The 62,073-nt window shown below is 47.5% G+C and overlaps 1 protein-coding gene across 1 annotated transcript; it reads right to left on the bottom strand.

The window, feature by feature from the left end:
- Positions 1-16,851: 16,851 nt before the first annotated feature.
- Positions 16,852-57,716, bottom strand: LOC120392695. Its single transcript, XM_039517432.1, has 3 exons — positions 57,620-57,716; positions 17,675-21,396; positions 16,852-16,890 (listed from the first exon to the last, which is right to left on the bottom strand). The coding sequence occupies exons 1-3, from the start codon at positions 57,714-57,716 to the stop codon at positions 16,852-16,854; spliced, it is 3,858 nt and encodes a 1,285-aa protein (XP_039373366.1).
- Between the last annotated feature and the right edge of the window lie 4,357 nt (positions 57,717-62,073).

Here is a 62,073-nt window from a genome sequence, read left to right as displayed (position 1 = left end):
ACCACCATTCTGGTGGCCCCACAGCCCCATACACGGTGGGAGATTTGGTCTCAGCTCCTGGTGCCGTATCACAGACCCACCATGCCAGCTGGCTCTAGGGCTGGCTGTGCCATGGGAACCCTCTGCTCTGACGGTGGCTCTGTAGTCAGGGCTGAGGCATGCTGTTATCTGGTGCAGAGGGGGGTGATTTGCAATGTCGCTGCTGTGCAGCACCTATTCTTTGCATAAAGAGAGGAATTTAATTAGCTCTTTAATGAGCTGAAAATCCAAAAGGCCTCCTGCGAAAAGTGGAAACATGGACAAATTGCGAAGGAGGAGAACAAAAGAACAGTGCAAGCACCTAGGGCCCAAACCAGAAAAGCAAGGGCACAAAATGCGAGTTACACTAGCAGGGGAGATGAAAGGAACTCGAAGCGGCTCTATACGTACATTCGCAGAAAGAGAAAGGAAAGTTTAGACCCACTGCTTAGTGGGGAGGGAGAGCTAGTAATGGATGCCACCAAGAAGGCTGAGGTGTTTAATGCCTCTTTTGTTTCTGTCTCACTAAAAAGGTAAATTGTAGCCAGATACTTAACACAATTAATATTAACAGCAAGGGGGAAGGAATGGAAACCAAAACAGGGAAAGAACAGGTGAAAGACTATTTAGATAAATTAGATGTATTCAAGTCAGCAGGGCCTGATGAAATTCACCCCAGGGTATTTCAGGAACTAGCTGAAGCTGTCTTGGAACTATTAGCGATTATCTTTGACAACTCGTGGAGGATGGGTGAGATCCCAGAGAACTGGAGAACAACCATGGGATCTCTCCTTAAAAAGGGAACAAATTGGCCCCGGGGGATTATAGACCAGGCAGCCGAAATTCAATATCTGGAAAGATACTGGAACAAATGATTAACCAATCAGCTTGTGAGCACCAGGAGGATAACAGGGTTACACGGAATAGCCAGCAGGGATTTGTCAGAACAAATTGTGCCTGACCAGCCAAATTTCCTTCGGTGACAGTGTTACTGGCCGAGCGGCTGCAGGGAAGCAGTAGATGTGGTAGGTCTTGGTTTCAGAAAGAGGCTCCTACCTTCTGCTGGCAGGGCTGTGTGGCGGTGAGGACTCTGTTAAAGGCCCTGTATCCTCCTGGTTCCTCTCAGCAGAGCTGAGCTGAGGATGACAAACAGTGGACGGTGCAGAACGGAGATGGTGACGTTGAGGTGCCAGACAGCACAGAGGTGGCGCGAACACACGCCCTGGTACAGAGGTAGCTTGGGTGGAAGCTGCACAGAGCAGCAGCCTCCCAAGGGACTCCAGTGCAGGCCCCTCTACCCAGTCATTAAAGCTGAAACTACCCCAGCTGGGTCTGGGGGTAAAGCCCCTGGAGCTGCCCAGGCAACAGGGACCTGCCAGAGCCCCGGGGCTTCCCCACGGCAGGACAACAAGCCCTGAGTGGGGGAGCTGGGGGAGGGGCCAGGATGCACCAGCTGCTCACAATTGCCAGAGGAGACTGGAGGCTGGAACTATTGTTGAGGTGCCCCAGGGGGTTGGCATCTTACCTAATATTGTAAATTCATTAATTGCTGGTTTTCCCAAGTTTCTGTTCTCCCCCACCTCATTCCCCTCCCCAGTCATATTCTCTTTGTTTAACTCCCAGACTCCGTAGCTGCAAACGGGGAAGTATTGGCCAGCCAGAGCACTCAGGGTGGGGTCTGAGTTTCCCAGATTTCCAGGTGGGGGCTCGCACTGGTGTTGGGGATGGATGCAGAAGAAAGCGAAGCACAGAAGGGAGAGGGGATTTGGGGAGTGTGCGCTGGGGATGCAGAGGTGGAAGAGGCGGGGGGGAATGTGGAGGAGAGGAGGTAGAGGTAACTGGTTGCTCTGCACTGCTCCGGCATGGCACTCCAGTGACTGGGACCATACAAGTTAAAAATCAAAATAAAATTACTTACAAATGAGCATAGTAACAGAATAACACAGATATTTGGAGAGAGTGTGTGTGGGGGTGTGTGTGTGTGTAAAACCAGCCCCAACAGATGTTTATCCAACCTGTTCTCCAGTGATTAGTATTTCACAACCTTCCTTGGAAGCCTGTTCCAGAGTTTAACTACCCTTATAGTCAGAAAGTTTTTCCTAATATCGAACCTAAATCTCCACTGCTGGAGATTAAGCCCTTTGCTTCTTCTCCTACCTTTAGTGTAGAAAGAGAAAAATTGATCACCGTGCTCTTTGTAGCAGCCCTTAACATAGCTGATGACTGTTATCGTTCATTTTGATCAAAAATGCTGAACTTTTCATTCAGTGAAAGTTTTGATAGTTCAACTCTTTTAACTGGATTTAGGCTGAAAATAAAAAGTGGAGTCGTGTGTGCAATACTGAGGAAGTTCAACACCCCACAAGTGTACCCCAAAGCCATTCAGCGCCCCCCCCTTCCTACCCTGGCACCCTTTCCTGGGCAGTGCTGTCTGGGGTATGGGGCAGTGCTGGGCTGACATGGGAAGGATTGGCTGTCAAGCTGAAAATGACACCAGAGAGCCCCGCACCAGTGCCCCAGTGCTGATGAATCACTTCTCCGCCGGGAGAGACTCGCTGAGTTCCTGCCGGCACCAGATGGCATGATGGACCATGGCTGATGTATCCCCGTGGCACAGAGCTGTGAGATGGGCGTAGGGAGCTGAGAACAGGCATGCTCACTGCATGGAGCAGGCACTCCAGCACCGATACAGGAGGGGATGGGAACATCCATCAATAGGAATGGAGCAGCTCACACCTCTGTGAGCCTCCTGGGGCAGATTGTAACTTGCTAGAATGCAGTTTAGCCACTAGAGAGCGTGTCTGGTTTGTTTTACTGTAGCCTTTCCTCTCTCTTTCACTCTTACCTGAAATTGCTCACGGATCTGTTCGTTAATACATGTGCCCTCGTTTCATTGCAAAACTCGCTGAGTGCTGCATGCTAAGCTACCGGGTAAACCCCCCTCAGCTCACTCGCAGGCTGTGTGGCCACTGGCTCTCTGACACAGCCAACGTGATAACTGCTGGGACGTCCAGGGATGGGGACTGGACAGTTCTGGGGGGACGAGACTTGGAGCTGGAAGAACTGTTGGTGTCGCCCTGTGAGGAGTAACTGGGCTGGCCTACTCCAGGGTGAGGGCACTGGGCTGTGAGCAGCATGGACGCACCCAGGGTTACAGGGCAGGGGTGACACAACCCTCACTGGACTGGGTGAACCCCAGAGCATCTCCCCGTCACTGGAGTTGTGTAAGAACAGGCTGGACAAACCCCAGACAGGGATGGTTTAGGACCAGGTTACCTTGGCCCTGCCTCAGCGTAGGGGTAGGACTGATGATCCCTCGAGGGCCCTTCCCTCCCAATGTTTCTGTGATGCTGTGAACCAGTCTCCCCTTATCAAGGACGTGCCAGTGTGAACACTGCCAGCCTGCACTGTAGCTATGAATTTCCTAGCAGGGGCGACCGGGGAAGCCAGACAAGAACCCCAGAGCTGCGATCAGAGTACACAATGTTCTGTAACAACAATAATGCAAACCCCAGAGGGAGATCGGTACCATGGGAGAGAGGAAAAACACACTTCCGGCTGGGAGCTACGGGCCGATCAGAGCCAGAGAAGGTCAGAGGGGCAGGAGGAAATTCCATGGCTCTCCAGACTTGGAGGGAAAGCACTGCCCTGCTACGGGCTCGTGTCAGAGCCGGGGATCAGCTCGTTCTCAGGAATGGGATGTTGACACAATGGAGGTTTGGCCTGGGAAAGGACGCAGCCCACCAGGATTTGCCCTCGTGGTTCCCTGCCCCTGTCGTTTGATGGTCCCCAGGGACACATCAGTATGTCATGGACTCACTGCTTCCAGGAGCCATGCAGAGTCACGGCCCTGAGCATGTATGTCCTGGACCCTGCTCCGCAGCAGGAGCTTGAGGACCAGAGCTTGTCCACCCCTGCTTTAGACCTAGACATCAGTGGCCACCCCCATCTTTTTGGGAAGGCATTGCCTTCATTACCTGCCGCTCATGGCCAGGTAGTTGGATTCAGCTTCTAGGTTGCCATCTAATTACTAAAACATCTGCGTGTTAAAAAACAGGAACACTTCTGTTAGCTGCTTTCAGGTAAACCTGCAGCTTTGGGGCAAGTAATTCAGACCCTGGGTCTGTGTTAGAGCAGACAGAAAAGTCTGGCTTAGCAAGACAGGGTGCTGGGTCCTGAGCTGGCAGGGAAAGCAGGGGTAGAAGTAGTCTAGGCACATCAGGTGGCAGCTCCCAGGGGGTTTCTGTGATCCAAACTGTCACAGGTAGTTAATTGAAAAATTCCTTATGTACCCCCGTGTGTTGCAGAACAATTTGAACTGCAACAAATTAAAATAGACATTGAAGTACCTGTCATGACCATTGTGCACAGGAGGAAGAATATCTTGCAAAATGTATGCTCTAAATTTTACTTTATATCACTTCGTTATGCTTTGGCAACATCAAGAAGCATTGCCCACATAGGTGTGCACAGAACATTTCATTAGGGTGTGCACCCAGGGAATTTTATTTATTTTTATTAAAAGGTGAACATTTATTGAATACTCAATCATAAAGGACATTTTTAATTCATCAAAAACTAAAGAAACAAATGTAACTAAACTTAATTTTTAAAAAATTAAGTAAACTTTACTTAAAAAATTAGAAAAAACACCAAATTTTTGCTGTAGTGATAACCAGGCATATACAAAGATAAAGATCATGAAAATTGACTGTGTCTTTAACCAGATAATGAGCTAACCCAAATTGACCAAAACAGATTAAGGTTTCTTTTTCTTCCTGTCCTAGAGAATGAGATGTCGCTCATCAGGTATCATGGACTTAAATTCCTCAATCACATCATTGTAATTAACTGACGAAGTCAATCCTTGTTCAATGTACAAAATCACGAGTGAGTCGAGGCGCTGTTGGGACATTGTACTTAGTTTATTTTTACAAGTGCTAGTTTTTTCGAAAAGACTTTCACATGAACAGCTTGTCTGCTCCTTTTCTTATCTTAACAACGAACTGATCCATATTTTTAAATTAAAAGGTGGTATCATAAGATTGAATTCAAACAAAGCCACGGGCTTGTTATGCTATTTCAGTACAGTACATGTGACAAAGATTACAAACACTGTAGACACTGCGCTGGGCACGCCTGACACGGCCACTTATATAGGTCAAAGGGAGGGGAGGGGAGAACCAATGGTAATGCGGTGCCACAGTAGTGGGGACGCATGCAGCAAGCAAATGCAGGCTTTCTATATAGAGCGTATCATGCTATTAAATTAAAATGCAAAGCCACTTTTTTTTGAGGGGGGAGACATTAGGGCAGATGTGGGCAAACTTTTTGGCCCGAGGGCCATATCGAGGTTCCAAAATTGTATGAAGGGCCAGGTAGGGAAGGCTGTGCCTCCCGAAATAGCCCTGCAGAGCAAACACAGGTGAGAGTGAGCTAGACTCTATCTGTTCTTGGGTATCAGCTCAGGCCTAGACTACATTTAAAATGGAAGTGGACCTGGTTACTCCAGTCAGGGATGGGAAAAAGCCACATGCTTGAGTGTCGCTAGGAAGCCCCAACCCTGGGTGTAGCTACTGCTGGGTGGGCAGCTACTGTCACTTGGGGACAGCCCCAGAAAACCCCTAACGCTCTCGGGGTGCAGTGTAGCAGCCGTGTTAGTCTGTAGCCGCAAAAAGAACAGGAGCACGTGTGGCGCCTTAGAGACTAACACGTTTATTTGGGTGACAGTTTATGCTGAAATAAACGTGTTAGTCTCTAAGGTGCCACAAGTTCTGCTCCTCTCGGGCAGGCGCTGCTCATGCCAGGCCAGCCGCCGCTGGGCCAGTGCTGTGCAGTCCCCACACAGCGAGGGGCTGCCCACGGCCCGGCTTGGCCTGCCCGCGCTCTTACCCCAACCCCTGAACCGCGAGAAAATTCCGCGCCAAACAGGTCACGTGGGTGGGCTCTACCAATAGCCATACGGACGAGCCCAACTCGGCCCAGAAAGGGGGACGGAACCGCCCATCTAGGTGCCGGGCAGAGACGATCGCGCCCTAGGGGCTCTGTGAGCCTCTCTGCAGGGACCGAGAGAAGTCTGGCAGGATCCCGATTCTCCCACAGTACAGGGAACTCACCCACATAGCGCCTACGTCAGAGTCACAGGCAGGGCTCCCCCCGGTGAGACATGGTATCGCCCGTACCGGACCAGGTTTCGCGGCTCCGCTATTGAGAGCAGCTCGATGCTGGTTGGGAGACTAGGACGGTCCATTTCCATCGCGGGGGGGGGGGGAGCTTGTACTAATAGCTAGTGGATTTACACGAAACGGAGTTTTACATCTGCGGAAGCGTTCCTGTGTCTTGGATCGGAGGCGGGGCAACGGGCACCCCCGCGGCCGCAATGGTTTAGTCCAACCTCTTCCTTTCTCAGACCGAGTCAATCCAGCTCCCTCCCGTGCGGGGCCGGGTGACTTGGTTCTGCCTGGGCGCGTGCGTCTGTGCCATTGGTTCTGCCCAACGAATCACCTCTCTGGGGGAGAGCTCGTCCCGTTGGTTGCGCCCGGCCCGCGGGAAAGGAAACACGACCGAGCAAACGGGCTGCACGTGTGGCTGGGGTGTGGGACACGTGTGCTGGCCTAGGGCTGCTGTTCTAGACCCGTGCGGCAGTAAGAGATAAACCATTTCCTTAGCCAGCCCTATAGAGCCACAACGTGCATTGCAGGAGCTGGGGCTGCCCCAGCCGCGCCAACGTTTGGGAAAACCACCACAAATCAACCACTGGTTTGGAATAGTTCCCTGGGCTTTATTGTTTACATTATTTCATCCACTTTAAAAGATTTTGACGGCACTGAGCTGAGGCTGAGACCTGGTTTCTATGTGGCAGGCTGATTCTTTGGGTGCTGTTAACTGGACTCTGCAATTTTTGGTTCAAGACAGAACCTTCATCAGGATTTTTTGGGCATCTTCTACATCACTTACCAATCTGTTCAACACATAATGCCTGGTCAATACCCTTTGAACTTGCAGGGAACTAAGCACTGATAAAAAATTCAGAGGACGAGTGTTCACTGTATCATAGACGTAGGCCTGGCTGGAGCTCTCGGCATAACTAACGATGGGAGCTAGAGTAGGCCTGGCCTTGGCAAAGTAGCCACGTACCAGGTATTAGCTCACACCAAGTGTGCACATTCCTGACCTGAGAGAATGGTACAGGAACCCCGAGCTCTCAAGTAACGGTGTAAACACATTCCTAGAAGATGGCATAGGAACACATTGACCGTGAGTAAGATAAGGTTGGGGTGACTGGATAATCATAGAATCTCAGGGTTGGAAGGGACCTCAGGAGGTCATCTAGTCCAATGGATAAGGATGCTTTGTTCAAACCAGCAGGTACAAAGTGTAGGGTTGGTAACTAGCCACGTCAGGAGTGTAATATGTAACCTGTTTGTATCAATGGACAAAAGGGGAAGTCATAGGAGAGGCATCCTTGGCCAACCGAGGGGGCAGCATCCTACTGCTCTGACTGAGCTGGTACCATTGTTGTGGGAATACATGTGTCAGTGTACCTGTACCCATGGAGCCAGGGTGCTAGTACTGGACTTCATCGACAATAAACCTGGCCAATTGCCTTCGCCACTGAACCCAGCCTGTGGCCTTTCTGTCTGAGTAACATGGAGGTCTGTGGAATGAACATGCCACACGGTCTGCTAGTGTCACTGCCATCGGAGCTCCCAGAACAGGAGCCACGCTGCAGCAGCAACAACATACCCCAGCACTTCACAACAATACATAGACGTGGGCCCAGATTCTCAAAGGCATTTAGGCGCCCAACTCCCATTGACTTCAATGGGCGTTAGGTGCCTAAATATCTTTGAAGGAGCTGGGCCTTGGTTAGTAGGTCCAGTACAAACTCTTCTGTGATATCACTGGCTACTGGAGACTTTTTATATAACAGATTTGAGCTCAGCACCAGGCTTGCCAATCGTCATCCAAGCTACAGCCCTTGCAGCAATGCTGCATCGATGTCAGCAAGACGGTGCATCACAAGCAAAAGGGAGCCCTGTACAAGGACTGGCAGCAATTACAAGTTGATACAATCGCCACTTTCCATATCTGCTTCTTCAAGAAACCCCTTTTTCTTCATCGTTGTAGAGGTGTTTGGCAGGGTGTGATGTTATTGATATAAATTGGGACCATATAGAACATGGGTTGCAACCAAGGTCCTGTAGTGGCACCAAATCTTAGGTAAAGGGGGTCATATAAGGTGTCTTAGACCAGGTTATGGGTTGCTGGTTATAATTATGCTGTCTGTATGTCTGTATCATTTTTAGTTGAAGTTATGAATGTTGGCTCTATGCTGTCTGTATTTCAAGTTGGTGCTGTGCTTCTGGGGGAAGCATCCCAGACAAGCTGGTGTTAGCTCTACTTAGCCTGCTTGATGGCCCATTAAGGACCATCCGCTACACAATTGACCCATGGAGAGAAGGCAGACACGCCTTGTGACTCAGCAAGGTATGCAGAGACTTGTCCATGTGACTGCAGACTCCATTTTGCTGGGATTTTCCACAGTAAGAACAAAGAGATTCTTACACCTGGAAAAGCCTATATAAGGCTGATGCATCATCTCCATCTTGTCTTCAAGCCTGCTTCTTACCTCTGGAGGGACTTTGCTACAAACTGAAGCTCTACACAAGGGACTGAGGACCCATCCCAGAGGGGGATGTTCCAGAGACTTGATTTGAACCTGCAGTTTATGCCATCGCTGCTGCAAGCCTGAACTAAGAACTTTGCCATTACTGTATGTAATTGATTCAATTTAACCAATTCTACCTCTCATCTCTACCTTTTCCCCTTTATGAATAAACCTTTAGATTTTAGATTCTAAAGGATTGGCAACAGCGTGATTTGTGGGTAAGATCTGATGTGTATATGGACCTGGGTCTGGGGCTTGGTCCTTTGGGATCGAGAGAACCTTTTTCTTTTATTGGGGTGTTGGTTTTCATAACCATTCATCCCCAGGACGAGTGGCACTGGTGGTGATACTGGGAGACTGGAGTGTCTAAGGAAATTGCTTGTGTGACTTGTGGTTAGCCAGTGGGGTGAGACCGAAGTCCCTTTTGTCTGGCTCGTTTGGTTTGCCTTAGAGGTGGAAAAACCCCAGCCTAGGGCTGTGACTGCCCTGTTTAAGCAATTGGTCCTGATTTGGCACTCTCAGTTGGGTCCCGCCAGAACCGCATTGTCACACAGGGTCAGTAAATATAAACTTCTCTAATGAACATACAATTCCTCTTCTAATGGTCCCTCCAAGAGATGGAAGTCATATTTACCCAATATCTGGGAGGAGAGAAGGCAAATCTGTAGGGAAACCACACAGCCTTTGAAAATTCTCTCCATGCTGGAGGCTCTGGGTTGATTATTTTAAGTAGTGTAGAAGAATGAACCCGCTTCAGAGCAGAGAAAGTAAAACTTCTTCCCTATCTTCTGAACTGCTCAGGCAGGGTTGGTCTGGTGGGATGGGCAATGCTCAGAAGAAATGATAATTAATAGAATATCTCCTTGAAGTCTCAAGCTATTGTGCCTCAGATCTAGGCAGGCCCATTCATACTACATTTGTTACGCCTTTGTGAGGTCTCATGAAATCTTGATATGTTGAACATTATCCTGTTGGATTGTATGTTCTATCATCGTATGTGACGTTATGAAGTATTGCGATATGTGCTACTGAAATATGTTATAAGGTTGGAAGATGCCCACAGCCAGCCTTTCCATAGGGACAAAGGAGCAGCCATCACTGGTCAGACAGATGCTAATGTCTCATCAAGAAGAATCCAGTATCCCAGAGACTTCTCAAAGACTGCACATACGTAATGGAGACTGCCTGACCAATGGGGACTGCCTGGCCCCCACATCACAGAAATGATATTTCTAGCAGCTGGAAGAAGGTCTAAAAAGAGAGACAGTGACATCATCACTAGGCCTGTTCCCCTCCACCCCACCCCCATCTCAACACCTGGAAGATCATCTAGAAGACAAAGGTTTTGAACAGAGTAAGATTGGTCCCAGGCTGGAAGGGAGTTCAGTTCAGTCTGTGTATTGAGGAACTGCAAGCAGCCTGTAATGTCTGTTAGGGAATCCAGCTCCTTGTGGCAATTTGGGGAATCTGGCTACGTACAACTTATGAACTGTGTTTGATATTGGGGACTCTCTGCGTCAGACTGCAAACTACATTTCTATTGTCAGGCTGCTCTGTGCCTTCCTGCTGTCCTTTTACCACCATCTTGGACTAAAAATTCCTGGGAGTGGCACAGGGCTATCAGTGGAAGGTCATTAAATATTGATGATTGTCCATTTCAATGGCACACCCTTGGACAAACAGATTGTGATGGGGCGCTCCATACGCTTTATGAAAATATGCTTATGATATGAATATGTCATAACTGAGAGATACTTTATGCAAGATGGCTTATGTAACAGATCATTGGAAAGGTTTCAGAGGGGTAGCTATGTTAGTCTGTATCAGCAAAAACAACAAGGAATCCTTGCGGCACCTTAGAGACTAACAAATTGATTTGTGCATAAGCTTTCGTGGGCTAAAACCCACTTCATCAGATGCATGGAGTGGAAAATACAGTAGGCAGGTACAATAGGAAAGCTTGTGATTTACTCAATATGATTATCCCGTTTGTATGCATGTATCATTTTTGTGGATGAAGTTAGGTATATTGACCCATGTATCTGTATTGCATATTCCGCTGCTTTGGGTCACTCCCATTGCTGGCACTTCAGGGACTACAATGTAAAAGACAGTGTTGATGGCCCATCAGCAAGAGACAATGAATGGTAAAAGAGCTTAACCTTTCTGTGAACGTCTGGGTCAGCCTGTGAAAAATGTCTACAGGAGCCCTACAGAGACATGTGACCATGTCACCTGATACTGGAACCCATCTTGAATTCTCTATTTTTCCAGGAGAAGCTGGATGTGTGTGTCAAACCATGAAACAAAGGATTCCCGCCTTATGCAAATCCTACTGAAGGGTGGGGAGTGAGGTAATCCAGGTCATCAGTTCTACCTGGCTACCCCATCCAAGATGAATGCTGGAAACAACTCAGGCTCCACTACAAAGCTCAAAGCGCTCCCGTGGCAGCGCTTTGATCTGCTTGTGTGGTCACCCCCAAGCACTTGGGAGACAGCTCTCCCAGCGCTCCTGGTAATCCATCTCCATGAGGGAAATAGCTACCCATGCTGGAAGTGCAGCTTCCCGCGCTCGGAGCCTGTCCACACTGGCACTTTACAGTGCTCAGACTTGTTGCACTTGGGGGCGAGGGTGTTTTTTCACACCCCTGAGCAAGCAAGTTACTGCGCTGTGGCTTGCCAGTGTCGACAAGCCCTAAGACTGAACTGGGGGAAGGGACTGGGTCCAGGCTGGAAGGGCGTCTGGCCTGTGAAGAAGATTATTAGAACCACATTTAGGATAAAAACAACAAGGAGTCCTTGTGGCACCTTAGAGATTAACACATTTATTTGGGCATAAGCTTTCGTGGGCTAAAACCAGGTTTTAGCCCACGAAAGCTTATGCCCAAATAAATGTGTTAGTTTCTAAGGTATCACAAGGACTAACACAGCTACCCCTCTGAAACCTTTAGGGTAAAATCTTACATGTATCTAGTGTCTTTAGTGTATCTAGCTTGGATTGCAAGCTTTATGTTATTGTCTTAGTAACCTGCTTTGCTCTGTTTGCTTCCTCTTTGAGCACTTAAAACACCTTTTCTTAGTTAATAAAATTATTTTTGGTTTATAATATAACCCAGTTTATGTAATTTCTAATGGGGGGGGCGAAGAGGCCATGTATATCTTCTTTCACATTGAGGAAGGAGGCGAACGTCATTTAAATTTGGGTTTGTACCCCGAGGCGGGGGAAACCCCAGTTCTGTTCTCAGTGTCTGTACTTCTGTAGCTGGGTGCAGCCCTGCCTGGGTACTTTGCTGGAGGAGGCTGGAGGGCCTGGCTCAGCAAGGCCAGGTAATAGGGGCCCAGGCTGGCAGAGAAGGAGGCTCAGTGGTGTCTAAGCACCTCAGATGACATCCCAGGGGTCTCGATCCATCATACAGGTAGCTACCACCCAGGGCACGCCAGTCTTTCAAATGTGAACTTCATTCTTGAAAGACTGGCTTGCTCTGGGTGGTAGTGATCTGTGTGACGGGGGAGGGTGGTAATTAAGCAACAGATCACTTAGTGTGTGTGTTTGTGTGTGTGTGTATGTGGCTTTGATCACCTAATTATGCTGATCAGAGAGTCATTTGGCAAAGGGGGCTGGAGGTTATGAAAAAAAGTCTCTCTCAATGGCCATTTGAAAGAGAAGAGACTTGAGAGACTCCCTGGTCCAAAGGAGAAGCCACGTGCAGGAGAAGAGAAAGGATCCTGGACTCCTTAGAGGACTCTGGTCTAAGCTCAAAATTTCTCCAGAGTGCTGAGGAAGCTGAGGCAGGGAAGTGTATATAGATGAGTTTATTACTTTGTCTAGATCTCTGTAGTTCTTGTGCTAGATACAGTAAAGAGAGATGGGTTTTGGGAACCCTTACAACGCCTGTGTCTCTTTGCTGTCAACTATCATGTGTTCTTGGAGAGGTGACCTGTAAACACTGAGCACCCACAAGGCTGGAGCTCCGGGAAGGGGTGCGCTGAGGTTACTGGGAAGACGGGGAGTGGGGTGGGGCAGCACTGGTGCTGGGTGCCTGGACAGCTGGGCCATGTGGTCCCATTTCTGTGAAGGGGTAACAGACAGTGTGCTAGAGAGGCAAAGAAGGAGAGAGCTGCAGCCTACCCAGACCGTGGGATGCTTAAGAGCACATGGACCCAGTGCGTCAGGACACAAACAGCAGCCTCCGGAGTCTCCAGGAGAGGACGTTTTTCCAGAGCTCTAGTGAACTAGTCCTGTCCAAAGAGGAACTGCCTGAGAGGTTTCATTCAGCCATCGTAAAACATCATCAGTTTCTGTTGCATTTGCTAATGCAAAAAGTATTGCACCCGTATAATGGTGGGGGGGGGAGAGAGAGAGAGAGAGCTGCCTAAGAATGGGAGCCACAAAAGCCAGTATGCTCAGCGTGGAGCCCCCTGAGCTAACCAATGGGAGATGTTGATGTAGCCTTTTATTTGATTTAAAGTGAATTTAGTAATGGGGTATTACATCACCCTGAGTTCAGCTCTGGTTGCCACAGTGTCAAGCTCAACAGAGTGACAGTCACCTCTGCCACCTGCTTCAGATTTAGAGCCTCTAGGAACCCATGAAGACCATGGATAGTGACACACACACTCACAAGTACCACGTCTAGTCTGTATTACACGTTTTATTAGCATCACAAGCAAGGTTACAATTACCCAAGCACATAGAAATCCGAAGTATACCCATGCACAAGTTGTAAATACAGTCATACTCATATCCTTAAAGATAGACTTAGTACTTGATGGATTCCTCACCCATTGAACATCAGTAGAGGAATGGTTCCTGCTGGAGTTTTCCCATAGGTAACCCATTTTACCCATCGGGAGCCCTCTTTTATATTGTAATTTGGATTACACTTAACACACAACGCATGTGTATAAACATATCAACCCTCTTTTTCCTTTTCTGTATTTCTCCACCCCATGAATATTGGGGTGCCCTGTTTTTCATAAGCTGGTTGTAGTTCTTCTTATTTTCATTAACATCTACACACAACATGTACCCTGCAGACAGGACATGTGTTGGAAAAGATGTTACAACAAGGTATCTCATGATCTCAAACAGTACGTTGTGGTCATTTTTTCACAACATCACCAGTAGGCACATCTTTCCAGTAGTCTTGTGGCATAGGGTCTGTGACACTACACCCCATATTTGTCATAGTAATATGATTATGACATAATTATGATGCAATTTGTATAAGATGGGTCATGTAGGGTGTTACTGGAAAAGTTCTGATTTGCTGAATATAATTGTACTATTTGTATGAATGTATCATGTTTGTATCTGAAGTTACGAATATTGACTCTGTATCTGTATTTCACATGTAGCCATACCTGGGTGACACCCACTAGGCAAGATGCTTCCAGCTGGTGGTGAAGGGCCTAGGCAGAGTAATGGCCCATTAGGGAAAACAATAGGCCTTAGGAGAAGCTTATCCCCCAGCCGGTGAGCCTTCCTGGGGACACTCCAGACAGCCTGTGGGTAATGGCTGCTATGACTCAGTAAGGTCTGCAAGGGCATGTGACCAGGCCACATGACACGAAACTCCATCTTGAATGCCTGTATTTTTCCACAGATTGGGATGGGAACTGTTTAGAGAACAAAGGGTTCCCGCTATACGCTAAAGCTCTATAAAACAGGAAGTGACATCATCTGTTGTTCTTCACTCCCTCACAACTAAACACTTGCGAGAAGCTCCAGAGGAAAAGGTCTTGGAATGAGGGTGGGGATCCCAAGCTGCAAAACAAGTGCAGCTGGTACCTTGAGAATCTGCCAGCCTGCTTGTATCATCAGCCAGGGTGAGGAATTGCTAATTCAAATCCTATCCTTCTAGTATGTTAAGCTTAATTTGTGTTTTTATTTATTTGCTAGGTAATCTGCTTTGATCCATTTGCTATCACTTATAATCATGTAAAATCTATCTTTTTGTAGTTAATAAACTTGTTTTATGCTTTATCTAAACCAGTAAATCTAGAGTGAAGTGCTTGGAAATCTTAGTTCAAGGCTGTTGCATTTCCTCTCCAAATTGAGGGAGGGGCGAACTTTATGAGCTTACTTTGTACAAATCTCTGTGCAGTGCAAGACCGTACAATTTTGGGTTTATACTCTAGAGGGTTTGGCCTGGCGAGCAGGGAAATTGGCAGGTGTCTGCTGGTTGCACTCAGATACCCCAGTTTGGGTGAGTGGTGCCACCTGCTGTTGTATTGGGTGATAACAAGGGCTGTGTTTGGCTGACTGTGTTCCCACCAATGTGGTATGTCTTAGAGGGGTGCAGCAGTTCTCACAACTCCCAGACTGCATCCCCCGGGTGATAACCCGTCACGGAGTCACTCTTTGGTCACATACTTACGTTAAGCATTTCTTAAGCCTATGGCCTAGTATGGCTAAGCGGACATCTTACAAGCCTCAGCCTGTAGGTCTTGTGTTTCAGCCATGCTTTACTTATATACCTAATGCTACTTATTATGCCTAAATACTTATCAGTCTTGTACCTCTGTGATCCGACAACTGAACTCTGTTTCGAATACTATGCTTATATATGACATAACATATGAGTTAATCATAACACACAATAAATGAATGATAAAATGAACGAATTGGCTACACTGGTGAGAGAGTATATGCAAAGCCCTGCCCTTCTCTCGGAGATAGGCAGCTAAGTCCAGGCTGCATGGAGACCCCTATCTCTGCCAGCAATTCAAACCTGGGAGCTCCTCTCCTAGAGTAAGGCGACTTGGCGCCTAAGCCACGTTTTGTGAGAATGAGTTAGGTGTGTGCCACATTCTGCACAAAACTGCCAGGGGAGGGAGGGGGGCAGTGGGGAAGACTTCCTTATATCCTTTAGCCCACTGGTTAGGGGACCCACTCAGGATGTGGGAGACTCTGAGCTCCACAAAAGCAAGTTGTCAATGTGGAATCGTCATTGAAGAGAGGTGTTTCTCGTTTCTAGTGAGGTTCCAGAAGGGATTGGTTCTAGGCCTGACTCTATTTAATATTTTTAGAGGTGATCTGGAAGTAAATATAAAATCACTGCTGATAAAATCTGCTGATGGCAAACAATAGCAAAGTGGTACAGAATGACGAGGCCAGGGAAGATGTACAGAGAGATCTGAATTGCTTGGAGAGCTGGACCCAATCAAACAATGTGTTTTCATACAGCCAAATGCAAAGCTCTGCTACTAGGCACAGAGAATGCAGTGCCTGCCTACAGAACGGGGGACCGTATCCTGGAAAGCTGTGACCCTGAAAAGGATTTGGGTGTTGTAACAGCCCTGGTCAAGCTGCCCCTGCTGGACACTTACCAGGTTCTTCATCTGGATCCTGCACACTGGACCCCTGGGTTTTTAAGCTTCCTGAGTCTGAACAGGGTCCAAGCACTAATTCTAGCTGTGGGTGTCTGTCTAATGCCCCCTTCTGAGAGCTGAGACTCTGCAATCCAACTACATAGGCCCTTAGACTAGTACTGTACAGGCTCCCCCAGACTCCAGTAGCTTAAGCACACTCTTTTCCAGAGCTCCAACCTCGTGTGTTCTCTGGTTTACAGGTACCCCTTCAGGGAGATGTGATAATTAAAACAAACAGACACAGGCTATGTCTGCATTACAGAGCCTCCTCTGGCATAGCCTTCTAGTGTAGACACAGCTTACACCAGCAGAAGGAGCTTTTCTGTCAATATAGGAGCATCACCTCTCCGATCAATGTTAGCTAGGGCAAGAGAAGTGTTCTTCTGTCAACATAGCCGCGTCTGCACTGGGGGTTTTGTCACCAGAGCTATATTAGTCAGGGGGTGTTTTTTTCACATCCCCTGATCGACATAGCTATGCTGACATAACTTTTAAGTGTAGACCAAGCCATGGGCTTTGCAAAATGAATTTCAAAATGCCTTATTACAGTGAAAGCAGCAAAGAATCCTGTGGCACCTTATAGACTAACAGACGTTTTTGCAGCATGAGCTTTCGTGGGTGAATATCCACTTCTTCGGATGCAAGACTAACTACAGAACCAGACTACTACAGAACCAGACTAACACGGCTACCCCTCTGATACTTATTACAGTGAGACTCTTAAAGAGATTGAGCTGTTTAGTTTACTAAAAAGAAAACTGGGAGGTGTTTACAGCGTATCAGGACCTTCACGGGGAAAAATTCGGGGTGCTAAAGGGCTCTTTAATCTAACAGAGAAAGACAGAAAAAGAATCAATGGGTGGAAGTTAAAGTGAGACCAATTCACATTAGAATTAAGGCACAAATATTTAACAGGGAGGGTGATTATCCACTAGAACAGGCTGCCTAGGGAAGTGGTGGAGTCTCCATCTCTTGACATCTCCAGACTGGCACCTTTCTGGAAGATGCTTTAGTCAAATGTGAACTATTGGGCTCAGTACAAGAGTAACTGGGTGGGGGATTCTCCTGCCTATATTATACAGAAATCAGAGTAGATGATCTAATGCAGTGTCTCTCACACTGGGGGTCCCAACCAAAAAGGGGGTTGCAAGGCTATTGTAGGGGAGGTTGTGAGAGCAATGGCTGTGGCTGGGCACCTTGCTCTGAAGGCAGTGCCATGCCATGCCACCCTTACTTTTGTGCTGTTGCATGAGGAAGTGCTGCCTTCAGAGCTCGGTGGCCAGTGAGCGGCGGCAGCTGGTTTCAGGGATGAGTACCACTTTTTTGGGGGTGGGGTGGGGTGGAGTGAGGAGTCATCACAGCCTGGAATATTTTCAAGAGGTGGCCCGGTTTAGAAAAAGAAAGTTTGAGAACCCCTGATCTAATGGGCACTTTAAAATCTATGACATAAAGATCCATTTTCCAAATATCTATGCAGCTGGAATGTAAAAATAGCAGAAGTTCCCATTCCTGAATAAAAGCTGAAAAATGTGCTTGTTTTACAGACTTTCATGTTTCAGGTATGAGGGGATTCACTGCAGGTTATTTTGCACCAGACAACCAATCTCTTACCATATTATACCCTTTTTTAATCTCGCCTGTTTTTTTCATGATTCCCATCTCTTGTGTTTCATGCTTCCTGTACTTTTCCATCTCTGCTGGCAGCAAGTCCTCCTTATTGGCGATCTTGGTTATTATCATGGCCTGTTCTCTCACCTCCTTCAGCGATTTTATGCATCCCTGGTACCCAGGCTTCACTTCCTGCTCTTCTGACATGATCATCAGGTCAATGTATTCTGGAGTGGACAGTGGGTTTGGTTTTAAGGCAATTTCTTGCAGGCGTTGGAGGCTGAGAGATGATCTCTTAATGAGCTCTAGCACTATCTCTTCTACTTCAGTGTATTCCTCACACAGCCTCTCAATAACCTTCTCTGTAGTCATCACCTCATCAGAGGCCTTTTTGTACTTTTCCTGCAGCTCTGCATAGGTTTTTTTCTCTTTTTTGACTTCATATCTAAATTTGTACTGTTGATTGAAGTGAACGTTCCACACACATTTACCAGGGCAAACAGTGCAATTTCCAGAGCCATTCATAACACGACATTTGTACTTGTCGTTATCATTAGCACATGAACAGTTATCGTGACATGTGAAGTGACACACCTGGCAGTTTGTTATAAACACACCTGTGCCGCTAATGTCTTCTTTCACTGCCACTGTTCGTTCTACCTCATACTCAAAGTCTTTATTGGCCTCCATATCACCCCTGAGCTGTTCCAGAGCTCGCTTAGTCTGTCTTAGCTCCTCTAGCTTTGTCAGGCCAGCTTTGATTTGTAGCTGCAGCCCTTGCACAGCAACCTCGAGCTTCTTTCGTTCCCAGAGAACTTCCTGGGTTAATGTTAAACTTTTAGTGTTTAAAGATCTTAAGGACATAAAAAAAGTCTCCATGCTGCTCGCTCCCATTTCCCAGAACATTGCATCAAAATTCCAATGGCCCTTGCCAGCTCCAGCATTGTTGGCAAAGAGTGCGGAGTTGCTGAATTTGAAATGAACAGGGACACCCTGAGCATCTTTAGCACAAGGCACCTCAGACTCGTTAATGGCCTGTAGAACAGGGGGCATCTGTCCATCTGCGAAGGTGATCAGGATTTGTATATTGTCTTTTATATCCTTCCCAAAGATAGGGAGAACAGAGTCAAACATGTACTTCTGGGCATGTGTCAAGTGAGCTAGTGATGCCTGAACTACAAAGCAGACAGCGTCTATCTGATCAATGGCTCCTGGAGTGGAAAAAAATGCTCGGATCTGCTCCGTTAACTTTATGTCATGTTCAATTCCTCTGGTATCACCGAATCCCGGGGTGTCTATTATAGTCAGGGAGTAGGGGACTTTGAAGCCCTCTTTCCAATTGACCTCGTAGGCTGTCACTTCAGATGTCTGACTCTGGGCTTGTCTTCTGTTTGTAATTTCATAGATTAGTTTGAATCTGAATTCATCTTCCCATTGCACACCCAGGACATAGTTGATCATCCCATTGATGAGTGTGGTTTTCCCTGATCCAGTTGCTCCCATCACCATAATCACTTTATTAGGGAACTGATGTGTCTTTTCTCCAAGTCTGTACTTCAGATAAGATGACATAGGATCCAATGCTACCTTCTCTAATGGAAGGGCATAGACTGACGGCTGCCCTTCTTTTATGAGCTTGCTCTTTGTGCAGAGAGAGCTTGCTAATTTATTTGAGTCTTCTTTTGTTTGTGTAGAAACAATAACCTCCTCACTTGGGGCACTCACAGCCCCATCCGCGCACACAGCCGACACCCGGAATCTGTAGAGCGTCTCAGGCCTCAGTCCATCAATAGCACAGGACTCTGTTCTCTTGCCTGTCCTTCGTTCCAGCCATTTGTCTTTCTGCTCACCTCCAGCTTCCTCTGTATATTCCACTTTATATGCCCTGATACTGACTCCATCTCCAATGACACTTGGAGTCTCCCAGCTGAGGGAAATGGCAGATGAATCTACAGTAGCTGTTACAGGCTTCCCAGGGGGGCTGGTCGGGGGAAGAGTCTTCACAGGATCACTCACGTTGCTGCTCTCGCTGAGCCCTGGTTTGCTCACTGCAACGTATCGGAACTGGTACTCGGTGTTTGCACAGAGCCCTGTCACTGTGAATGTCACTTGTGTGTTATTTACATCCACAGCCATCCAGTTCTCCTGCCCTACAATTCTGTACTCTGCCCGATAGCCAGATATCGCAGCCCTGCCATAGGCTGCTGGGTTAAACGTGAGCTGCACACGGTCATGTCTGATTCCGCCAATCAGGGGAGGAAGAGGCTTTGATGGAGGCTCGAAGTTGGTGCTGACCAGCTCTCCCTCCTCATACAGGTAAATGGAAGTGCCTGGATTGTCCTTGTCTGGAACAGAGGCCACAATGAACCGAGTCGTCCCGTTAGATTTGTTGACACTGACAAAACATGAAAGGGACTTTGCAGATTTTCGAGATTTTGTATTAATTTCTTTTTCCTTAAACCACACTTTGGATTTTGGTTTTTCAGCAACAGAACTGGCTGATGCAAGATCATGAGTTTCCCTTATAAACTGGGTCTGAAGCCATTGTTTTAAATTGGATAAATATGGCTCCTCTTCATGCAGTGAGGTGAACGTAAAGGAGACGATGAAGTCAAGCTCAGGGTCGAGTACTATTTCATCTAGTTCACTCTGAGAGGACACCACCTCTACATTGCTTAGGATCCTAAGGTAGGAATTTACATAATTCATCTCTTTCTCCTTTGTATTCAGAAATTCACTGAGGCTCTGGATATTGAATGGTGACTGGTTTTTACATGACAAAATATCCACTAGGGCCCCTTCCTCTTTTCCACCTCCACGGATAGACGGCAAGAGTCCTGCTAGCTGTTTCTGGAAAGTCTGTCTGTGTTGCTTACACAGATCTCTGAATTGCTGGATTTTCAGCTTGATTTCGGGAAAGCTTGTAGTGATCGGATTCTTCACCATGTCATTGCATCGCATGTTTAGTTCTATGAGTTCCTCCATTGTAGTCTGAGCATCAGAAATCAGTGTTAAGCTGATCTCACGCACCAGCTGAGCAGCTCTGGAATCCAGCTTGGTCAGCGGGTACAGCCAGACTTTCACTGGTACGGCCTTCTCCCCGCTGTCACCCAGCAGCTTTGGGAGAGTGGAATAAATTTTCATGGCATCTTGGAAATTAGTTGGATTTTTCTCAAGAGCAAAATCACCATGGAACTTGCAGTTAAATTTTTCAGCATTTAATTTTTCCCTGTCATCCATTTTGACAGCTCCTTCCCCTTCTATAGAAACCATGGGTATCATTTTAATTGCAAGCTGGAGCTTTCCCTCTATGTCACATACATTCTCAGAAGAAGAAACTTCCCGATCAAACACGAAGAAAGCCTGAGCCCCGTACAGCACAGCCGTGACCACGTGGGTGGCCGTGCCTTGATCAAACACAGCAGGATAAGAGACATTCCCTGATCCTAAATGGCTCATAGTTAGGTGCTCAAACTTTGTTGTGGCAGAGTACTGGAGAGTAACTCTGGCCTGTTGTTTGGATTTTCTGGTGTCATTTAAGTATTTGGCAGATCCACCTACTTCAACCAACCCCCCCAGGAAACTGGCCTTCAGCGAGGCTGTGACATTGAGGGCATTGGCCTTCTCTTCAATGGTGTCGGATGCGATGATCTCACAGTTAACCCAGGGTTGTGGTTTTCTGCTTACATCCTTGAGAAGCTGCTCCAGGCGCCACAGCGTGATCCCTGGAATAGTAGAGACAAACACATGGTAACATAACTGATAGGTGCCCGGACACAGAGTCTGTCCATGGTTTATTTGTGTCTCTTTTCTGAGATTGAAAAATAACGAGTGAAGGACATCAAGTAAACTGACCTGGTAACATACAAACGTGCCAAGTCAAGGCTGAACTACGCCCCTAACAACCTTCCCTGGCCCCCGGCTTCTTACACGACTTTGGAAGATGTGATCTTTTCTGATTTTTTATTTTTTAAATAAATCCCTCTCCAGAATGACTGAGTACACTCCCCTTCAGGAGTACACTGTTCCAAGTAGCAAGTGCTATAGCTATGACTGAAATCTCACTTCCATTACAAACATCTGGTTTCTTTGATTTAAGAAGCTAGGAACTGTCATGCTTGACTTGATCCATGATCCATCTAGCCCAGTATTCTGTCTCTGAATGTAGCTAGGACCAGATCCTGCATGTCCCTGCTGAAAACAGCCAGGCAGGGGAAAGCAGCTGGTGTGAGAGGCGTCTGTCTGGGGAGTCCCTCAGGTAGCAGGTAAGAGCTGCGGGAGGAGGTGGCTCATCTGTGCAGCATCTAGGAGCGTGAGGACTTCATCACCAGGCTGCACATGGAGACATCCGGGATGGAGGATGCCAGTTGACTAGGGATGACTACAGAGGCACCAGAAGAGGAAGGAGACCTGGCTGCTCTGCAGAAAGGAGACTGGCTGCCGGCCACCTTAGACAGTAGGCTGTGCTCCACTCCCCACCCCGCTCCTCCATCCATCGAGGTGAAGAACTGGCACGCTGTACTGGCCACAGGAGGAGAGGAGCAGACCCCAATGGCTGAGGAAGAGGCGCCACCTGCTTCCAAGGCTGGGAGGCTCACGGCCACCACACCCACCAGGAGGAGACATAGGGTGCTGGTGGTCTGGGCTCCCTGCTGAGAGGGATGGGAGCCTCCATCTGCTGACCTGACCTGACATCCCAGGAGTTGTGCTGCCTGCCTAGAGCCCACATCCCTGGTGTTATGGAAAGGTTGCCAAGGCTCGTCCATTCATCTGGCCACTGCCGCACACTGTGCATCTACATGGGCACTAATGGTACTGCCAGTCTGACCCTGGCCAGTGACTCCTGGGCTCTGGGAGTGAGGGTGAAGGAGTCACAGTCCCATGTTGTGTTCTTGTCCATCCTCCTGGCTGAGGTTAAGGGCCCAGGCAGGGATGCACACCCTGGAGATGATGCACGGCTGTGCGGGTGGTGTCCAATGGCGGAGTTTGGCTTCCTAAGTCATGGGAGGCTGTTTCAAGAAGGAAATCTGCTGGGAAGAGACAGGGTACACCTGACCAAAAAGGGGGGAGGGAAGCATCTTTGAGCAGGTGACAAAAGATCACAGGTAAGTATAAAAAAAGTGACCTTCACAGTGGGCTAGATGTTGCTATGTGGAGGTAGAATAGAAAATTTACAGTCAGGTCATAGCAGCAACAAGCGGGATAACAGAGGGGGAATCTGCTCAATATCTTACTTGTCTATGCACAAATGCCAGGTGTATGGGGAATAGACGGGAAGAACTGGAAGGCTTAGTACATAAGCTAATTTACTGTTTAATTGGAATCACTGAGATTTGGTTGGATAAATCTCATGACTAGAATATTGGTGCATAGCATGTTCAGGATGGAAAGGCAGCAAAAAAGGGAGGAGGAGCTGCACTATACATCAAGAGTATATACACGTGTGCTGTGGTCTAGAAGGAGGTAAGAGGCCGACCCAGTTGACATTCTATGGGTAAAGATAAAAGTGGGCAGGGGAAAACAGGGGTGATGTTATCATAGGGGTCTTCAATAGACCATCAAATCAGGAGGAAGAGACGTATGAGGCATTTCTAGAGCAAATAACAGAAATATCCATATCACAAGACCTGGTAGTAACAGGGGACTTCAACTACCCAGACATCTGTTGTAAAAGTAATACCACAAAACACAAAGTGTCCAGTAAGTTCTTGGAATGTGTTGGGGACAACAACTTGTTTCAGAAGTTGGAGGAAGTAACAGAGGGGCAGCCATTTTAGACTTGATTCTGACTAAAAGAAAGGAATTGGTCACAACTGTGACGGTAAAAGGCAATTTGGGTGAAAGTGTCCATAAAATGATAGATTTTATTATTTGAAGGAAAGGAAAGAGTGAGAGGAGGAGAATAAGACAATGGACTTCAAAAAAATCAGACTTCATCAAACTCAGAGAACTGGTAAGTAAGGTCCCCTGGGAAGAACATCTAAGGAAAAAGAGGAGATCAGGAGATCTGGCAGTTTCTCAAAGAGACAATATTAAAGGCACAACTGCAAACTATCCTGATATGAAGGGAAGATAAGAAAAATAGCAGGACGATATGGCTTCATCAGGAGCTCTTCAGTGACCTGAAAATCAAAAAGAAACCCTACAAAAAGTGGGAATGTGAATGAACTGCTAAGGAGGAATACAAAAGAACAGCACAAGCAGACAGGGACTAAATTATAAAGGCTAAGGCATAAAATGAGTTACACCCAGTGAGGGACATAAACGGCCATAAGAAGAGGGTTTTTAAAAATATATTAGGAGCAAAAGAAAGACGATGAAAAGTGTAGGTCCACTATTTAGTGGGAAAGGAAAGCTAATGACGTCAAGAACACAGAGGTGTTTAATGCCTGTTTTGCTTCAATCTTCATTAAAAAGGTAAATTGTGACCAGATGCTTAATACAGTTAGTATTAATAATAAGGGGGAAGGAACACAAGACAGAATAGCAAATGAACAGCTTAAAGAATATTTACATAATTAGATGTATTCAAGTCAGCAGGGATTGACTAAATTCACCTTAAGGACCTAGCTGAAGCAGATCTTGGATCTGCTAGCGATTATCTTTGAGAACTCACAGAGGATGAGTGTGGTCCCAGAGGATAAGAGAAAAGCAAATATGGTACCTGTCTTTAAAAAGGGGAACAAAGAGGACCTGGGGAATTACAGAACAGTCAACCTAACTTCAATACCTGGAAAGATACTGGAACAAGATATTAAACAATCGGTTTGTAAGCACCTAGAAGATAACAGGGTAATAAGTAATAGTCAACATGGATTTGTCAGGAATCAATCATGCCAAACCAATCTAACTGCCGTCTTTGACAGGGTTACTGGCCTAGTGTTTAGGAGAAGAAGCAGGAGACATGATAGATCTTGATTTTAGTAAGGCTTTTGACACAGTCCCACATGACAATCCCATAAGAAACTAGGGAAATGAGGTATAGATGAAATTGCTCTAAGGTAGGTGCATAATTCGATGAAAGGCTGTACTCAGAGTAGTTATCAATGGTTTGCTGTCAAACTGGGAGGATGTATGTAGTGGTGTCCTGCAGGGATATGTCCTGAGTCTGGTGCTAATCAGTATTTTCATCCACGACCTGGATGATGGGGTGGAGAGCACACTTATACAATTACCAGATGACACCAAGCTAGGGGGGGCTGCAAGCACTTTGGAGGAAAAGATTAAAACTGAAAATGACCTTGTTGATATCAGATCAATTCTCCAGTTTATAAAGATGACATTCAATAAAGACAAATGCAAAGTACTACACTTAGGAAGGAAAAACCAAATGTACTAAAACAAAATGGGGAATAACTGGCTAGGCAGTAGTAGTTAAGGGCCCTACCATCAATCAAACCCTAACCCCGCCCCTTGACCCCATATAACCCCACCCCTTGACCCCATAGTCCCTCCCACCTGTCACTGGAAGTCCCACCCTATGGGGGTATTACTTCCGGGGTCAAGGTGGCCACATGACCGGAAGTGAGGTGTGTCATGTGACCCCTCTAAGAACTCCTCCCACCACCCTCTACAATCAGGAGGGGTTTTGTCCCGGAAGGACCACCCCAAGAGGAGATTTTGCCCAATGAGAGTGACTTCTGGGGTGGGGTGATCAGTCCGGAAGTGGGTTGTGTGACCCCTCTAAGAACTCCTCCCACCACCCTCTATCAATCAGGAGGGGTTTCATCCCAAAAGGACCACCCCGAGAGGAGATTTTGCCCAATGAGGGTGACTTCTGGGGGTGGCCACATGACCGGAAGTGGGTCGTGTGACCCCTCTAAGAACTCCTCCCACCACCCTCTACCAATCAGGAGGGGTTTCGTCCCGGAAGGACCACCCCGAGAGGAGATTTTGCCCAATGAGGGTGACTTCTGGGGTAGCCACATGACCGGAAGCGGGTCGTGTGACCCCTCTAAGAACTCCTCCCACCACCCTCTACCAATCAGGAGAGGTTTCGTCCCGGAAAGACCACCCCGAGGGGAGATTTTGCCCAATGAGGGTGACTTCCGGGGGTGGGGATGAACGGTCCGGAAGTGGGTCGTGTGACTTTCAGGGCGGGGGTGACCTGTTCGGAAGGGCCTCGTGTGACCCCTCTAAGAACTCCTCCCAAGGCCCTCCGCCAATCCGAGTGCAGCACCATTACCCCATAAGTCTCAGCGCCGGACAGAGGAGGCCATTTCTTACCAAGGACATGCATTTTAGAAAAGCGTGGAAAGGCTGCTGAGAGGAAACATGGACTCCTTCACCACCCCCGTCAGAACTTCGGACTTTGTTTTAACCCGAGGGTCTTTGACCATCCATGGAGAAAATGCTACATCAGCGACAGTTCTGAGGAGGAGGAAGGAGTGACCAAGAGGAGCCCTTTGGCCCAGCCGTTGATGGATATGCCGTAACCCGACCCCGAAACCCTCGTGAGTCACCCCGATGAACCTGATGGCCTCTCTTTGTCCACCCCTGCAGAGGTGGAAGGCGATTGCAGCTCGGTGGACAAGGCAAATGGAAAAGACGGCGCTCAGGTAAATGAATGATTAAGAAACGGCAGTAGAAGAGGGATAATGAGGCTAGGAACCGGGGTTTGTGTAAATGTAAAAAACCAACCAAGCAGCTGGAGTACTTACACTGTTTCTTTTTCTGAAAATCTCTCAACAGCTTGACGATGCCTTTCTAGAGGACCTGGAGGACCTGAACAGCGCTGCATCAAACAGCGAAGATGAACCGGGCCCACCACGTTTTTGCTCAACACCAATACAAATTGTTGAAGAGGGCTCCGAGGATGATGGGTTTGAGAAATTTAGGAGGAGGCTTGGCATAGAACTATCTGAGCCAGTGCCACGTCGTGAGCGTAAGAAAGTCATGCGGACTATTGTACGTGTTGCTGTGTATGCTGTCCTTAAACACTGCCTTAGGGAAAAGCTTTTTGAAGATTGTGAGGGCTGTGTCATAGATGCGCCAGCCCAACGGCACCATGACTGTGTGACTTGGACTTCAGTGGATATAAACTGCAAGCTCTGGGCCCTGTGTGCTGAGCTGTGTTTGGAAAGCTTACTAAACACTGTTATTGTGATAGGTCATGCTATGCAATGTCTGTGCCTAACCGAAGAACATTTAGCACAAGGGGTGACTTTGATAAATGCTGTGCAATTTAGTGGAGACCCTGTGACGTTATTGATATAAATGGGGACCATATAGAACATGGGTTGCAACCAAGGTCCTGTAGTGGCACCAAATCTTAAGTGAAGGGGGTCATATAAGGTGTCTAAGACCAGGTTCTGGGTTGCTGGTTATGATTATGCTGTCTGTATGTCTGTGTATCATTTTGTAGTTGAAGTTATAAGTATTGGCTCTGTACTGTTTGTAGTTTGTATTATGCTCTGCCTCTGGGAAGTGTCCCAGACAAAGCTGATGTTAGCCCGGCATAGCTGGTTTGATGGCCCATTAAAGGGCCATAGGCTACACAATTGACCCATGGAGAGAAGGCAGACACGCCTTGTGACTCAGCAAAGTATGCGGGGACTGGCCCATGTGACTCCAGGCTCCATTTTGCTGTAATTTTCCACAGTGAAGACAAAGGGATTCTTACACCTGGAAAAGTCTATATAAGGCTAATGCCTCGTCTCCATCTTGTCTTCAATCCTGCTTCTGACCTCTGGAGGGACTTTGCTACAAACTGAAGCTCTGCACAAAGGACTGTTGACCCATCCCAGCGGGGGATGTTCCAGAGACTCAATTTGAACCTGCAGTTTACTCCAGCACTGCTGCAAGCCTGAACTAAGAACTTTGCCATTACTGTATGTAATTGATTCCATTTAACCAATTCTACCTCTCATCTCTACCTTTTTCCTTTTGTAAATAAACCTTTAGATTTTAGATTCTAAAGGATTGGCAACAGTGTGATTTGTGGGTAAGATCTGATGTGTATATTGACCTGGGTCTGGGGCTTGGTCCTTTGGGATCGAGGGAACCTTTTTCTTTTATTGGGGTGTTGGTTTTCATAACCATTCATCCCCAGGACGAGTGCACTGGTGGTGATACTGGGAGACTGGAGTGTCTAAGGAAATTGCTTGTGTGACTTGTGGTTAGCCAGTGGGGTGAGACCAAAGTCCTTTTTGTCTGGCTGGTTTGGTTTGCCTTAGAGGTGGAAAAACCCCAGCCTAGGGCTGTGACTGCCCTGTTTGAGCAATTGGTCCTGATTTGGCACTCTCAGTTGGGTCCCGCCAGAATCGCTCCGTCACAGACCCTGATCGTGTTTTAAAGAAAATGACCAAACCAGAAGATGCCTGCTTACAACGTTATATTGACCATCTAGTTCGCACAAAAAGTTACAGAGCCCTGCTTAAGAAAAAGACTATTTGTAAGAAATCTAAAAGGCTTAAGTTAGAGAATGCTGAGGAGGCAAACATGCGATATAAAACTTGGTAGCTGTAAATTAAAAAAAAAAAGGGGGTGGGGTGTGTGTGTGTGACTCTCTGTATTTTGTTAGAAGGCCTTTGGCCCTTAAGTTTTAATGAGACATCTTGGTTTGTTTTCAAGGAGTTGTATGTCTTTTAAAATAAATAAATTGTTTGTAAGAATTAGCTCTTGTGTGTGTGTGTGTGTGTGTGTGTGTGTGTGTGTGTGTGTGTGTGAAATGCATGTTGTGGGGGGGGGAATATCCTTTAAAAAACAAAAACAAAACAAAAAACCAAGCAGGACTAGTTCAGACATGTTTGAGTATAATACAGTTAATATGGAGATATACTTATCTCATAAGACCTGCCTTTTTACTAGCAGGACCAAATATTGATTTTTGCCCCAGATTCCTAAGTGACCACCTCAAGGATTGAACTTACAACCCTGGGTTTAACCAAGCCATTACTCAAACCACTGAGCTATCCTGAATCTGTTGAAATGAATGGATTTAAGCACACACAACCCTCACCCCCACAACCCAGATCACAAAAGGGTGTACTGTAGGATCTATTACTTCAGAGCTGTGGTGATTAAATTAACCTGTTAGCAACTATTTGAAAAACAATGGGGATGAGAGGCTATAAAAATCTTAGGTGTGCTGGAGTCTGTCCTTTTTAACAGAAAACCTTCTTGGATAGCTGCTGGACTCAAAAAGAGGTAAGACTATGTGTCTTTAACTCTGAAACTATAAAGCCACTTTTTGCCCATGCTGTCTTTTAGTAAATAATGGGGCCTCTATTTATTTCAGGGTGATCTGTTTAGCATGGAACCAGGCCAAGGTAAAAACCATTTTAACTATAGTTGTTCTTAATACTGTTAAATTAAAAAAGAAAAGTGTTACACAGGTTGTATAGGGATTTGGTGGTGATACTAACTAACATGTTTTTGCTTGCTCTTTAACCTGAAGGCCCAAGCACACATCGGGGGGGAACAGAACAACCATGTCCCTGTTGGTGTCACTAGGCCTAAGTAAACTAAAGTTCTTCCATGCTGTGAACTTTAACCAGCCTAAGATGTGTTAACAGTCTAAAAGCAAAATCTGTAATTGTCAGCTGTTTTAGCTTACAGCTGCAGGACAGTGCGAAAGCAGCAGGGAGGTGGGAGATAAGGGGGAACACAAAACAAAAGGCTTACACAAACAGCTAGCTCAACCCTGGTACCACCGAGAGATAAGGGGGTCCCTGCCTGCACCTGGCTGAAGGGAGGAGGGAGTTGAACAAGATAACTATTCACAGAAGAGTTACTAACAAGATAATGTGTTTGTTGCCAAGTATGACTTAACTGCTTACTGTGATTGCTGTTTTATAATGTATCTGCTATGTGAGAACTAAAAGGGAGGATAAAAGAGGGAGGGGAAAGGGGAGGCTGGGCAATGGGGGTAATAAAGATGCCTTGCTGAAATCATGTATAAAAAGAGAAAGCTGTTTTTATCTGTGTGCTCGATTTGAGACTTGTCTGTCTCCGAGCATCGCGTGCTTTGAGATCTCAAATAAATCTTCCTTGCTTCTCCACCCTGGTGTGGTTTATTGGAACAAAAGCACTCCGGGCAACGAACCCCTGTTGCTGTCGCCTCGGGCCTATGTGCCGGCAACATCCCTGCAACACTTTATCCCATAGTGAAAGGTAACTTTTTTTTTGGTGCAACTGGCTTTTAAATGCATGTGGGTTTTTGAAAAGCTGCAACATTGGTTTGGGGTGTTTTATAAAGCTGTTTTTTTGCAAAGCACAGGTGTTTCAAACTAACAGGGGTTTTTACTGTGCATAATGTGATGTGTTTGAGGGGACAGGACATGTGCCTTTTAAATGCATGTGGGTTTTTGAAAAGCTGCAACAATGGTTTGGGGTGTTTTATAAAAGCTGTTTTTTGCAAAGTGTTGGTGTCATTAGGCATAACTCTAGGTAACTCAGGAGGGTGGAAAACCATAAGTGTCAATAAAGCCTTCCTGTACTAGGCCTGAATGAACTAAAGTCACTCCATGTCTGACCAAAGCGCTTCCATGTTTATGTTTGAACTTTAATCGACCTAACAGGTGAGCAACAGAGAATTGTTATCAGTTGCAACACCTGCACCAGAAGGTAATAATGAGGCCTGCTATAATGAGGCCTGCTTGCTCCTGGCTAAGGGGCAAAATAACAGATCAAAGAAATAAAACAAGATAACCGTTCATAGAAGAGTTACTAACGAGCTAAAGTGGTTGTTGCCAAGTATGACTTAACTGCTTAATGTAATTGCTACTTGCATGATGTATCTGCTATAGAAAAGTAGATGGGAGGGGGAAGAAGGGGGGATAGTGGGGGTAATAGGAATGCTTAGCTGAAGTTATGTATAAAGAGGGAAAAACTGCTTGTAGGTGTGTGCTTGATTTGAGATGTGTCTGTGTCTCCGAGCATCACGCTTTGAGATCTCAAATAAACTTTGTCTGCTTCTCCACCTTGGTGTGTTTATTGGAGCGAAGCACACCGGGCAACGAACCCCGCTGTCGCTGTCCTCGGGCACTCTGTGCCGGCAACAGTTTTGGCGTCCCTGGGTGGGCTCGAGGCAAAATTGTGCCTTGCCCGGACTCCTTCAATGGCCGAAGGACGACGGTCACAGCCGACGCCCAGCGCGCACCGGTGCCTTTACCGGGGGCCTTGGCAGAGACGCGTCAGGCCGACCTTGGAAGACACAACGGTGCAACGCGCTCGAGTAGTGGAGACGCGGCTGCGGGCGACGGTGGGGAACTGGTCTCGCGGATAAGGTAGGAACAGTCCAGTGGTGTGGACTTTTGCCTGTTAAGACCTGGGGACGCCCAGTGTTTTCCCAAAGGTATGGGGCAGGAACAGAGTACAGGCAGGGCACGGTGTACACCCTTAGAATGCACTCTGACGAATTGGAAAGTGTTTGAATCAGATCCATTGACTAAAAGCAAACTGAAAAGGTTCTGTACAGTTGACTGGCCTCAATATCAGCTAGAGAGCCAGGAAAGGTGGCCACTGGAAGGATGACTTAATTATAACATGATCCTTCAATTACTCCTGTTTTGTCAGCGAACGGGTAGCTTCTCAAGCTGTTTGTATGGAGAGCTCTTGTAAAAATCCCCCATCATATGCCCCAGAGCTGCACTGGGAGGAGAACTGTCCGTGGGGACGTCTGTCTCTGTTGGGCTCATGCCATCTGAACTTATTGACTGTGCAGCAAGATAAGATGCTTCGTGGTAATAGGAAATAATGGCCTTGGGGTGTGTGTGTGTGTGTGTACACCAGTGTGAGTGACTGTTACCGGAAGACGCCCAGAATACCCTGTGAAGCGAAAGCTCGTGACCAGGACTACTCTAACGCAAGCCCGGTAACTAGTGGATCTTTAGGAGATCCGACCCACGGTGGGCTGACTCGGCCTGGCATCGTCCGGCGAGGAAGCTACCTGGGTCTAGGAGTGTGTGAACCCATCTTCCCTCCCCCCCCTTCCCTTCCGTGTGGGCTACTAACAGTCTGATCATCTCACTGGATGCAATCAGAGTAAGCGGCGCCGTCTCCCAGAGACTAGCCGACGCTCTTTGCTGAAGGGAGGTGTAGGAGAAGCCCACCCTCCTAGCTAAACTGGTAGTGGAATAAGTTGGTGCCCATGGAAGGGACGGTTCAGCGAGAAAAGCAGGAGCGGGCCCAGGCGGGCAGGCAACGGACAGAGAGATTGGAAAACAGGTTGGAAAATTTTAAGGGTGTAGTGAAAGGAAGGAGTAAGTGAGTATAAGCATGGGGATTTTAAATACCCAAGAGGATACTTAAAGTGGTGATTTGAGTTAATAAAAGTGGCTGTTGGAAGACAAGCAAGTGATTTAAGGAAGAAGTGAGAAGTTAACTCTGTAGTTGCTGTAGGGAACAGCAGTTGAACCTTTTAAAAATGCTAGAGAGAAAAAAAAGTTCTTGGTGTCTTTAAAATGTTTGTAAATAAATTCAGGCAAAGAAATTATTAAATTGCAATTATTTGGCTATGAACAATTTAGTTGAATTAGCTAAAGAATGTATACAGTGCTATGTAATTGAAATTGTATTAGGCTTTAAGGGCACTATAAGTGGTGATGTTTTCTTTCAGTGTTTAAAAGCAGGAGTTAAAAGTAAAAAGCAAGCCAGAAAGCATCTGTATTAATGCAAATTATCTAACTGATAAGGTAGAAGCCACTGAAACCTGGGCTGCCTATAAAACACATACAAGAAAATATGGGGTAATTCCCCTGTTTTGCCTAAAATCAACAAGAGTATTTGTATATTTTAAGCAATGATTGACTGCCCAGAAGGGGTAGACCTCTGTTTTTGTCTTTCAGATAATCAGAGAAAACTAATGCCAGCTGAACAGCATTCAACGTACCATTCATTTACTGGCACAGTAAAAATTATGTTTTGTGTTCTATGTTCTGTCTTGTGGTGTTTGTCTTGTGGCCAGAATTGTTTTGTTTAATATTTTCATGGGATGGTCTGGTTTGAAATCAAGCGGAAGGGTTGGATTGGAATGTAGATACTTGTTTTGTTTAACTTAGAATACAAAGTGTTTGGATACATCAGAAAAATGTGATATACTAAAGTCTAATACATTTTCTTAAGTAAGAGAAAGAAAAACTTCATTGGCCAAATCTTTTAATTGAAAATTGTTATTAAAATTTGCATACTAACAGTCTTTGGAAGCAAGGACATGAAAAGTTAACCCACTCCCCATATTGTATATGAGATCCTTCTGGCTACCTCAGATTTCTAGCCAGAGGGCTGGGGATGGTGGGAGGCTATTGGACTAGAGGTTATATTGAGTGAACTCCTCAAAGTGGGTGTGCTTGTCCTGGCTTGTTGTTCCAAAGCTCTGTAATAAGGTTATTTTAGTGAAAAGGTTAAGTGTGGCATACATTAAATACTAAGACTAATGTACTGTATAGCGGCAATGTGTATGTGTTCATTGTTAACCAAAGGTGTATAAGTAAAAAGTAAGTTTCCTTTGTAGGTTAAAAAAAAAAGCCAAGAAGGGAAAAGGAAAAAGAACGAGTTAACTGAGAAAAAAATAGTTAACATGCTCAGTCTAAGGATAAGGCGCTGGCTCCATTCAAGGACACTGCTCACAGTTGAAACTTGGCTGATAACCAGAAAAAGGGGCGGGGGGGACTTAAGTTTGCCCACGCAGCTATGAGATCTGCCAAGCACTAATGCAATGTGTTAGGTTTCTTTTCTCACAGGTAAGGAAGCACTACCCGAAGACCCTAGCAGCCCTGCCACTCCTTGGAACCAGGAGACCGGATCAATGTAAAGGTCCCCCAACGAAAGACTGCTTTGGCTCCACGCTGGAAAGGCCCTTATTAAGTCCTGCTGACTACCAACACCGCTGTGAAGTGCCAAAGACTGACTGCCTGGACCCAGGATTCTCACTGCAAAAAGACCCCTCCACCTCAGGAGGATTCTCCTACTCATGATTAGCCTATTCCTTTTTCTAGTTTTACTGTGCCTTCTGGACAGCAGGGAAAAAGGACAAGGTGACGTGCTAGTTAACCTCTCCTTTGTCCACTGACAGATCTACTGTGCCTTTGAACTTTTCTAGAAGAAACATTCACTCCACTGACATTGCCAAAGTCCAGGAATTCCTGACCAGAAAGGACATTGAGAACTGACCCTGGTGAAGAAACCCAAGGAATTATACACTGGCAGGAAGAAATTTGTGGGACCCATGCTTGGGAATGTGATATTGATTGGATTTTGGGGTTTATTCTACAGGCTGCACCCTGTGTTTTGGATAAATCCTTCAGTATGTATTGCCCTCCCTAATTGGATTTTAAATGACATTGCCCTTATCCAGTTTTCAGATCACTTCTACATAACCAGATTGCTCACAAGGGGCTGCCATTAGATTAGCACAACAGAGAGCCTGGGTTATTTCCTCTGGAAGAAGAGGGAATTGACCAGATCCCTGTGGGCTGGGGCCAATAGTGCAGCAGCCATTTGGAATATTCTTAAAAGCCAAGAACATGATGAGAAATTGGGCCAACTAGAAAAGGCCACTAGCCTTATTTCTGAAGTTCAGCTATCCCAAGTACAGGCTGGAGTTGGTGAGTTATATGTCATTTGCGCCCTTAGTTCTGTGACCCAGAAGTTACTGACAGAGATGGTGTTGAATATCACTGAGGCTGGGAAGGCATTGCAGTGGGATCTCGTATGTTTAGAAATTCAGGATTTCCTGAATGACCAGCTGATGGCCATTTGGAGTGATCTTGAGCACCAGACTTGGCCCACTGCGCTTACAGACACATCAGGAACCATCTGATCTGTGGTCATGAAGACATACTTGGACACTTTCTGGGTGGAAGTGTGGACATTCACAGTGCTCCTTCCAAGCATATGGACCGGTTAGGGTGGGTGTGGGCTCCCACATACCGAATCCTGCCGGGTCCATGGGGAGGATGAATGTGGAACTGAATACCCCCTCATTAATGACCCCAGCTCCCTAGAGCTTAATTGCTTTTTGGCCTCAAAGTTTGAGAAAACTCAGCCAAAAGGTTTGTTGAGTATTCTCAAAGGGGGGAATTGTTGGTGTCATTAGGCATAACTCTAGGTTACTCAGGAGGGTGGAAAACCATAAGTGTCAATAAAGCCTTCCTGTACTAGGCCTGAATGAACTAAAGTCACTCCATGTCTGACCAAAGCGCTTCCATGTTTATGTTTGAACTTTAATCGACCTAACAGGTGAGCAACAGAGAATTGTTATCAGTTGCAACACCTGCACCAGAAGGTAATAATGAGGCCTGCTATAATGAGGCCTGCTTGCTCCTGGCTAAGGGGCAAAATAACAGATCAAAGAAATAAAACAAGATAACTGTTCACAGAAGAATTACTAACGAGCTAAAGTGGTTGTTGCCAAGTATGACTTAACTGCTTAATGTAATTGCTACTTGCATGATCTATCTGCTATAGAAAAATAGACGGGAGGGGGAAGAAGGGGGGTAGTGGGGGTAATAGGAATGCTTAGCTGAAGTTATGTATAAAGAGGGAAAAACTGCTTGTAGGTGTGTGCTTGATTTGAGACGTGTCTGTGTCTCCGAGCATCACGCTTTGAGATCTTAAAATAAACTTTGTCTGCTTCTCCACCTTGGTGTGTTTATTGGAGCAAAGCACACCGGGCAACGAACCACTGTTTGCTGCCTCGGGCATTCTGTGCCGGCAACAAAAGCATAGGTGTTTCAAACTACAGGGGCTTTTACTGTGCATAATGTGGTGTGTTTTTAAAAAAGGATTTGAGGGAACAGAACATGTGGCTTTTAAATGCATGTGGGGTTTTTGAAAAGCTGCAACATAGGTTTGGTGTGTTTTATAAAGCTGTTTTTTTCGTTTTTGTTTTTTTTGCAAAAGCATAGGATTGTTTCAAACTACAGGGGCTTTTACTGTGCATAATGGATTTTAAAAGCAGTTTTGGTTTTTATTTTGCAAAATAAAATGTATTTAAAAACCTGTGCTTTGTTGTAGGGCCTGAAATGGATTATTTTGTGGTAAAGCTATGACTTTTTTTTTAAATAGAAAAACACCCTACTGAAAATAAATAAATAAATATATATATATATACATAGTCAACATGGTTTCTGTAAAGGGAAATCGTGTCTTACTAATCTATTAGAATTCTTTGAAGGGGTCCACAAACATGTGGACAGGGGGGATCCGGTGGACATAGTGTACTTGGATTTCCAGAAAGCCTTTGACAAGGTCCCTCACCAAAGGCTCTTACGTAAATTAAGTTGTCATGGGATAAAGGGGAAGGTCCTTTCATGGATTGAGAACTGGTTAAAGGACAGGGAACAAAGGGTAGGAATTAATGGTAAATTCTCAGAATGGAGAGGGGTAACTAGTGGTATTCCCCAAGGGTCAGTCCTCGGACCAATCCTATTCAATTTATTCATAAATGATCTGGAGAAAGGGGTAAACAGTGAGGTGGCAAAGTTTGCAGATGATACTAAACTACTCAAGATAGTTAAGACCAAAGCAGATTGTGAAGAACTTCAAAAAGATCTCACAAAACTAAGTGATTGGGCAACAAAATGGCAAATGAAATTTAATGTGGATAAATGTAAAGTAATGCACATTGGAAAAAATAACCCCAACTATACATACAACATGATGGGGGCTAATTTAGCTACAAAGAGTCAGGAAAAAGATCTTGGCGTCATCGTGGATAGTTCTCTGAAGATGTCCACGCAGTGTGCAGAGGCGGTCAAAAAAGCAAACAGGATGTTAGGAATCATTAAAAAGGGGATAGAGAATAAGACTGAGAATATATTATTGCCTTTATATAAATCCATGGTACGCCCACATCTTGAATACTGTGTACAGATGTGGTCTCCTCACCTCAAAAAAGATATTCTAGCACTAGAAAAGGTTCAGAAAAGAGCAACTAAAATGATTAGGGGTTTGGAGAGGGTCCCATACGAGGAAAGATTAAAGAGGCTAGGACTCTTCAGCTTGGAAAAGAGAAGACTAAGGGGGGACATGATAGAGGTATATAAAATCATGAGCGATGTTGAGAAAGTGGATAAGGAAAAGATATTTACTTATTCCCATAATACAAGAACTAGGGGTCACCAAATGAAATTAATAGGCAGCAGGTTTAAAACAAATAAAAGGAAGTTCTTCTTCACGCAGCGCACAGTCAACTTGTGGAACTCCTTACCTGAGGAGGTTGTGAAGGCTAGGACTATAACAATGTTTAAAAGGGGACTGGATAAATTCATGGTGGCTAAGTCCATAAATGGCTATTAGCCAGAATGGGTAAGAATGGTGTCCCTAGCCTCTGTTTGTCAGAGGATGGAGATGGATGGCAGGAGAGAGATCACTTGATCATTGCCTGTTGGATTCGCTCTCTCTGCGGCTCCTGGCATTGGCCACTGTCGGTAGACAGATACTGGGCTAGATGGACCTTTGGTCTGACCCGGTACGGCCTTTCTTATGTTCTTATATATATATATATATCTATCTATATATAATATATATAGATAGATAGATAGATAGATATATAGATAAATTGTAAGTTTACAGGATGGTTTTATAATAATGTTGTTTGCTCCACAGTACTGTCAAAACATGAGAGATCCTTAGAAAACAAGCTCAAAAGAAAAAGGAAGGAGACAGATGAAAAGGAAAATTCACCAGCATCAGTGACGGATGGATGGATGAAGCCCAGTAAATATATTTTGCTTATTGGTTTAGCTGTTCTGAGATTTTGTATTTTAAGTAAATACATAGGCGTGGGTGAGAGAGTTGGTAAAAGTTCAGTTTTGTAAAATGTTATGATTTTTCCTCATAGGCATGGGCAACCTTTCTGAAAATGCTGTAGTCAGAGCTACAAGGACACCTCCTCCAGACCCACCAAAGAACCAGGAATCTGCTTTGAGACCTTTAACAACGCAAAACAGCCCAGACCTCATATACGTGAAACCCAAGGACAAAACAAAAAACTCTGGTAAAAAACAACCACACAAACGCAACTCCAGTTCCTCAGCGGCCCCAGCCACACCAAGCCCTGAGGAAACTGTGAGCGAAAATGCCCACGTTCACAAACCCAGAGCACGCACTCTAGGGGTTCTGAATGTGCGCAAACCTGGAGCATGGTCTGTAGGGGCTGCATATAAAAAACCATGGCCTGAAAGCTTCTGCGATGCCAAGGTGTTGCAACCACACAAACACGATTCCAGTTCCTCAATGGCCACCGCCACAGCAAGCCCTGAGGAAACTGTGAAAGAAAATGCTCATGTTCACAAACCCGGAGCATGCGCTCTAGGGGTTGTGAATAAAACACCAAGGACTGACAAAACATTCTCCCAAAACCATAAGCTCGTCACAGATCCCCCCATATTCTAGTGTTTGGGAAGAGTTTGATGCTTCCATCAGAAAAGTGTTGGATGCTGTATCCTCGGGGAGTCTAAAAGAACGGCCTTCTAGAAAGACTTGGGAAAAATATGATTCTTTGTTCAGAGCAATGCTGAAAGACAGGAGGGCTGGAAAGGGTGTCTCTAAGCAGGCATGACTAGTCGTGGAAAGGGGCCTGGGTAAAAGGGGCACCCTCCAGGGTTCACATCAGCTGATGTGTAAACAAAAGGGGGGACAGCGCTTGGGGGATAAACAGATGGCTGCCAAAAAGTTCCAGGCCAGGGTTGTTGTAAAAATTTTAAAAAGGGCTAAAGAGTTCATGAGGAAAAAAAAACAAAAAGAGATGCCTCCTCCTGGAGGCTCTCGGACTGGCTTCTCTGAAAATGGGAAAGTGAAATCAGACTCTGGTTTAGCAAACTCCCCAGAGGGCTTTCTAGACTGGCCCCGTTCAACCCCCAATGACCCTCATGGAGGCGCCTCAGAGTTTGACTCTCAAATAGCATCTGATGTAGAAGATGCCGCTAATGAGCCTGTAGAGGAACCCCCAAGTACCCCTGAAAATGCAGAGGTGTATATGGAGAGAGTGAGAAGTTGGCAACGTGAATTACCTAGGTATGGGGGGTTGATATATTGTGAGGAATTTTGTTTTGTCAATCTTGAGCAAATAAATTCAGCTCAGCAGGTTGTTGAAGCCATACACCGGGGAATATAGTTGGTGCTCGATAATGTTAATGGTAGGGTAGGCCCTGATGATTACGTTCAGTTACGTTTAGAGAGCCGTAATTTAGCTAACCCTTTGTTTTCAGTCAGAAGAACTAGGGATGAGCTGTCTGCTGAGGATTTCTTAAATCAGACCTCAAAGCTGCTACAGAGCAATAGAGAGTTGCATGTTGATGGGACATTGCGCCTTGTTGTGACAGTTGTAAAAAACAGGGGTGGGGGTGCTCGTAGAGTTTTAAATTCTATCCTTAATAGTCAAATTATTCATAAAAAAAGACAGTGTTTAGTAGACCTGACTTACACCGGTACCAATTTGTGTTTTGCGGGTGGCCTTTTGGCCGTTATGTCTGATCGTAAACCTACGGACGCGGAATTGTTAGCGGAGGCAAGAAAGTTGCATGAGAAACCCGGTTGGTCAGATCAAAAAAAGGTTCTGGTCAGTGACATAGCGAAGTTTGAACAGCATTTAGGAGTGAACATACAGGTGGTGCTGTATACGGCAAAAGGTGGCTGGGGCTTTTTTAAAACAGGAGGCCTAGCGTACCCCAAGACTTATTTCATCCTGTTGCACGATGAGCATTACTATGGAGTTCTGGATGTGAAAAAGTTGTTCGGAGCAAAAAATTATTGTGAGTTTTGCCATACGGTGTACAGCCACGACCACTCTTGCAAGGTATCGTTGCCGCCTCTGCTTGAGTGCAACGTGCTCAGACAGCGTGGGCGTGCAGCTGCGGTGTCCTAGCTGTAGACTGTATTGTCGATCCAAAGAGTGTTTAGACAGACATGTCGACTGTGCGTCAAAAAACCAAGTTGAATGCCTGTCTAAAACTTTGTGTGATAAGTGTCAGTCTTACGTGGACAAGCGGCATAAGTGCAAAGGGAGGCGATGTAAGCAGTGTCAGGGATTGATCGTTGGTGATGTAGACAGTCATCTCTGTTTTATGGACAGCCTTAGGAAGCCTGAATCCTCAGAAAAGTATATTTTTTATGATTTCGAATGCACGCAGGAGACTGGGTTGCACACTCCCAATTACATTTTTGCTATGTCCTTAAAGCCCGAAAAATCCTGGGAATTTAAGGGCGACGAGTGTCTGTCTTTGTTTGTTAAGACCTTTATTGGCAAAGAGTTTCGGGACTACACGTTCCTAGCGCACAATTCCAAAGGTTATGATGCGTATTTCATCGTTAGGCAGTTACTGAAGGAAAAGATGTGCATAGAACTGATCACTCAGGGTAGTAAACTAATGTGCATGGAAGTGAAGGCCCTGGGGATTCATTTTATAGACTCTTTAAACTTCTTGCCCATGAAGCTTAGCAAGCTACCGCAGGCAATGGGGTTTGAAGGGTGCAAAGGGTATTTTCCACATTTTTTAACACTTTAGAAAATCAAAATTATGTGGGGCCTATGCCCGGTGTGGCACACTATGGTGTAGAAAGCATGATGCCCGGAGAAAAAGCAGAGTTTCTCGACTGGTATCAGGACCACAATTCTGAGGTGTTTGACTTGCAGAAAGAGCTCGCGTATTACTGTCAGCAGGATGTCAAAATTTTGAGACAGGCTTGTATCCTATACAGAAAAGAGATTATGAAAATGACGGAGAAGGGAGATGTAGTAGAGAGAGAACCTGGTAAATTCACTGAGATAACACTGTGTATAGATCCATTGCAGTACATAACACTGGCATCTGTTTGCATGGCTATGTACAGGTTTATGTTTTTGGAGCCTAACACGGTAGCTCTTCTCCCTCCAGACAACTATCACAGGCAGAAAAAGAGATATTCGACCCCATCTATTCAGTGGCTGTTGTATACCTCTCACAAAGAAAATATACAGATACGGCATGCTTTACAGGGTGGGGAACGACAGGTGGGCCCCTACTTTTTAGACGGTTATGCCAATGTTGATGTGGTACGCACAGCCTTCGAGTTTAATGGATGTTTTTTCCACGGCCGTGTCACCTGTTATTGTGAAAAAGCACAAAATCCTATGATGGGGACATCTTTTGGGTTTCTTTATTACAAGACGCAGCTCAAGGCTGACTATCTGAAACGACTTGGTTTTGTAGTGAGGACTCTTTGGGAGCACGAGTGGGAGGTAATGAAAGAAACAGGGAGTTTGCAGACTTTTTAAACCGAGCCCAGTTACCTCAGCCTCTTGTGCCTAGGGATGCTCTTTTTGGGGGGAGGACAAACGCTATCCGTCTGTATTACAAGCCTAACCCCGGGGAAGAAATCCACTATTATGATTTTACCAGCCTGTACCCTTTTGTAAACAAAACCAAAATACCCTGTCGGACACCCCGATATAGTTTATGACAAATTTGGACCCCTGGCAAATTATTTTGGAATCGCAAAAGTTAAAGTGTACCCCCCACGAGGCCTCTTTTTCCCATTTTTACCTGTCAGAGTGGGTGGCAAGCTTATGTTCCCGCTATGCCAAACCTGTGCGGAAGCCGAGCAGCAGGAGACATGCACCCATACTGACGAGGAGCAGGCCATCCCGGGGACTTGGTGCACGGTGGAATTGAACACGGCCATAGCGAAGGGGTACGTGGTGGCTAAAATCTATGAAATCTGACATTTTAATGAAAAATCTGATAAACTCTTTTCAGAGTACATAAAATTACACCTCCACCAGAAACAAGAGGCTTCAGGGTATCCCAGTTGGTGCACAAACAAGGAAAAACAAAATAAGCACGTTAGCGATTTCTACCAGAAAGAAGGCGTGCATTTACGCCAACACGAAATCAGATCAAACCCTGCTAAACGCCAAATCGCTAAACTGTTTTTAAATTCTCTGTGGGGTAAATTCGGCCAAAGAACCAACCTACCAAACACCAGCATCGTGAGAGACCCTGACGAACTCTTGCAGTACCTATTTTCCCCCAATTATGAGGTTTCATCCTGCGAGTTTATCGATGATGAAACAGCGTGCGTGTCTTGGAAGCATGCAAAAGAACGGTACTCTGTCTCTGGCAATACCAATGTTTTCATAGCCTGTTTCACCACCGCTTATGCCCGCTTAGAATTATACAGCCTCCTAGATGGTTTGCAAGAGCGGTGCCTGTACCACGACACTGACTCTGTGATATTTGTGAAAAGGGAGGGTGCCTGGAATCCCCCTCTGGGGGATTATTTAGGGGACCTCACAAGCGAGATCCCACCAGATCAACACATCACCGAGTTTGTGTCGGCAGGCCCAAAAACATATGGGTATAAGCTGTCTGGAGGAAAGGCCTGTATGAAAGTCAAAGGTATTACCCTAAACGTAGCAAACTGTGAAAAGGTCAACTTTGGCAGTTTGAAAGATCTAGTCCTGGACTACTGCACGGGTCTGCGAGAAAACGAAAACACCTCAAAAAACATAGAGGTGCATCAGCCCTCTATTGTAAGAAACAAAAACCAGTGGCAAATAGAGACAAAAACCCTTAAAAAAACACAAAAAGTGGTTTATAACAAGAGGGTCCTAGGAAAAGGTTTTAAAACCCTGCCCTACGGCTTTTGAAAAAAAAAATGGATACGAGGTGGAAACACCCCTTTTCTGCAATTCTAGCGGGGCCTAGCAACTGCGGAAAAAGTTACTTTATAAAAAATGTGTTAGATAATGCCAAACAAACACTGTCTGTTATGCCTGAGAATATCGTGTGGTGTAACAGTTGTTGGCAACCTCTGTATAAAGAACTGCTCTGTAAATATCCCTTTATCAATTTTGTGGAGGGGTTGCCTGATGCTTTGGATGATGACAGTTTGTTTCCTACTAATAAAGTAAATCTGATTATCATAGACAATCTGATGAACTCTGCTTGTGAAAGCGATGAAATTGAAAAAGCTTTTACCAAGTACGTGCATCACAGAAACCTGAGCATTATGTATATAGTTCAGAACGTATTTTGTCAGGGAAAAAAGAGTCGCACGATTAACCTAAACACAAAGTACATGGTTCTGTTCAAAAACCCCAGGGATAAATTACAAATCGCCACGCTCGCTCGGCAAATGTACCCCGGCAAAGCTCAATTCTTTCTAGAAGCTTTTGAGGATGCTACCAAAAGACCTTATGGCTACCTGGTGGTGGATTTAAATGCTTCCACACCAGAAGCTTATAGACTAAGAACCGGTCTTTTCCCTCCAGACTGGCCGGTGGTTTATACTTTAAAAAAAACAGCAGCTGGGTATAAAAAGAGATGACTTATCGGCAGGCCCCTTTTTAACAGCTGGGGCTGCTGACTGAAAACATGTCTAGCTGCGTGAAGAGAAACCTGGGCCTTTTAAAATTACTTAGCAAATCATCCCCGCAACAAAGGAGGGCTATACTGTGTTCGGCCTCTGACGATCTAGTAGCGGCCATTTCAGAAATAGCGCTCAACACCTTAAAAGGAAACGTACCTTTAACACAGAATCAAGTGCGTGTGTTGAAAAAGAAACGCACGCTTATAAAAACTTTTGTGTAATAAAAGGATTTCACTTAAAAGAAAAAAGCATCTGGTAAAGCAGTCTGGGGGGTTTATCGGGCCTCTGTTAAGTTTTGCTATCCCTCTGATAACAGGGCTTTTAACTAATCGATAATGGAGTATGCAGAAAAAATGTACCTGGTGCCCAGCCACCAGTTGGAGCAATTAAGGGCTCCCCCTCCGGCAGAGGAAAATATCAGAACAACAGCGACTCGCTTACTGGACGCTGAAATGAAGTCTGTTCTTCAAAGAACTGACCTGGCCGAATACGAAAAGGCTAAACTTTACAGCGCCGTGCTTCAAAGGTACCTAACGTACGTGAAGCAGAGCAATGCAGATAAAGGGAAAATAAGTCTGTTTCTACCAGAACAGGAACAAAGTGTAACTGCCAAACTCCCAGAAACACCAAAGAACTCAGACTCTGTTGCTCAGGAGGTGTTGGATAACATGAATAAGCGTTTTAAAAAAAATGCAATAGTATTGCTAAATAAACTGGGCCAGGATAAAAATCTCTCTTCATGGAACAATAAAGGGTCTTTTGTGTACAAAGGCTCTGTGGTTAATGGTTCTAACATGCTTGATTTAGTCAGGGCCGTTACCCAAACTCGCTCTGTACCTAGCAAACGTGTACCTAAAGGATGGGATGTGTTTATAAATGCCATGGCGGAACTGAACGTACCATCTTCCGTCACGGGCAATGCGGCCAACAGAGATCTTTTGGAACGCCTCAAGGCCTCGACCGCTGACACCGGGGTGGATCAAGAAACCGTGACCCCTTTTTTGCCATATAAAAAAAAATTGGCTAAAAGAGCCCAATGGTTCAGTGTGTAATGTTTTTCACATTCTAAATTTTTTTAAAAAAACTTTTAATGTTTTGCTTTAAATAAAACATTTCTATACTTTTAAAAAAAATCTGTGTCATTTTTCTCAATTGGTCATTTAAAAACAAAAACAAAAAACCACCACCAAACATCAATTTCTTTAAACCCCTCACCTGGGGTGCTTTATTGGGTAACATGGCTATAAAAATCATTACAAGATACACACGTCTGGGCTTGTTGAAACATGTTTTGAGCAAGGCTAGGCATGCCCAAGAATTTAAATTTACTTTTTACAAAATTCATTACCATCCGGTCATTTTGCACTAAGTCATTAGAATACAATTTTAAAAGCCATTCAAAAGATAAACCCTTGCTACGATGATGTAAGAAAAACACGCAGTGATAGCCACAGGCGACGGAGCGGGGGTCTTGTAATTGTCTATTGTGAAACACCAGGTCTGTGGCATTTTTGTTTAAAAATTTCATAATGCTTTTAGGAAACAACACGCTGTTCGGGGGGTACCCATATGAGTCAAAAAACTCTCCACGGTTATGTTCTGCCAGATACAGGGCGAGCCAGTGCTCACCTGGTTGGTTGTGCGGATGCGTGTTCACCACCAAACCTAGGGGTCTCTGAGACAGCTTGCCTCCAGGGAGCCAATTACAAGGGAACACATCTAAGAAATTCTTTTTTGTGTAAGGATCCGTTGATAAGACACGTGAGAGGTGCACGGTGTCCATGTTCACATGTAGTCAAACAGAACGTTTCTTCTCTGATTTATCTCTATGACATTGTCAAAAACCCCATACACAATCATATTAACGGTGACTGTTAAAGCCTTTCCAAAACGTATTTCTGCTCTCAGGTTCCCAGTTTTAATTAGGGAATAATGATCTGCACATTCCTGGTCGGGAGACAGGTCAAAGGCAAACAAGGTGTAACCCTGTGCAAACTCCTCCCGGTCAATTAACAAAGAACGATCTTTCATGTGTTTTCCAGCTGTCTGTACCAGATTCATGTATTCTCTCACGCAGTGTCCTGCCTCGAAGTCCGGTTGCAGAGGCTTGGTTGGTACCTGTTCACCATCCACATACAAGGCCACAAAATTAATATCGTAATGCTTAAAATGAAAGGGATTTTTAGTGTAACTTCCGCTAAAGGCATCGTTATCCACAAACCCTAGGACGAGCATTTTGGGTAACTGTCCCAAAAACAGGTTCTCCTGGTTACTGACCCTGCTGCCCGCAGGGATGCTAAACACTTTCATTCCCACACGGTCCACGGGGTATTTAGCATTCGAAGCAAGCAGGGCCTCCGCGTGCCCCAGACAGACACCCGGGGCCAGCCATACTTTCTTCACAAAAAGGGATGCTGATACAATGCGCAGTTTAAAACCTTCAGCCGCACTGCCCATTAAACAGAAAGTGTCTTTACTGCGTGTCAGTTTAATTTTCACATCCACTCCGTTTAACAAAAGTTTTTCTTGAAAAAACAGGTCACTGTGTAGATGGCCCAGCAGCTCTACCGTTCTGCTTTCGGCCGTCAGCTTTGCACGCCTCACAAACCCTAGATTCCTTCCATCCAACTCTGTTTTTTCATGTTGTCAAGCAGTGTCTTTGTAAAACAGACCGGCAGAAAATTGCGTGGCGAGGGTGTCATCGCTGTAATTGAGCACTGATTCTATAAAGGCCCTGTAAGGGTAACAATTGTTGCTTTGGCTTACAAGGCGGTCTCCCAGCGTAACATCCAACTGGCTGAAAATAGAGGCCACAGGGTAATTCACCAGGCCCACTTCGGTGTCTGCGGCAAGTTCAGTTCTGTCTCCTTTTACAATCTTGCAACACAGGTTGTGATGGAGTAGGGACTGTTTGTATGGTTGGTAGGTGTGAGCCAGGAATGCAGCTGTAACATGACCCTGGCCTGGGGGAGGGGAGATCGTCACCTCTGGCTGGGGCTAGACAAAGGGAAGTTTGGGAGTAGTCAGTTTCGGTTTGGGAGCTGGGTGAGGGGGTTTACAGGGGAACCCATGCTGGATTCCAGATACCCTGAACCCCCAGAAGGGTCAGATTGAGGGGCCCTGGCTCTGAACACGAGCTCTGCTGTATCCGGTGTTCCTGTTGTCCAATAAACCTTCTGTTTTACTGGCTGGCTGAGAGTCACTGTGAGTCCCAAGAAGAGGGGTGCAGGGCCGGGGCCCCCCACACTCCGTGACAACTGGTGTTAGCGGTGGGATGACTGCACCCCGGGGACGGCGCTTCCTGCAGTAAGTGACTGGGGAGCAGTAAAACGAAGGGGCGATTGCAGGGTGATTAACCCCTAGCAGAGTGTGACCAGAGAGAAGGACTTTGCAGTAACAGGGTCCCCTGGGGATTGCAGGAGCAGTCCCAGGGGCGGAGGAGTCTGCAGCTCGACCCTGGCAAAGAGGTGGTGACCTCAGGGACTGGCACACTAGGGGTCCCCCTGGAACCTGTGGGGAGCGGCGAGCACCCCGGCCTGCGAGCGGCCAGCAGGAAGATGTATGCCAAGCAGCACAAGTGCGACCTGGTGGAGCTGTGCAAGAACAGGGGGCTGCACTGTGGGAAGCTCACCAAGGCCCAGCTGATTGCCCGGCTGGAGGAGGCAGATCGTGGGAATGAACCGATCCCTGTCTCTGGGGGAAGCAGCCGGGCAGATGCAGCACAGGTACCAGCATCTGCCCCTGCTGGGAGTGGTCAGCCGGCTGCTGAGGGCTCCCTGAGACCCCCCAGCCCTATGCCTAGGGGGAGGGGGAGGAGGAGCCCAGCGACTACCGAGGGCTCAGTGGCCAGCAGGGGATCGTCGCGGCGGAGCTCCCTGTCCCTGGAGCGGAGGCGGCTGGAATATGACAGGGAGATGCTCGAGTTAAGGAGGCAAGAACTGAGGTAGGAGCGGGAGGAGAAGAAGAAGCAGCGTGAATACGAGGAGGGCCAGCGCCAGCAGGAGCGGGAGGAGAAGGCGAGGCAACGCGAATACGAGGAGAGGGAGAAGGAGAAGCAACGTAAACATGAACTGGATCTGGCCCAGATGAACAACAGTAAGGCCCCGGCTGCGGTGAGTGAGGGGGGGCCCAAGCCCACAAAGAGCTTTGATAAGAACTTCCTGGCCCGGCGTAAGGAGGGGGAGGACATAGATACCTTCCTGACGGCCTTTGAGAATGCCTGTGAGCTGCACCAGGTTGACCCTGCAGACAGGATCCGGTTCCTCACCCCCTTACTGGACTCCACGGCCGTGGAGGTGTACAGCTGAATGAAAAGCACGGAAGCAGGGGACTACAGCCTGTTCAAAGAGGCCCTGCTCCGCGAGTTTGGGCTGACCCCGGAGATGTACCGGAAGAGGTTCCGGAGTCAACATAAGACCCGGGAGGGCACATACCTACAACTGGTCAACCGGGCGCAGGGGTACGCCCGCAAGTGGACAGCTGGGGCCCAAACTAGAGAGGACCTGCTTGACCTATTCGTACTGGAGCACCTGTATGAGCAGTGCCCATCTGACCTGAGGCGGTGGTTGATGGACCAGAAGCCGGAGAACCCGCAGCATGCAGGCCAGCTGGCCGACCAATACATGGACAGTTGGGCAGGGGATGGCAGGGAGGAGTCTCGAAGGAACAGGCCTGCTTCAACGCAGAGAGAGAGTCACCATGGGACCTCCCAGCGGGGCCCTATGGAGAACCCCCACAAAAGGGGAACGTCCAGCGTCAGGTCCACCCGATGCACTCGAGGGGACCCACGAGACATGAGCTGCTTTTACTGTGGCCAGCAAGGCCACATACGGGCCCAGTGCCCCAAGCTCAGGGACAGACCGAGCAGACCCAACCCGCAGAGAGTTGATTGGGTGAGGACCCAGTCGGATGAGGGGCAACATTCCCAGGAAAGGGGGGCTGGCAGCGTCCCACCTGGGAAGGAGGGAGGAGGGTCCCAGGTCAGCTCCTCTGGGGGGCTGGATACTCCGGACACAAGGTTCTGCTACCGGGTGGCCACGGGACTGCCCCTCCGGAAACAGTGCCTGGTTTCCCTGGAGGTGGATGGGAGGAAGGTCACTGGGTACTGGGACACAGGTGCAGAGGTGACGCTGGCCCGGCCCGAGGTGGTGGCCCCAGCTCGAATGGTGCCTGATACCTATCTGACCCTGAGGGGCGTGAGCGGGACCCCATTCAGGGTGCCTGTGGCGAGGGTGCACCTGAAGTGGGGGGTCAAGGAGGGCCCCAAGGATGTGGGGGTGCACCCCCATCTGCCCATGGAGGTGCTAATGGGGGGGGACCTCGAGGCCTGGCCAGGCAATGCCCGGGGTACCCTGATCGTGACCCGTAGTCAGAGTCGGCGCAGGGCACTGCACCCTGGCACCGGGGAAGGCACTCGGCCCGAGGCGCAGGACCCTATCCCGGTGGGGAGGGAACGCTCAGGGACACGGCCCAGAGAGGCTGCGGCCTCAGACCCAGCCGGTGAGAGAGAGCAGGTCCCCATCCCTGTCCCAGCTGCTGAGTTCCAGGCCGAGGTGCAGAAAGATCCCTCCTTGCAGACGTCCAGGGACCGGGCTAACCTCAGTGCAGCACAGACCATGAGGAGAGGTTGCAAGGAGAGGTTCCTGTGGGAGAAGGGGTTCCTGTACCGAGAATGGGCTCCCCCTGGGGAAGTGGAGTCATGGGGGATTAGGAGGCAGCTGGTGGTTCCCCAGAAGATTCGCCACAAGCTCCTGTACCTGGCCCATGACATCCCCCTCGCCGGGCACCAGGGAATCCGGCACACCAGGCAGAGGCTGCTACAGAACTTTTACTGGCCTGGGGTCTTTACCCATGTCCGACAGTATTGCCAATCCTGTGACCCCTGCCAGCGGGTGGGGAAGGCCCGGGACAAGGGGAAAGCAGCTCTGAGACCTTTGCCCATCATAGAAGAACCTTTCCAGAAGGTGGCCATAGACATGGTGGGACCTCTCAGCAAGGCGACCCGGACAGGGAAGAAACACATCCTGGTGGTGGTAGATTTCGCCACTCACTACCCCGAGGCGGTGGCCTTGTCCTCTACCGAAGCAGACACCGTGGCAGATGCGCTGCTGACCATTTTCAGCCGGGTGGGGTTCCCCAAGGAAGTCTTAATGGACCAGGGGTCCAACTTCATGTCGGACCTGCTCCAGTCCCTATGGAAGAAATGTGGGGTCCGACCCAGCTGGGCCTCAGCATATCACCCCCAGACCAACGGGCTGGTGGAGAGGTTCAACGGGACGCTAAAGATGATGCTGAAAACATTTATGCACCAGCACCCACAGGACTGGGACAAGTACTTACCTCACCTGCTGTTTGCATACAGGGAGGTACCCCAGGAGTCTACTGGGTTTTCGCCTTTCGAACTGTTGTATGGAAGGCGTGTAAGGGGGCCCCTGGACCTGCTGAGAGACGAATGGGAGGGGAAGGCCACTCCCGATGGCGAGTCGGTGGTGGAGTATGTCCTGACCTTCCGGGAAAGACTTACCGAGCTCATGGGCCTGGCCCGGGAGAATTTGGCCCGAGCCCAGAGGAAGCAGAAGGTCTGGTACGACCGCATGGCGCGGGCCCGCGCCTTCGCCACCGGGGACCAAGTGATGGTTCTCATCCCCGTGAGGAAAAACAAACTCCAGGCTGCCTGGGAAGGGCCCTTCAAGGTTGTCAAGCAACTAAATGAGGTAAACTATGTGGTGGAGCTGTCGAACCGGGCTCATCACCGCCGGGTGTACCATGTGAATATGATGAAGCCATACTATGACAGGGGGAATATGGTGTTGGCCGTGTGTGGGCACTGGGAGGAGCCGGGGGATGACCCTCTAGTGGATCTATTCCCAGGGACAAAGGCTGGTTCCCCCCTTGAGGCGATTCCCCTCTCTGATCAGCCCAACATGCTGAGATCAGAGGGGTGCTACATCTGTACCAACAGCTGTTTTCCAACCAGCCTGGGCGCACTAATTTGACTGTCCACCGGGTGGAGACCGGGTCACACACCCCTATACGATGCTCCCCTTTTTGGGTTACCGGGAAGACTGCCCAGGACCTAGAAAGAGAGGTCAGGGACATGCTGGCTTTAGGGGTGATCCAGCCGTCCGCCAGCCCCTGGGCCTCCCCAATGGTGCTGGTCCCCAAGAAGGACGGGTCGATCCGGTTCTGTGTGGATTATCGAAAGCTCAATGCCATCACTGTATCGGATGCCTACCCCATGCCAAGGCCCGACGAGCTCCTGGACAAGCTGGGAGGCGCTCGGTACCTCACTACCATGGATCTTACAAAGGGCTACTGGCAAGTGCCGCTGGACGCAGATGCCAGGCTGAAATCGGCCTTCATCACCACTCTGGGGCTCTATGAGTTTCTGACCCTGCCCTTCGGCCTCAAGGGAGCGCCGGCCACCTTCCAGCACCTGGTGGATCAGCTACTGAGGGGGATGGAGAGCTTTGCTGTGGCGTATATTGACAACATCTGCGTCTTCAGCCAGGTGTCCCAGGTTAGACAAGTGCTGGACCGACTCCGGGAGGCTGGGTTAACCATAAAGGCTGAGAAGTGCAAGGTGGGGATGGCGGAAGTATCTTACCTGGGCCATCGGGTGGGGAGCGGCTGCCTAAAGCCAGAACCAGCCAAGGTGGAGGTGATCAGAGACTGGCCCGCTCCCCAGACCAAAAAGCAGGTCCAGGCCTTTATCGGGATGGCGGGGTACTATCGGAGGTTCGTGCCCCACTTTAGCGCCATAGCCGCCCCCATCACTGAGCTGTGCAAGAAGGGGAAGCCAGACAAGGTGTCTGGACCGAGGAGTGCCAGCAGGCTCTCCAGGCACTGAAGGAGGCTCTGCTCAAAGGCCCAGTTCTGGCAAACCCAGACTTTGACAAGCCCTTTATGGTGTTTACTGACGCCTCAGACACGGGCCTGGGGGCGGTGTTGATGCAGGAGGATGAAAAGGGGGAGAGACACCCCATCGTGTACCTGAGCAAGAAGTTGCTACCCCGGGAGCAGAACTACGCGGCCATCGAGCAGGAATGCCTGGCCATGGTGTGGGCCCTGAAGAAACTGGAGCCGTATCTCTTTGGGCGCCACTTCACCGTGTACACCAACCACTCTCCCCTGACCTGGCTGCACCAGATGAAAGGAGCCAACGCCAAGCTCCTGAGGTGGAGCCTGCTCCTGCAGGACTATGACATGGACGTGGTCCACGTGAAGGGAAGTGCCAACCTCATAGCGGACGCGCTGTCCCGGAGAGGGAGCCCCGAACTTCCCCGGGTCACTGGGCCAAGTGACCCCGCTCAGTTCAGTCTCGGAGGGGGTGGTGGTGTGATGGAGTAGGGACTGTTTGTATGGTTGGTAGGTGTGAGCCAGGAATGCAGCTGTAACATGACCCTGGCCTGGGGAAGGGGAGATCGTCACCTCTGGCTGGGGCTAGACAAAGGGAAGTTTGGGAGTAGTCAGTTTCGGTTTGGGAGCTGGGTGAGGGGGTTTACAGGGGAACCCATGCTGGATTCCAGATACCCTGAACCCCCAGAAGGGTCAGATTGAGGGGTCCTGGCTCTGAACACGAGCTCTGCTGTATCCAGTGTTCCTGTTGTCCAATAAACCTTCTGTTTTACTGGCTGGCTGAGAGTCACTGTGAGTCCCAGGAAGAGGGGTGCAGGGCCGGGGCCCCCCACACTCCGTGACACAGGTAAAGCAGCGTGTTGTTTAAATCCATATAATCTATGCCATTCCCGGCTATAAAAAGTCAATGGGGGCAGACTCCGTAACGGCCGATAGAGGCGGCACCTCAATGTAAATGCTTTTTTCGATGCTGGTCTGCGTAGGGGCTATTTGAAACAAGTCTAGTTCGGATTTGGCGCACTCTTCAGACCCGCAGTGAACAAAAGCCATATCGATTAAAATATGTCTCTTTTAGCAGGCAGCGCGCGTCTCCTCTTTTGCCCAGGCTTCCTCTTGGACTTTCGCTTATGGCTGGCCCTGCGTGTCAAAGCCCTTCTTTTAAAGGGTTTCGGGGGACCTGTGCGTCGCGGGTATGACGTATTTCTCTTTCTCTTCCTCCTTTTAATGTACATCAGCCCCGCTCCTTCCTGTGAAGCTGTATTCCCCACCTTCTCCAGAACAGCCCGGGAAACATGACCTACCACGTCTTTAGCTATGTTTTGAGCGGCAGTTTTTACGTGGGGTTTAATAATCTCTAGCCCTCTCCTCAAAAGCGGTACAGCTTTTCGAAAGAGGCTACGAAATATTCCACCCACACCAGCCCCGTACATCACATGGGCCCCATGATATCCAGGAAGGGCATATCCAGCCTGGGCTTTGTAATAGTTCCTGTAGATGGTGGGGTCGCCATAATTTTTTACGATCGCCATAATAGTGTTTTGCTTTTTTTTTTTTTTAGAAACCTCGCTCTCTCCGCGGTCGCAAATGCAGCTTGATGATCACCTTGCCAAAGCGAAATGAAACGCATCTGTTCTGATCTGTCTTTATTTCAGTGGTAATGGTGTCGATGTGGTGTTTACTGACAGGGACGTAATGAGGTTTATCATAGGTGATGGTAACAAACTCATTGTTCCTTCCTCGGACAGGGACGCAGCGTAACAGGGGAACAGAAAACTGGTTCTCTACGATATCCGTGTACAGATACAAGGAGTTAAAACCCCCTGTGATGTCTGCCGAGAAGGGAAATTTTTGGACATTGCGTTTGGGGCCCAAACCCAGAATGTTAGCTAGCTCCTCGCCAGTAGAAAACCCGTACATAAAAAGGGGAGATTTAAGTCTCACTTTTCTACCTACAGGGTCGTAGTTCATGACCACCTCAGGTGGTCCGGGGTGACGAGCCACGGCGCTGTTCATATGCTCCAGTAATTCAGGTATGGTCGAGTAATAACCTCGTCGTAGGATAAAATTCCACGTCTTATCTCCAAAGGTGGTTTCAAAAGGGGTGTCTTCATTGATAGTATTCCAGCTGTGCGGGTATTGTATTTCCACTAACCCCACCTCCCAGGCACCAGGGAGATCCAAGGGCTTAATTAGCCGTATTATAAAGTTCGAGATGGTGTTTTGGGGAAAACTGCAGAGCTGGCATTGCTGGGCAAAGTGATGTAAAACCCGCCATCGCTCATTATTATTATTTATTTTTTCTTCTCTCTGTCTTTGCAGGAGGAATTTTTTTTTCTGGTTCGTGTCTAAATATCACAGAGCTGAGAAGCTTCCACCCAGCTGTTAAACTTATCAGGCCAACCCAACCATTTCACCAGTAGCTGTTTTTTTCTCCCTTTTCCTTTCTCCGCTAGAATTTTTTCAATCCTGTAAATCCTGTCTCGTTTGGGGTTTACTTTTTGTAATTCTTCAGGGTAAAAAGATCCAGTAACTGCCTCACCCTCATAATCTTTTAATCGGTATACAGGTCTTTGGCTCCTGGTTAAGGCTTCATCCACTATGAATATCTCATCGGTAAACATCTGTTCATAACCTTTTTCAAACGCGCCTTTGGTTTTAGATAGTCTCACGTGGTCACCTTTTCTAAAAGGTGCAACAACTGGTTTTATTTTAAAACCAGCTCCATAAACCGGTTTCCATACCTTCAGAGAATTTGGGGGGGTTAACATCAGCAGGTCTGGTACTTAGAGTTCCGTGAAAGCTCCAGTTGTAACTCTTTATAAAGTCAACTAACACGTCAATGTAGTGAAAGGTGTTATGGGCTGTAAAATATCTCCACATTCTAGATTTTAAAGTTCTGTTAAATCGCTCCACAACCCCTGCTTTGACTTCATTATTAGTAACAAAATGGTGAACCCCATGCCGCTTTAACAATCCACATAAAGGTTTGTTTATTTTTGAGGAATGCGACCTTCGCTGAAAATAGCTTTAAAGGCCTTGGATACTTCACCACCTGTCTTGTCTTTTAGGCCTAAGGCCCAGGCATATTTGGATAGAATGTCTATCACTGTTAAAATGTACTTAAAACCGCTGTTGTGTTTGGAGAACCGGTGCATATCCACCAAATCTGCCTGCCACTGTGCATCCACATCTGAAACAATGGTCTTGTTTCTTTTAAAATGTATTCGAGCCGGTTTGTGTAAAGTGTAAGCATCCTGGTCTGAAAGCCAAGCTGTTACTTGTCTTCTATTTAAAGTTTTACTATGCTTTCTAGCCTCTTGAAAAAGAGGGTTCACTCCGCCAAAGCTCCCAACTTCCCTGGGGTTGTAATATATTTTCTTTAAAAGAGCCATCGGCGTAGACATGACTGCTACTGGTACCGTCTTTTACTACCACAAGTGTGAAAATGGACACGCTCATATTGACACATTTAAATAAATGTTATTAATTGCCTGGTTTAACATAATCTTTTTTGTTTGTTTGTTTGTTTGTTTTTTTGTTTTTACAGACGGCTGTAAAATGGACCCATAACCCCATGGTAAGTCTGAGCTGGTTCATTCTTCCATTTTGTCCTTTTTGGCTTAAAATCTGTGTCTCGGACATGAGCAAAAACAGCTGGTGTACGATATACTTACTCCCACAGGGTTACTGATGCGCAAGTTCTTAAAGGTGTCTAGAAAGGCATCATCGAGCTGTTGAGAGATTTTCAGAAAAAGAAACAGTGTAAGTACCCCAACTGCTTGGTTGGTTTTTTAAATTTACACAAACCCCGGTTCCTAGCCTCATTGCCCCTCTTCTACCGCCGTTTCTTAATCATTCATTTACCTGCGCGCCGTCTTTTCCATTTGCCTTGTCCACCGGTGACTACCCTGAATGGCGATCTGAGGGGGTGGACAAAGAGAGGCCATCAGGCTCATTGGGGTGCCTCACGAGGGTTTCGGGTTCGGGTTCCGGTGTATCCATCAACGGCTGGGCCAAAGGTCTCCCCTCGGTCACTCCCTCCTCCTCCTCAGAACTGTCGCTGACGTAGCGCCTGCACCACATAAGTATGGTGCTCGGGTCTAAAACAAAGTCCGAAATTCTGACGGGGGTGGTGAAGGAGTCCATGTTTCCTCTCATCAGCCTTTCCACGCTTTTCTAAAACATGTGTCCTTGGTAAGAAATGGCCTCCTCTGTCCAGCGCTGGGACTTATAGGGTAACGGTGCTGCACTCGGATTGGCGGAGGGCCTTGGGAGGAGTTCTTAGAGGGGTCACCCCCGATTGGTCAAAATCTCCTCTTGGGGTGGTTCTGTCGGGACGAAACCCCTCCTGATTGGTAGAGGGTGGTGGGAGGAGTTCTTAGAGGGGTCACACGACCCACTTCCGGTCATGTGGCCACCCTGGAAGTCACCCTCATTGGTCAAAATCTCCTCTCGGGGTGGTCCTTCTGGGACGAAACCCCTCCTGATTGGTAGAGGGTGGTGGGAGGAGTTCTTAGAGGGGTCACACGGCCTGCTTCCGGTCATGTGGCCACCCCGGAAGTCACCCTCATTGGGCAAAATCTCCTCTCGGGGTGGTCCTTCCGGGACGAAACCCCTCCTGATTGGTAGAGGGTGGTGGGAGGAGTTCTTAGAGGAGTCACATGACCCACTTCCGGTCATGTGGCCACCCCCGGAAGTCACCCTCATTGGGCAAAATCTCCTCTTGGGGTGGTCCTTCTGGGACAAAACCCCTCCTGATTGGTAGAGGGTGGTGAGAGGAGATCTTAGAGGGGTCACATGACACACCTCGCTTCCGGTCATGTGGCCACCTTGACCCCGGAAGTAATACCCCCATAGGATGGGACTTCCGGTGACAGATGGGCGGGACTATGGGGTCAAGGGGCGGGGTTATAGGGGTCAAGGGGCGGGATTAGGGTTTGATTGATCGTAAGGCCCTTAACTACTGGCAGTAGTACCGCAGAAAAGGGACTGGGGTTATAGTGGATCACAAAGTGAATATGAGCCCACAGTGGGATGCAGTTATGAAAAAGGCTAATGTCATTCTGGGGTGTGTTAACAGAAGTGTCATATGTAAGACATGGGATGTAGTTGTCCCACTCTTCTCGGCACTGGTGAGGCTTCTGCTGGAGTATTGTGTCCAGTTTTGGGTGTCGCACTGCAGTAAAGATGTGGACAAATTGGAGAGTCCAGAGGAGAGCAAAAAAATTATAAATGGTTTAGAAAACATGACCTTTGAGGATAGGTTAAAAAACCGGTATGTTTAGTCTTAAGAGGGGACCTGATAACAGTTAAGGGCTGTTATAAAGATGACAGTGATCAACTGTTCTCCATGTGCACTGAAGGAAGGACAAAAAGTAATCGGCTTAATCTGCAGCAAGGGAGATTTAAGTTAGATAATAGGAAAACTTTCTAATTATGGGAGTAGTGAAGCTCTAGAACAGGCTTCCAAGGGAGGTTGTGGAATCCCCATCACTGGAGGTTTTGAAGAACAAGTTAGACAAACATCTGTCAAAGATCAGGAGGTAGCCGTGTTAGGAAATCTGTATCCACAAAAACAACTAGGAGTCCAGTGGCCCCTTAAAACCCCACGTCTGAACAGGGGCGGCTCTAGCTTTTTTTGCCGCTCCAAGCTCAGCAGTCAGGCTGCCTTCGGCAGCATGCCTAAGGGAGGTCCCCGGTCCCACAGCTTTGGCGCACCTGCCATTGAATTGCCGCTGAATCCACGGGACCGGCGGAACCTCCCGCAGGCAAGCCGCCAAAGACAGCCTGACTGCTGCCCTTGCAGGGACTGGCAGGCCGCCCCTCACGACTTGCTGCCCCAGGCACGCACTTGGTGCGCTGGTGCCTGGAGCCGTTGCTGCTTCTGAAGCATCTGAAGCAGGGGGGCTGCGTAAGGCACCACAGTGTCTAGGGTTGCTCATGGTTTTAGGTTTATGAATCCTGCTTACAGTGTTTTCCCAAATTAATGTCAGGTGACTTCCCTCCTTCCATTCAAAGTTTCTTTTTTGCACTCAGACTCTGTGCGTGGGAGTGGGGAAGGACATCCTCTTAGACTCACCCCGGGGTGTGTGTAATTGTCCCCGGTTACTGGGTGGGAACTTGAGCTGGTTCTGTGTTGTACTGTTGAGAGGGAACCCCTGGATATTGAATCTGGCCCTGGTTGCTGGCGATGTCCCCCGGCAGACGGGTTACCTGTATAACGCCATTGAAATAGCTCGGGTGGCATTTTCCATCCCGTTCCTCGGGCAGCCTGGCACCGTTTACTGTTTGGGCGGCGACTGGACACAGAGCGGGTGTTTTCACTGAGCCGTGCACAGCGATGCCCAGGCCTTTTCCGGGGTGGGGACAGTTACTATAGGACACAGGGATGCGTTTGAATAGCTGAAGTTTGTCCTTCTAATGGGTCCCATCATGCCCCAAAGATCTGTGTGTAGAGAGGTCCCTTCTCACCAGGACCTCACCCCTCCCATGTGGAAATGGGGGGATGAGCCAGCTCGGGGGCACTGTCCCCCTTTCCTAGGCTGACTGCGGTGCAGGGGGGGAGGGGGGGCTGCAGAGATACTGCAGTGGCAGGGAGCGGATGGGAAGTTTCTCATTTCTCCTAGTGCAGCCTGTCCTGTAAGGAGGTCAGCAGTACCCGGGCAGGTTTCGATGCCCTTTATTTTTCCCCAACTCAAATCCCAACCCAAATGTTCCTAAAATAAACAGGTGCCAAACGCTTCTTTTTTCTGACACACAAAGTTGGGCCCATGCTCCTCCCTGGGTGAAAGTTACCTGGGATGAGGGAGTCGCTGCGGCAGTCGTACAGCATCCCCAGCTGGAACGGGCGGCCCAGAGCCGGCATCTCAATGGTGTCAGCTGACCCGGCCATGGTTTAACATCCAAACACTTTCCTCTGTGTCTCACCTGCAAGAAATAAGTCGTGTTACACTGAAGTCCTCCAGGGGGCAGATTCAAATGCTTCTCCTTGGCTAGGGACTTCACATCTCTCCGACCAGGTGAGTTTGGTTCATCACACTGGAAGTGTGAGTTTGTGAGCATGGATCTGTGTCAATTCCTGACACACATTCAGGTGCATCGTACTGAGGGCCCATAAACCGATTCCCAAAAGTAACCAGTCCATGCAGAAGCTTGGCAAAAGGGCTAGTTTCGCTCTTCTGTGCATCATTTTTGATGCCACTGACATGACTGGGGGACTTCAGTGATCTCACTGGCTAGTGTAAACACAGAGCACTGGGCACCAGCGAAGGGAAGTTGTTGGTGAGCTCAGCCAGGGCAGGGTTGCTGGAAGAAGTGGGTTTAAAGGTGAAAGTTGAAGGAGAGGAGATGGTTGGACAGGATAAGGCAGACTGGGTAGGAGACCAGGGCCTGACTTTCCGCTGCTTTACACCTGGTGTGGTCACTGACACCCCTACAACGTGAGTATGAAATGCATCCACTTTGGTCTGGTAGCATTTTAAACCCACTTTTGCACAGGTGTAAAAAATGACACAAGCACCGGGCAGGGGAGAATCAGGATCTAAGCAGTTAGGAACCGAAGGAAGCAGTAAGAAGAGGGGACTGGGAGAAAGTGCGAGGAGAGATGTAGGCAGGAAGAGACCAAGTAGGGCCTGGAAGGGGAGGACAAGGGACCTGATTCACTACAGCTCTGCACACTGTGGAGACACCAGAGCAAAGTGAACTGAGAGTGGGTGTGAAATGCTGCTAGTCAGAATGGTCGTGTTTCACACCCACTTTGCATGGGTGTAAGTGACTACACAAGGTGCAGGGCAAGAATGAATTCCAGGGCTGCCCGGGGGGGGGGCAAGTGGGGCAATTTGCCCCAGGCCCTGGGCCCCACAGGAACCCCCAAGAGAATGCTCCGGTCCCGACCCTGCCTCCATCTTCCCCCATCCCCTGGCGCCTCAGCGTGCCACGTACAGGAGCGGCCCTGGACAAAGCTAAAGCGGTGTGGCTTGGGCAGGGTCTGAGCTTCGCCTCGCTTGGAGCCACTAGGGAAGGGGGCAGGGCTGTGAGCTCCGGGGCCCCGCTGGAGTCATGCTGCTGCAACGCTGTTCAGGGCCGCTCCTGGACGTGGTGCACTGAGGCTCCAGGAAAGGGGGAGGCAGGGGTAAGCAGCATGGCAGGGGCCAGGGGGGTTGGCGAAGGGGCAGGGAGTCTCGTGGACAGTCAGGTCACAGAGACTGGGCAGAGGTTCTGGGGGGCGGTCAGGGGACAGGGAATGGGGTTGGATCCTGGGCATTCCGGGGGTCTGTCAGGACTCAGCAGGGGGGGATAGGAGTCGGGGCAGTCAGGGGACAGGGAACGGGGGGGTTGGTGGGGAGTGGGGTCCTGGGATGGTGGTTGGGGGACAAGGAGCAGGATGGGTCGGGGATTCTGAGAGAACATAAGAACATAAGAACGGCCGTACCGGGTCAGACCAAAGGTCCATCTAGCCCAGTATCTGTCTACCGACAGTGGCCACTGCCAGGTGCCCCAGAGGGAGTGAACCTACAGGCAACGATCAAGTGATCTTCCTCCTGCCATCCATCTCCATCCTCTGACGAACAGAGGTTAGGGACACCATTCTTACCCATCCTGTCTAATAGCCATTTATAGACTTAGCCACCATGAAATTATCTAGTTCCCTTTTAAAAATTGTTATAGTCCTAGCCTTCACAACCTCCTCAGGTAAGGAGTTCCACAAGTTGACTGTGCGCTGTGTGAAGAAGAACTTCCTTTTATTTGTTTTAAACCTGCTGCCTATTAATTTCATTTGGTGACCCCTAGTTCTTGTATTATGGGAATAAGTAAATAGCTTTTCCTTATCCACTTTCTCCACACCACTCATGATTTTATATACCTCTATCATATCCCCCCTTAGTCTTCTCTTTTCCAAGCTGAAGAGCCCTAGCCTCTTTAATCTTTCCTTGTATGGGACCCTCTGTAAACCCCTAATCATTTTAGTTGCCCTTTTCTGAACCTTTTCGAGTGCTAGAATATCTTTTTTGAGGTGAGGAGACCACATCTGTACACAGTATTCGAGATGTGGGCGTACCATGGATTTATACAAGGGCAATAATATATTCTCAGTCTTATTCTCTATCCCCTTTTTAATGATTCCTAACATCCTGTTTGCTTTTTTGACCGCCTCTGCACACTGCATGGACATCTTCAGAGAACTATCCACAATGACTCCAAGATCTTTTTCCTGACTCGTTGTAGCTAAATTAGCCCCCATCATACTGTATGTATAGTTGGGGTTATTTTTTCCAATGTGCATTACTTTACATTTATCCACATTAAATTTCATTTGCCATTTTGTTGCCCAATCACTTAGTTTTGTGAGATCTTTTTGAAGTTCTTCACAATCTGTTTTGGTCTTAACTATCTTGAGCAGTTTAGTATCATCTGCAAACTTTGCCACCTCACTGTTTACCCCTTTCTCCAGATCATTTATGAATAAATTGAATAGGATTGGTCCTAGGACTGACCCTTGGGGAACACCACTAGTTACCCCTCTCCATTCTGAGAATTTACCATTAATTCCTACCCTTTGTTCCCTGTCTTTTAACCAGTTCTCTATCCATGAAAGGACCTTCCCTTTTATCCCATGACAGCTTAATTTACGTAAGAGCCTTTGGTGAGGGACCTTGTCAAAGGCTTTCTGGAAATCCAAGTACACTATGTCCACCGGATCCCCCTTGTCCACATGTTTGTTGACCCCTTCAAAGAACTCTAATAGATTAGTAAGACACGATTTCCCTTTACAGAAACCATGTTGACTACTGCTCAATAATTTATGTTTTTCTATGTGTCTGACAATTTTATTCTTAACTATTGTTTCAACTAATTTGCCCAGTACCGATGTTAGACTTACCGGTCTGTAATTGCCGGGATCACCTCTAGAGCCCTTTTTAAATATTGGTGTTACATTAGCTAACTTCCAATCATTGGGTACCGAAGCCGATTTAAAGGACAGGTTACAAACCTTAGTTAATAGTTCCGCAACTTCACATTTGAGTTCTTTCAGAACTCTTGGGTGAATGCCATCTGGTCCCGGTGACTTGTTAATGTTGAGTTTATCAATTAATTCCAAAACCTCCTCTAGTGACACTTCAATCTGTGACAGTTCCTCAGATTTGTCACCTACAAAAGCCAAGTCAGGTTTGGGAATCTCCCTAACATCCTCAGCCGTGAAGACTGAAGCAAAGAATCCATTTAGTTTCTCCGCAATGACTTTATCATCTTTAAGCGCTCCTTTTGTATTTTGATCATCAAGGGGCCCCACTGGTTGTTTAGCTGGCTTCCTGTTTCTGATGTACTTAAAAACATTTTGTTATTATCTTTGGAGTTTTTGGCTAGCCGTTCTTCAAACTCCTCTTTGGCTTTTCTTATTACACTCTTGCACTTAAGTTGGCAGTGTTTGTGCTCCTTTCTATTTGCCTCACTAGGATTTGACTTCCACTTTTTAAAGGAAGTCTTTTTATCTATCTTCCTGCAGTTGGGGGGCAGGAAGTGGGTTGGGGGTTGGATGGGGGCAGGGACAGTCTGTTTGGGAGGCGCAGCCTTCCCTACCCTAAAGCTCATTCAGCAGTTTGAGGCTTGCAGACAGCTCCTCAATACAAAGAGCCAAGCTGTTATGTTTTCCATGGGGGAGGGATCACATGAGAAGAGCAATATCCTACACCACCTACCTCCTTCTCAACCCTACTAAGGAAGATACCCCCCGCATTCCCTGAGGCTTCAGAGAGGTTAATTCAGTGGTTCTCAAACTTTTATCCTGGTGACCCTTTCACATAGCAAATCTCTGAGTGTGACCCCCCCTTATAAATTAAAAACACTTTTTTATATATTTAACACTATTATAAATACTGGAGGCAAAGCGGGGTTTGAGGTGGAGGCTGACAGCTCGCGACCCCCAGTAATAACCGTATGACCCCCTGAGGGGTCCTGACCTCCAGTTTGAGAACCCCTGGATTAATTTAATTTTAGCACCTGTGTCCATTCACATGCATGTGCTATTTTGAGCATTTCAGTTTTCACAGCATAGGCTCATCCCAGATTTTGGAGCAAGCTCAAATGCTCAGTTCGTGGAGTTTGTACATAAACTCAGGGCCACCCAGAGAGGGGGGGCAAGTAGGGCAATTTGCCCCAGGCCCCGGGCTCTGCAGGGGCCCCCAAGAGAACGAGTGAGGCTCCTGCCCCGGCCCTGCCACCTCTCCTGGAACCTCAGCCCATCCAGGATC

The sequence above is a fragment of the Mauremys reevesii genome, unplaced genomic scaffold, assembly GCF_016161935.1.
Source record: "Mauremys reevesii isolate NIE-2019 unplaced genomic scaffold, ASM1616193v1 Contig11, whole genome shotgun sequence".
Taxonomy (NCBI): Eukaryota; Metazoa; Chordata; order Testudines; family Geoemydidae; genus Mauremys; species Mauremys reevesii.
This window is presented reverse-complemented; position numbering and strand designations above follow the sequence as displayed.

Coding starts and splice junctions, on each gene's coding strand:
- LOC120392695 (XM_039517432.1), bottom strand. CDS start 57,716: ATGGCCGGGTCAGCTGACACCATTGAGATGCCGGCTCTGGGCCGCCCG. Junction 21,397..57,619: donor CAGCGACTCCCTCATCCCAG/GTAACTTTCACC, acceptor CTACTATTCCAG/GGATCACGCTGTGGCGCCTG. Junction 16,891..17,674: donor TTAAAAAAGGGTATAATATG/GTAAGAGATTGG, acceptor TTTCTCTGTTAG/ATTAAAGAGCCCTTTAGCAC.